Source organism: Podarcis gaigeae, assembly GCF_964106915.1.
Source record: "Podarcis gaigeae genome assembly, chromosome: 6".
NCBI lineage: Eukaryota > Metazoa > Chordata > Lepidosauria > Squamata > Lacertidae > Podarcis > Podarcis gaigeae.
Genome location: NC_139682.1, coordinates 6,944,810 through 7,016,898, shown reverse-complemented (window position 1 = coordinate 7,016,898; position 72,089 = coordinate 6,944,810). Strand labels below are relative to the sequence as shown.

Sequence of the window (72,089 nt, the reverse complement as noted above, 5' to 3'; positions counted from 1 at the left end):
GCCCCTGGCCTCTTGAGTGAGATGGGCGCACAACCCCAGAGTCTGTCAAGACTGGCCTGTACGGGCAGGGGTACCTTTACCTTTACCTTAATGTTTTAAGAACCTCCTGCAAAGCGTGGTCTCCTTCAGGGAGAGCACGTGTTGCGGTGGGGTCTACTGAGCCACCCCTTTGTTGCTGGGTAAGTTCTCCAAGATGGCCAGGGGGCATTGATTGGATTGCCGAGTTGCTGGGGCAAAAGTTATGTTGCAATTTTGGTGGGAGGGGTAAAAGGTTTAAATACTCTGCACGCAGCCTTGTACCCGCCCACCCGCCCTAGAATAAGGGGTTTGTTGCGTTGACCTTGCTATGCCTGTCATGGGGTCGTCTGCCTTTGAGCAGGGGCCTGGTAGGAATTTTTCCACCTGGCAAATTGGCTGGCTGGGTGGTTTTTGCCTACTGCGTAGCAAATCGTCACAACTTGTAAGGTTGTGGTTAGGCATTGGTTATAAATCTGGTGGAGGAGGGGTTAGGATAGGCTGGGCCTACCCCTCCATGGAGGGGTTCAGGATAGGCTGGGCCTGCCCCTCCATGGTTGCTGTGGAAAGGGAATTCCGTTAAAGGAATCCTGGGGCTTGCCATCTTTTCGTCCAATCCCTGGAATGGGACTAGGGCCGGCAAGCCTTCGGGGAGCAGGCGGGTGAGAGTTGAGGGTCTGTGTCTCAGCTCCAATTCTTCCCCGACTTGCTTTCCCCCGCACTGTCTTTCGGTGGTGCCTGGAAGTCAGTTCTGTCCCCAGGCGGGGGGACAGATAGTCTTAACCAATGCCTAAACAACCACTCACAGTTTGTATTTTAATAAAGTTGTGGCCAAAATCATGCCAAAAATCTTAAACAAAAATTACGTGTCCGTTGTGAGTTATTTTGGGGGGTGGATTGGGGACCTCAACACGCAAAGGTTCTTCGCAGAGCATAGAACTTAATTTGGAACCGTGAACAGGAGCACTTCTCTTAGGGCAAAGAACAACTGCAACTTTTTCATGTACTGTATGTAGCATAGCCCAAATGTGTTGTGATGACCTTCTTTGTACACCAGAGAGTGCTCTTATCCCAGTTTTCAAATGCTACCTTGGGTAATAGTTTTTGTTTTTTTTAAGGGAATAACAATAGCTGCTAATGTTGCTATAGGCGTTATAGAGTAATCAGCTAAAGATTTACAGTAGTTGCTTGAACAAGTGTGTGTGTGTGTGTGTGTGTGTGTGTGTGTGTGTGTTGCAGAGGGGTGTCAGTCTGAATCAATGGCTGCAAAATCAGTGGCTGTGCAAGTGACTTGCACATTTGCTTATTTCTATGGCTGTTTGTGTACACATGAGTATGAATATTATTTATTTGTGTGTAGCAGAAACCACTGGAAAAAACCAAAATACATAAAACAGAGTGAAGTATATCACATGCCTAAAATGATTACAGTCATACCTCGGGTTACAGACACTTCAAGTTGCAGTTTTTCGGGTTACGGACCCACTGAAACCTGGAAGTACCGGAATGCGTTACTTCCAGGTTTCGGCGGTCACGCATGCAGAGAAGTGCTAAACCATGCTTTGCATATGCACAGAAGTGCCAAATCGCAACCCACGTGTGCGCAGACCTGCTGCTGCAGGTTGCAAAATGCTGAGGGCTGTGAAGATGCATCCCGCACGGATCACATTCGCAACCCGAGCGTCCACTGTATTAAAACCAGGCATGCCTTCAGATAGAGTTTGAACCCCTGTATGCACAGAACCTGGTGGTTCTGATCCAATCAAGCACGTCAAAGTGCAAGTAGATAAATAGGTACCGCTCCGGCGGGAAGGTAAACGGCATTTCCATGCGCTGTTCTGGTTTGCCAGAAGCGGCTTAGTCATGCTGGCCACATGACCTGGAAGCTGTACGCCGGCTCCCTCGGCCAATAAAGCGAGATGAGCGCCGCAGTCCCAGAGTCGGCCCCGACTGGACCTAATGGTCAGGGGTCCCTTTACCTTTACTTATGCCTGACTCCAGCTCCTGACATAGAATGATACCTATAATACATGCTGTATTTCTGTGTCATAATTTTAAATTAATGCACGCATATTTTTGTAGTTATATGAACTCTCTATTTAGGTGCTGGTTCATTAAGGAAACCTGGATATTTTAATATTATACATATAATCACACATACGACATGCAAGAATTGTCTGCCTTTTTAGTGGAATTGGGGTGAGAATGAGGCTCGCTTTTTGTTGAGATTAAGGAGTGAGCTAGGAGTCGAGGGGGGGGGGATCTGGGTTGATAAACTCAACATTGAGATTTTCAGAGAATCTCACCCCCTCAGCTACTTGCATTTTGCCTTTCATTCTTCCCATTAGCCAGCTCACTAAGGGAATATTATTATTCGTTTTGTTTAGTGCTGTGTGGCCTTTGTTTTGTTACCTTGCTAGAGAGCCAGAGAGTGAGCAAGCAACGAGACTCTCTCTTTACAATAAATATCTGTTTTTTTTAATTAATCATTTTGCTTTTTTAAAAATTGGGAGGAGAAATAGAGGAGGGCTTGTGTATGCATTGCAACAAACTCAGCATTGACTGTTTCCCTTCATTCACTCATGCCCAGAACCTGGGAAGCAGCCTTCTGCTGAGCCAGACCATTGGCTTGTCTTGCTCAATACTGTCTGCACTGACTGGCAGCGGCGCTCCAGGGTTTCAAGCAAGGAGTCTCTCCCATCCCTATCTGGAGACACCAAGAATTGAACTTGGGACCTACTGTGTGGGGCTTAGATGTTTCGTAGGAAACCACACAATGACAAACCTAGACAGCATCTTAAAAAGCAGAGACATCACCTTGCCGACAAAGGTTTGTATAATTAAAGCTATGGTTTTCCCAGTAGTGATGTATGGAAGAGAGAGTTGGACCATAAAGAAGGCTGATCGCCAAAGAATTGATGCTTTTGAATTATGGCGCTGGAGGAGACTCTGGAGAGTCCCATGGGCTGCAAGAAGATCAAACCTCTCCATTCTGAAGGAAATCAGCCCTGAGTGCTCACTGGAAGGACAGATCCTGAAGCTGAGGCTCCAATATTTTGGCCACCTCATGGGAAGAGAAGACTCCCTGGAAAAGACCCTGATGTTGGGAAAGATGGAGGGCACAAAGAGAAGGGGAAGACAGAGGACAAGATGGTTGAACAGTGTTCTCGAAGCTACAAACATGAGTCTGACCAAAATGCGGGAGGCAGTGGAAGATAGGAGTGCCTGGTGTGCTCTGGTCCAGGGGGTCACGAAGAGTCAGATGACTAAACGACTAAACAACAACAGGAAACCACAAAGTGTATTTTCCCTATCTGTTAGTGCCAACCCTGCCCTCTACTGGCTGGAGGGATGCAAGGTTGCTTATACCAAACACTTTCTCCCTGTGCAACATTGTTAGTTGGACTCGCTGATAAGTCCTATTTCTTTTGGGTGAGAAACAAGGTTTCTGTTGGAACCTGCATTAATGAATGTTTATGAGAAGGCGAGAGCTATTTCACTGCTCCTGTGATGGCCTGGGAATCTGATTCAGAGGCTGAACCGGAGGAATCCCAGCCTGCATAGGAGTCCCCGCCTCCAGGGCCGGCTGAGCTGGGGCAGGGGCTTGAACCTGAAGGGCCCTCACCTGTGCCGGGTCCTCAGGAGCAGACACCAGATGAAGATGAATCCACTCTGGCTCCAGAGGTGATTGAGGACCCATTGCCTACAGGTGCGCCTCTCCCAGCCATGTCAGGGGAAGGTGAGCCTCCCCCTGGGTCCAGTAACCCTCCAGCCTCTCCTGAGCTGCAGAGGCTCAGGGCAGAGAGGCGGAGGGAACTGGGTTCTCTCAGGAGGAGTGCTCGCCTTAAGGCTAGGAGAGACGGGTCACCTGTGGGCTGGGACCACCCCTGGCCTCAGAGAAGATAAAGGCCCGTCAGCCCGGTCCCAGTTGCGGGAGCAACGTCATTGGAAACCTGTTTCTGCGAGCACCCAGACCTGTTCTTCCAGAGTTCCCGACCTTGCCCGGCTCCTCGCTTTGGACCCCGCTTCGCCCTTGGTGGACAGTCTCCAGACCCTCGACCCAGGACCGGACTCTGACCACGCCTCACGGTAACCTCCCCCCGGCACCAGCACAGCTCCCCTCTCCCCCCGTCTTTCCCAACCTGAAGGGCAAAGGAGAAGTTAATCTTAATTGTAAATCCACATTTCAAGTTGGATGAAAATCCAGCCTGCATCTTTCCGGCGTTTGCTCCACTTTGAGCAACCCTGAAGAGGAAAAGATCAAAGATGTCTGTGAACATCTTTTAAATATCAGCATTTGGGGCATGTAAAAGCCTTGAGGGAAAATATCACCCTCAAAAATGCACTCTGGGATTTAGTGTTTATTAGTTCGCTAGGGTTTTGGAAAGAGCTCTTGCCTCTTTGAAGTTTCCTTGCAAGATGGCAACTTGGAGATAAAAACAAATCAGATAGTATTCATTCATTCATTTTTTTAAAAAATTAAATCTTTATTGGTTTAAAATACAAAGATACAAACATACAAACAAGCATACAATGAAGGTAAGTATTTCAGATTTAAATACAAAAAAAAGAAAAGAAAAGAAGGGGGAAGGAAAATTTTGAAACAAAGACAAAAAAAATGATAAAAAAGAAAAAAAAAGACCAAAGATTTATACAACATTATATCTATCAAATAATATTTTTTTGCAAATAAACTTCCAATCTTTCTCGTTATACTTTTTCTGTTGTCATGGTATTATCGTGCAGTTTTGTTTTATATCCTTTTTCATACATTCCACTATAATGTTTATATCATTTATCTATTATTCGGAAGTATCATTCCAATTCTGCTAAGATGGTATCATTTTTGCAATATAATCTTATATATTCCTTAAATATAATTCATTCATTCTATTTAGAAAATTTGTAATTTTATAAACCACTTGTTGGGAGCTGCCAAGAGTGGCTGGGGAAACCCAGCCAAATGGGCAGGGTATAAATAATAATAATAATAATAATAATAATAATAATTATTATTATTTGCTCAAAAATCTATTCTAGCAGTTTATCAAGTACCAGATTTTTCCCAACCTCCATCAGTGACCACCACCACCCTTAGGATCACCACAAGAGTGTGTCACTCAAAGTTCAGAGGGTTTTTGTTGTTGTTGTTGTTTCTTTTTTTAAAAAATATTTTTGCATTTTCAATTTTACAAACAACAACAAATACAAACACAAAATACAAACATCCTATCCCCATTGTCTTTAGTTAGAGGGGATTCGAGGAAGTCAATTATCAATGTTATGAGAATTAGGTATTTGAAGAAATAATTTTCTTCTGTTTAATTTTATTGTATTGTAGTGTGTTTTTCTTTGTTGTGTTTTTTATGTCATTTTGTGATAAATGTGGAAAGTCAATAAAAAAAGTTTTTTTGGGGGGGTGGGGAAATAAGATGATGTGATACAAAATTAATGCAGCTGAAACTGATCATGAACAAATTGCACACTAGAAAATGCCTGATTGCTGAAGAGGGGGAAAGGTTTAGTGAGCAGGGAGAGGCTGTGGCAGAAAGCAGTCCAAACTCAGGGGCAGAAGCAGACGCTGGAGAGGAGAGGAGTCAAGAGGCAGAGATGAGGCAGGCTGCTGAAGAAGCCAGGCAGTCCCCCCCTCCTGCTGTAACCAGCTCCCCTTCCTCCTGGTCTCCCAAAGAGGTATGAAAAGCGCAGGGCAAAGATAGACAAGGCAAAGAAGCCTCAGGTTGCTTGGGGAGGCCTCTGGGGAGGACGAAGCTTGGAGAGCAGTGGGACAAGACCTACTGGGAAAATTTGCTGTGCCCACTAGACCCCAGCTGTTTTGTTTCTTTGAATAAAGAGTTAACTTCACTGGCACCTTGTGAGTTATTGCTGACCTGAGCCCGATTCTCGCCTTGACACAGCAGCACTAAGACCGCAGCAGGCGAAAGGCAACACTGTTATGTACTGAAGTTCTCACTCTGGGCCAGCAGGGGGATACTGTAGATAGTTTTCACTCAGGTCCACATATGCAAATAAGGGATTGAAAGTGACGTTCAGTGATTGGATAGTTACAGAAAATGGTTACTGTTGCATTCTAGTGGAGCATTATATAAGCAGGCTGGCTGAACCCTTCAGTTCAGTTCTGTTCTGGTCTGTGAATAGACAAGAGCTGTTTGAAGAACCGCTGTGTCGTCTGATATGTTCACCCACAACTTAACAAACATCATTGCTAATAATGCTTCATCGCTTAAGTCTTTGTTGCTAAGGCATCCCTTGCTGGACGGTTTTGTATTTCAAAGGCATGCAGGAAACATCTCCCATAATCTCCCCTCCATCAGCCAACCACATCGCATGATTCAGTTGCCATTTTATGCAAGAGAAGACTTTGTCCAGAATCAGAAGCCTCTTGGAATTCAAAATGCTCACCAAGAGGCCTGTCGTACTGCATAAATTTAAGTATTCTCTCTCGACCCCCCTCCCACTTTCTGCATTAAATTTACTTCTGTCCTGGGGAAAGCAGATTAATCTGCAGAAAGAAATCTGTTAATACTAAAATGAAATTGATTTTGCAGCCACTGCCAAAAGTCAACCAGTTCCCATCCTCTAAACGCAAACAATCAGGTGGTGAAGAAGTTGTTTTGATACACCAAAGGCTGAAACATATATATATATATGGGACATCAAAGAGCAAGGCAGCAAACACAGCTCTGTGCCACAGGATATTTGTTTGCTGCCTTGCTCTTTGATCCCCAAAATTACCCTTCAAATTCTGCTTTCAAGCAGCAGTGAAAACGGAAAAGCGTGTTCTCCTTCATGGAGTGCATGTGTTGCGGTGGGGGCCGCCAGGACACTCCAAAGTTGGGGGCGAGCTAATTGATCGTTGGCCACTGATGCGATTGGGGCTTCCCTTGTTGTTGGGAAGAAGTTAATGTTGCCATTTATTGATTGACAGCCAGAAATACTAAAACTCCTTGCACGAGGCTAGGGCTTCCTCTTTTCGCCCGTGCATCGGATTGCCCCTCCCTCCCTCTCTAGAATAGGGTTGTTCGCTTTGACCTTGCTATGCCTGTCATGGGGTCGTCTGCTTTGGAGCGGGGGCCTGGTAGGAATTTTGTCCATCTGGCTGATTGGCTGGGGCCATTTGGTTTTTGCCTACTGCGTAGCAAATCGTCACAACTTGTAAGGTTGCGGTTAGGCATTGGTTTATGGTTTGGTTGGTTGAGGGGCATGGATTGGCTGTGCCTGTCCCTCTAATGCTGCTGCTGCAAGGGATTCCGTTAAAGGAATTGGGGGCTAACTATTGCTTGTCCACTCTGTCAAGGGGGCTCGGGCCATAGCAATGAGCTCCTGGTTGCATTTGGGGTGAGGGCAGGTTCCCTGGTCCGCGTAACCCCCAAGTGTATTCCCCCATTCTGACTTTCGCATCGTGCGGAATGTCGGTCTGTCCCCCATGGTGGGGGCAGATAGTTGCAACCAATGCCTAAGCAACCACTCACAAATTAGTATTTTAATAAAGTTGTGGCCAAAATTATGCCAAAAATCTTAAACAAAAATTCTGTGTGATGTGTGAGTCATTGGGGTGGACCTGGGGACCTCGACACGCAACTTAAATTTTAACAGAACACGCTGAACTAGAATAATAGAATTGTAGAGTCGGAAGGGACCCTGTGGGTCATTTAGTCCAACCCCCTGCAACTGACACTACATACTGAATTTCCCAGGCCAAAGCAAAACATCTTTACCCGGTGCTGAAATGTCTACTCAGATTGGAAGTTGTCCTCCATGATCTCAGACAAGAGCCTTCCCCAGCCCTGAAACCTGAAATCCCTTAATGGAAGATGCTGGAAATGGGACCTGATATCCTCTGTCTATGTTATTCTAGGGCAGAGACTGCAATCTACTTTCAAAATTAAAATCTGGCGCAGCAAGAATATTATTGGCACAAAAATGGAAGCAAGAAGAATTACAGACGAAAGAAGAATGGCAGATGAAATTGATGGACTATGCAGAATTAGACAAATTAACAGGAAGGATTCAAAACCTGCGGGACCAGAGATGCTTAGAAGGCTGGAGTAAACATATGAACTATTTGAAAAGTAACTGTAATGAACAGATTACGCTAGTAGGGTTGCAAGAAGTTTTGTAAGGAGGACTATTTGAAATATTGCAAGAAAGACTATGAGGAGAACTATTAATTAATGATAATTAAGAGTAATAGAGAAATTAAGAAATGCAGAATAAGTGATAAAGAACAAAAAAATCAGAGGTGTTGACGGAAGTCTAAAACACTGTATAAGATAAGAAGCTATGTTATATGATTGTTGGAATTGATATGTTATAAAAACCAATAAAAATGTGTATATATATGTCAGGGAACTGCCATCGGAGCCAGAGGCGGAGGGAAGGCTCCGGAGGGATGCTGGAGAGGGTCCCAGTAGGGAGAGAGGCAGCCCATATGCTGGGGAAGGAAATCAGCGTGACACCAGTGGAGAAGGGGGGCAGATGGGGGAATCGGAGAGGAGGCTCCAGGGCTCTTCACCGGAGACCAGCGGGGAGAGCACGGGTCCTCCGCTGCCCACACCCTACCTGCGCAGAAGACTTCCGTGCAAGGAGAGTAGGAGGAGACTTGGCGTCAAAGAACTTCTTTGCTGGAAGAAGTTTAAGAAACGCCCACTGATGGATTCTGCCAGCGATTGAGACAGCCACGGGTGAAAGGCTGTCCGGACAGAAAGGGTTCAACCAGGCAACCTAGCCAGGAGTGGCGGCAACTTACGCACGAGCAACCCCTAGAACCATTACAATATAAAAAAACAAAATTAAAATCTGGCAGTGATCTACCTCCGTTTTTTAGGGGTTCAGGTCAAAATTGTCGGGAAGGGGAAATGTCCTATTTGGGGGGGGACTATTTTGCAGCTCTTCTGGGGGGGGGGACAGAAGCAGCCACTAATCACCTTACGATCGCTGGCCAGATAACAGCCTCTATTTCTAAACTCCTGCTTCCCTTCTGTAACAATAGAGGCCGGCACAGGGAGAGGGGGGCGGGGACGGAAGGGGGCCAGCGATCAACCACGATCTACCAAAACCTTGCAGGGATCAACCAGTAGATCACAATCAATATGTTGGACATCCCTGTTCTAGTGCATGGGTCAGCAAACTAAGGTCCGCGGGCCGTATCAGGCCCAATTGCTTTCTGGATCCGGCCCGCGGATGGTCCGGGAATCACCACGTGGATCGCCAGCATGCACATTCTTTCCCTCTCCCTCCCTCTCCCTCCCACACCTCCTCCCTCCCTCCGCTTGTCTTCTCCCCGCCCTGCCTAGAGGAGGAAGGGGTCTGGGTTTTGTTGGTGCCAGCAGCAGCAGCAGCAGCACTTGAGCGGCTGCCATTTTAAGCAGCCCCCGTCTGGAGACCTTTCGCACGCCGTCCATCATCCCTCCTCTGTCGCCACCGCCAGCCCCTCCCCCTCACAAGACACAGATAAGCAGCCACCGGGGCTCCTGGTGCTCTTGCATCACTCCCCCCCTCCAAAAAAATTATAGCCCAGCCCCCCACAAGGTCTGAGAGACAGTGGACCTGCCCCAGCTGAAAAAGTTTGCTGACCCCTGTTCTAGTGTAATGTTCTTATCCGAGAATCTCCTTTGCACATCAATAAGGAGAACTGAATTTCCCAGCTGCAATTGCCTAATAATGGAAACTTAGCTGCTGTGCTTCCTTGAGGATGCCCTTTTAGGCAAATCTGAGACTTTAAAATCTAGAGTATGTCTCATATTTTATCATCAGCCCTGGGAACACTAGCAGGGGAAAATGTTCTGAGTGTTAATCACTGCAGGATGAATGTTTATACAGTGGTGCCCCGCAAGACGATTGCCTCGCAAAACGAAAAACGCGCAAGACGAAAGGGTTTTTCGGTTTTTGCGTCGCTTCGCTAGACGAATTTCCCTATGGGCTTGCTTCGCAAGACGAAATGTCTTGCGAGTTCTTGCGAGTTTTTTTCCTTTTTCTTAAAGCCGCTAATAGCCGTGCTTCGCAAGACAAAAAAACCGCAAGACGAAGAGACTCACGGAACGGATTAATTTCGTCTTGCGAGGCACCACGGTAAAGGCAAGACCAGCCCAACTCACTGCTGTTTTATGACATCTCAAGTTAGTTTCTGTTACGGAAATTACGAGGGTGGGAGCACATCTTTAAAGTTGTTAAATGTTACAAATATTATGCCTGAATGTACCCTTTCAACTTGACAGCTCAGGGAAGTTACCTAGCTTTAAAAATAATATAAAATCAACTCCTTTGCCAGTTTCCTCCATTCCAAAGCTATTTTCCCCTTGAAAAAGGACTCGAGGAAGTTCCCAGAGGTGACAATTGCTGGGCTCATTGTTAGCCAAGGGAAGCCAAATCTCATCCCCTGACTCGCCTCAGGCTCCAGACATGCAGAGGAACCTCTATTGTACTTTTGGGTGGTGGGTACTTAAGACATATTTGTCTATTCTAATTTTATACTTGTGTATTGCCCTGACACATCTGTCTATGCTAATCATGTGTAACCCTCCCCTTTTGTGTAGCAATGATGTAGCAATGATGCTGTACGAATACTCCCTGCTGATGTGGATAGATTCCTCCAAGTTAGTAGGCCCACCACCTGCCTCCTTGATCTGTGCCCATCTTGGCTGATTAGGGAGTGTCCAGATGTTGCGCGGACCCCCCTGGTTGAAATTATCAATTTGTCCCTTGACACGGGGGCATTCCCAGGGGAACTGAAGGAAGCAGTAGTGTGTCCACTCTTAAAGAAAACTTCATTAGATCCCTTAGACCTATCCAATTACCGCCCAGTTTCAAATCTTCCATATCTGGGTAAGGTAATTGAGAGAGCGGTTGCTGAACAGCTTGGTAGGTTTCTGGAGGAAACATTGGCTTTAAATCCATTTCAGTCCGGTTTCCGTCCTGGTTTTGGGACTGAGACGGCTCTGGTTGCCCTAACAGATGATCTCCGTAGACAACTGGATCGAGGCGGGTCAGGACTTCTGATCCTTTTAGATTTGTCAGCAGCCTTTGACATGGTCGATCATGATCTTCTGTACCACCGCCTTGCAGACGTGGGGATACAGGGCATAGCCCGTAACTGGCTATGCTCTTTTATCTCTGGTCGGGGACAGAGGGTGGCACTAGGGAGGGAAATGTCGTTGCACCATTCCTTGGTGTGTGGAGTGCCGCAGGGCACAATTCTCCCCCCGATGCTTTTTAACATCTTTATGTGCCCCCTTGCCCAGATTATCCGGAGCTTTGGGCTGGGCTGTCACCAATATGCTGATGACACTCAGCTCTATCTGCTGATGGATGGCCACACCGACTCAGCCCCGAACACACTGACCAGATGCTTGGAAGCTGTGGCTGGATGGTTTTGTGGGAGCCGATTGAAACTAAATCCTTCGAAGACAGAGGTCCTATGGCTGGGTCGGGATGGCATGGGGATGAGGGACCAACTCCCTTCTCTTGCGGGGGCCCAATTAGTGCCATTGTCTTCCGTTAAGAGTTTGGGTGTAATCCTTGACGCCTCCCTTTCCATGGAGGCGCAAGTTACAGCAACAGCCAAGGCAACATTTTTCCACCTTTGCCGCATCAAGCAGTTGGTCCCTTACCTTTCCCACCCCGACCTGGCCACAGTGATCCATGCGTCGGTCATCTCCAGGCTTGACTACTGTAATTCGCTCTACGTGGGGCTGCCCTTGAAGCTGACCCAGAAACTCCAGAGGGTGCAGAATGCTGCAGCGAGGCTCCTCATGGGGTCTCTGCCATGGGAGCATATTCACCCAGTGCTTTTTAATCTGCACTGGCTCCTGGTAGAGTACAGGGTCAGATTTAAGGTCTGCCTTTGACCTTTAAAGCCCTTCATGGCCTAGGACCCTCATACCTACGGGACCGCCTTTCCCGGTATGCCCCATGGAGAGCCTCAAGGTCCATAAATAGCAACACCCTAGTGGTCCCGGGCCCTAAGGAAGTTGGATTGGCTTCAACCAGAGCCAGGGCCTTTTCAACACTGGCCCCGGCCTGGTGGAACGCTCTGTCTCATGAGACCAGGGCCCTGCAGGATCTGATTTCTTTCCGCAGGGCCTGTAAGACAGAGTTGTTCCGCCTGCCCTTTGGCTTGGAGCCAATTTGATTCCCTCCCTCTCTTTCTTTTTTCCTTTCTTTCTCCTCCTGCGATGAGGCTACATTTTAATATTTTAATGTTTCAATATTTTAATGTTGTATTTTAATTTTGTTTTTAAGTTGTAATCATTCAACTTGTTTTTATTATTGCTTGTAAACCGCTCGGAGCCCGGCCTTGGCTGGGGAGGGTGGGGTATAAATAAAAATTATTATTATTATTATTATTATTATTACTATTACGAACTGTATTCTGGGATATGGTGGGAAAGTTTTAAAAGTCCTTGTCACCCCATCCTCAGGGTTCAAATTTGCTCTTCGAACCTATTGCGCAATAAACTTTGGTCTACAGCTATTTGCTCCAGCTGGTGGCTGGACTCCTTCCTTTATTCAGCAGGGACCCGGGGGCTCTGCCCAACAAGCTGGGTGACTGAGCAGCCTCACACCTAGATTTTTCCGTAACAGTTTCCAACAACTTGGGCAAGGATACCTAAAATACAGACAGAGAAGGATTTAATCATGCACACCGGTGTGTGTGCATTTTGTAATTAACTACAGAAAACGCTGGTTGCTAATTAATAAGGCCAACATTCTGTGTAATGGGAGAGGTTACACAGGGCTATGCAGTTCAGCTCTTTCGTACTTATGCAAATAATACAGTTAGTTAATTACGTTTTGGCTTCCAGTCCCACCTCCCTTAATGGAGGCAGCCCCCATGACAGTGGAAACATTGCAGAGCAAAGCTACCCTGGAAGGAGGCACAAAAGGTTCACAATCCGCATGAATCTGTGGTATGTACAGGCCCTAAATATCATAAATAAAGCTGAGCATCTGTGTTTTTTCTCCAACACGGATATGCGGCGGAATGGCCAAACCCTTGGGGTCAGGCCGTTCACCTTCTTTTTCTCTTAATCCCCAAGGGAAGGTGATTATCTCTCTCAATCCGCTATGCATTTTGCCAAAGAAAATATGCTTGAAAAGGCAAGATTATAGGCTATTCAAAATGCGAGACAAATAGGCTCTACTAAAACCCTGGGAGGAGCTGGCTTTAATATAAAGCTCGACATTTGATAAAACACATGGAAGTACAGGAATCATGTTTCCACCCAGGATTTGTGCTTTGTTTGGTGGAGCTGAAAATTTAAAGAAGCAGCAGCAGCAGCAGCAGCTTGCTTTGGCCAAGTGTATCATGTATGCAGGGCCGGATTTAGGTTTGATGAGGCCCTCAGCTACTGAAGCTAATGGGGCCCTTTATATGTCCAGCTGCCCTTTGTCAACAACAAATTGTCACTGTTTTTTATGTTGAATATATGCTATATGGTACTGTATTTTCCGCTCTATAAGACGGAAAACAAGAAAAAAATATTCTGAATCTCAGAAGCCAGAACAGCAAGAGGGATCGCTGCGCAGTGAAAGCAGCAATCTCTCTTGCTGTTCTGGCTTCTGGGATAGCTGCGCAGCCTGCATTCGCTCCATAAGACGCACACACATTTCCCCTTACTTTTTAGGAGGGAAAAAGTGAGTCTTATAGAGCAAAAATTACGGTAATTTATGGACCTAATAGGTATCTAAAGCTATTTGCACATAACAAAATATGTACTTTATTAAAGTAATTGATAGAGAAATGAGCAAACCAGTGACACTTTAGGGAGCAGGCTAGCAGGCGGGGCCCATTACTTACATCACAGGAGCCTACACAACACAAACACTGTTGCTGTATGTAGGTTTTGTTTTATTTGTTTTTTACCTTCTATTTTGGAAATGTACATCCAGGTTTTCTTTTCCTTTAAATTTTTTTGGGGCACCCAAGAGAGTGGGGCCCTAAGCTATAGCTTGTTTAGCTTATACGTCAATCCGGCACTGCATGTATGTATGTGTTGAATGGTTTACCTATAAAATGTTGATTGCAGAAATGAATATCTATTAAGGTTGTGCATGCCCCTTTCCCGCAATGAGATTTGGGGCCCCAATTTGACTGGTCTTCTCCTTTTCTCCCAGTGGCCAACCAAAAACCCTCCCCACTTGGGGTTTCTAGCAAGAGGTATTCAGAGGCATAATGGCATGGGAACCTCTCCATCATGGCTTTGATAGCCGGATGATGGTGATGATGATGATGATAATCATTGCCACAGATTTCCAAGTGCTGGATTGTTTTATTAGTTTCTCTTCAAGCACACGTAGCTGCCTAGAAAAAATGGGCATTTGCACAGCAATAGTTACAAAGCTCACTCATATCAACAGCAGACAATTAAGATAGTTCTGCAGATAATTAAGAAGACTGCATTTCAACCAGCCAGTCAGCCAATCACGGTCCATATAATTCCATAGGCACAGAGCAATAAAGCTATATTCTTAATTCTTCTTTAAATTAAAAGAGGATCTTCTTCAGGAATCATAATCTCTGTGAATAACAAGTGCTACTGAGGTTTACTGGAGATGATGGGAGTTGTAGTCCAGAACATCTGGAAAGACACCAGCTTGGCAAAGGTTTACAGACTGAGATTAAAATGGAATGCTTAAATGTTGGAGTGTCATAGTTAAAACCCCCCAAATGCCCTCTGCCTTTGTTTAATTTTGAATTTCAGCTTTCCTAAATGTGGTCCAGGAATACATATTGCAGGTCTGGGTCTGGTCTGGAATCAAAATGTATGCCACCTTGAGTTCCATGATAAGTGCATTCAGCAAATATACATTAATGATTATTATTTTTCATTTGTACCAGATTTGCACCCTGTTCTTCTCAAAGGGCTCAGGGAAGAGCATGTGAGTTTACTTTCACAACACCCCCACAAAGTAGGTGAGGCTGAGAGATGGGGACAACTTCAAGCTCAGCAAGTGAGTTTCACAGGCTGGAAGAAGAATCGGACAACCTGGATCTTCATTGTCCAGAAAAACCTAACAGTGCATCTGGCCCAACCCTCTGAAAGCTTGAAACAGCTATCTAAATGCTTGAAACATAACAGAAATGCAGAAGAAGAGAAGAGTTCGGATTTGATATCCCACTTTATCATTACCCAAAGGAGTCTCAAAGCGGCTAACATTCTCCTTTCCCTTCCTCCCCCACAACAAACACTCTGTGAGGTGAGTGTGGCTGAGAGACTTCAGAGAAGTGTGACTGGCCCAAGGTCACCCAGCAGCTGCATGTGGAGGAGCGGGGAAGCGAACCCGGTTCCCCAGATTATGAGTCTACTGCTCTTAACCACTACACTACACTGGCTCATAGAACAGGACACATTGTGGCTCCATTCCCATCAACACTCACCCCTGAGTTTGCTATTAGGAGGAGGGGTTTATTTAATCCTTGAGCTGATAATTCTGCGGCACAGAAGACTTCTGTGCAGTCTACCAGGAAAAATGAGACTGAAGGGATCAATGAATGTACATTCCCCAAGTTTTCCATTGTTCATTTCTGTTTGGGGAAGCAGTTCTTGAGGATATCTTGTAAGGGCTGGGTGGGACCTACTGCAGCCACCATTTCGATTATGTCATTTTCCCTTTCAGCACCTAGCTAGCCCCTTTCATTGTGTTCATACATTACAGGTTTGCTTTGCTGCTAGAGACAGGTTGAAAAGCCCTGCTCCTAAGTAGCCTTGTTCTCTCAGACATGACCTTATGTCTAAGCCTCCGATCTCGATTCCTTTGACCTTCATACTGAAAATGAGAATGCTAATTAGAACAGTGCACAGGAATCATATTGAAAATGAGAATGCTCAGAGTTACTTCCAGATGACCCTTTTACTGAGCTTTCATCTTGATTTATTTTCAGTTCCCCAACAACTACTGTTTATATTGAGCACTTGTTCTGATCTGTTTGCACCAAGCAATTATTCTACCACACTTTCCTTTGCCTCTCCCCATCACTTTCCTTCCTGCAAAAAGTGAACTTGTTGCGTAAACCCACCAAAGCCTATTTAATTGGCTGGTAGAGGACTGAATCCCACCTGCAAATTAGCAACATTCTGGAAGCAGCCTACATGGGAATTTAAAATTTGCATATTGCTTTCTTCTGTTATAATCAGTGATTTATTTCAGTTTATCACTATGGGGCTATAGACATTTTGGCAATAAATAATGAAGAAAGGATATATATTTACATGTGTGCGCCTGTGAATGCTTATGTAGCCAAAACAGCCAGTACCCACATGCACAAGGGAGGTAGAAACAGATTTATCAGACTCCCCAAAGTGTAAAACGTCCAGTGGAAACAAAACTCTAAAAGGGGGGTGGGCATCCCAGTGGGAACAGAGAGTGCCCATAGAATACTGATGGATTGCTGGGTATATTAGAAAATGGAGGGGAGAAGGGGAATGGGTTTAAGTATCCTGGAGACCATGGCTGGAACACCAAATTGGTACAATGTAAAATTCTGTTGCAGATCCTCCTTACATTTAAAATTCCTTAAGACAGTGCTAGGCTGGTGGGTAACAACCTGATTGATATAATAATAGTAATTTTTTAAATAATCTACCAAGTGTGCTCGTGGGTGGATAATTTTGATGGGTCTTTGCTCCGTCTGCTTGAAAGACAGTTAGAATTTGTTGCCATTGCTGTGAAATGGTTTCTTAATGGAGCAAGATTAGATGCCCATCTTTCCGCCCACCAGCCCAGCAGAAAACTTTCAGGTTCTTAGGAAAATATCTCTAACCTTGGCTAGTGGGTGATTCTGCAAGCATTCATTATGTCTTCCTCTGACAGATCAAAACACTAAATGCAAACTTCAGTGTACAAGTCCAGAGAAGTTTAAAGCAAGTGAGGAGTTACCAGTGAGCTGGAGAGGTTTTGCCTATTTATTTTCAATGTTTTTATGGGATAACCAACCTCATATAGCCAACATGCTTAAATCTAATTAACGCATGAAGGGGTTAAGACCATAGAGAAAGCTGTCCTGCCAGGCTTATCTGGGTCACTCCTCCTCACCTGAGGAAGAAGGGTTATCAAGCTTTCGTTCTTTTCATTCCAGCATGTGAATCCTACCAGGAAGGAAGTCTTGGGAGGAACTAGGTAATTGCTCTTTCTTAGTCTACTAGAGGAACTCAACTTCTGAGGAAGGCTGAGCTGGTTGCTGCAGCTCAGACCACATGGCTCTTAAAAGCCGCTCTTGAGTTTCTATACCAATAATTTGGAGACTTTCACCACTGTAACGGAGCCACATTTTACTGCCCGTGCAACTTTTTCTGAATGCTGTATGGAAAGGCACATGAATCTGACCGTTGGAGAGTTTGTAAGTAAACCATTTTAAACTTACAAAATGTGGTATTTTTCTAAGGCAAGGGACGAGAGGAGTTTGGGAACTCACAGGGACCTATATTGCCATGCTTTACATTGCCATGATTTTAAATCTCTGATGGGGTTCTCTCACCAAAGAGTACTTGCCCCAAACTTGGATCTTGGCATCCAGGAATTCTCCTTGTAATATACCCATTTTTTAAACTTGCACCAACAGTTTTAAGTATGCTAAAGGGGGTGTTAGACTTGAAGGAGTATACTTGTGAATTACCTGAATCAATGACCTGGTTCACATGGTTTTCAGGAAGATGAATGAGATAAAGTTAATAATAATAAGTCAATGTGGTGCAGCCCTGAAGCATAGGCCCGGGGAGATGAGCTCAAATGAAGGCTCAACCACAAAGCTAAATAAATGCCTGGGAGCTAGCCACCATCTCTCAGCCAAAGCTACCAGACAGGGTGGTTATGAAAGTCCAATCTCTGCTAAATGCTGATTAGACTGCAAAGCCATTTTGTTTTTTAAATCTCTGTAGAATGCTTAGTTGTTTTAGGCACAGTAGCAGTAGAAGAAGAAGAAGAAGAAATTAATAATGTTGATCCTTTAGGTCCTTGGTGCAACAGTGATACACAAACATAATATATATATTTTTTTAAAAAATACAGATATCAGGCTGGATTCAAATTCCAGACTAAGGTAGCTGAACTTCAGTCCCATTGGAACTTTGAAACTCCTTGCCTGTTGACATCAGGCAGACGCCATCACTGTACCACTTTTCGGTGTCTGCTAAGAATGTTTCTGTTGAGACAAGCCAAACCAAGGCATGCAGAATGTTGACCTATGTTGTCTCAATCTGTTATTAATTTAGTGCTGATTTTTTTTCCTATTCCCTTTTTTTAAAAAAAAAATTAATGCTTCAAATACTTGTTTTTTGTTAAACTGTCTTTACTGATCATTTCATTGCTTTCTTCTCTTTGTCAACTTCTTACAGGGTTTCGGGTTTTTGTTGTTTCTGTTTGACAGAAGCAAGCGGTGCGAAAACGTTATGAAACAAAATAAATAAATAAATAAATAAATGGTGACCAATTGGTTTCAATAGGACCGAAATATCAATTAACTTAGTCGAGGTGGGGTGGGGGGTTTACGGCATGCATGGTTATCATTTGCGGCGTCTGCCCTCTGGTGGAGATTCAGAATCGGAATCGCTCTTCATGGCAACATGCTTGCTACGCCCGACTTTTGCTTTAAAATATTGACAAGAAATATGAGCAGCTTGCTGGCTGTTTGCCAAACGGTTGTTTCCAGCCATTCCCCAAAAATGAGTTCCTGGAGTCTCCTCGCCTTCCTGCTTCTCCAGTCATATTTCACAGGAATGTCAAGTAGTTACTCACCGGGTTTCTGAAACCCCACTGTGAGAGACAAACAGTGCAATCCTAAGCCATGTCTACTCTGAAGTAAGCTCTGTGGATTCCAGCAGGGCTTACTAACGGGTAAGTGGGGTTAGAACGGCAGCCAGAATCTACAAAACATAGAAGCACAGCAGCATATAGAGCATACATTGGAAGCGTTCCAACAGCCAGCGGACCAACACGTGAAAAAATACATCATCTCATCAAACCGGTTACAAAGAAGTATTTCCACAAGGAGCCTGTACAGTCAATGGTAAGAGGAAAATTATCACACATTTCCTTCTGTTCTGGTAAATTTATGCAGGGTTCTGGTGGGGTTAGTGCTTGTCCAATGTCTCCTTTTTATGCTTTTGCAAAAATAAAAATAGAAATCGTTTTTCTCAGGCACAGCAAGGAAAGATTCCATTTCTTTCCCAACACATTACATGCGTCAATGGTGCCTTGATGGGAAGTTTTGGTAAAGCAAAGCAGCAAGGAGAGGGGACAACTCTGAGCAGAGAAGCAAGAGGGGAGAGCTTCACCCTTTCCCTACCTTCTGCTTTCCTCCTCAATCTCCCCCTGAGCTGATTTCCCCTCCCCAAACAATCCTACGTGTATTTCACATTGCAAAAAAAATGTTAACAGGTGGGGGGTGCTTTGGAGTGGAACAACAGGTGGTGGGGGAAGGATCAAGCACAGTGGAGATTGGAATACAGTAAATGTGTGAGGCTGCTGAGCAGGGGTGTCTTACCCATAGAGGCTAGTGGCGCAGGGCGCCAAGTTCTGGAAGGCTCCAGGGAAGAGGCGGAGGCTGGACGCGGCGCCTCCCAACATCAGCTCGCCGTCCTCACCTGCCTCCGCCATGCCACGCCGAAGCAGCACCACGCCCGGAGCCTCTGCCTGTCGTGGCCACTGTGGTACGAAGCGTCCAGCTGAGCCGGGAGACACTGTGTCCAGCCTCTGCCTCTTCCCCGCTGGAGGAGCTGCCCTCCAGCCACTGCCCGCCTCCTCCAGCCCCGCAAAGCTGGGCGCGTCGCCGGCAGCGCCATCCTCCCTAAAAAAGGTGGGCAATTCTGGGAAATGGGAGGCCACGCTGGAGGGGATCTTTGCACCACGGTGCCAGATATGCTTCAGACGGCCTTGCTGCTGAGCAGGAATGCATGGGGATCTGCTGGGGTCAGCCAGGGCATGGGTTGGCTCAGAGGAGGCTGGTGCGATAGGGCTACTAGGAAAGATGAATTTCAAGCAAAAAATGCTAAATTTGTTCCCAAAACCACACAGCTACCCCCATACCTATCTCTCCCCCCAATTCTCACATCCTGCAGACATTTCTGTCAATTTCCCATTCTGAAGCCAACCAGCTCTCTGCATTGATCAGCCAATTCCAAGCCAAAAGTACCTCCATTATTATTATTATTTAGCATTTCCCCAGGGCCTGCCTTCTCACACCAGCAGGTAAAGGTGAGTTCCTGGAGGACGTCATCAGCACCAGCCTACATCTGCACAGGTGCAGCACACCTGGTGAGGGTGGTGGGCTCTCCTCTCTCTTCCTGCTCAGCAGCTGTTTATCGCTTTCTGACAGCTTTCCCTCATTCTGGCCTCTACAAAGTGGAACCCCACCTCCTCATGTCTCTGCTCAAAGCTTCCTCCTTCCGAACCTGCTTTTCTCCAGGCAAAAAAACCCCAACAAAACTCCACCATGAGATTTTGCATGTAGCATGTAGCCTGCCCCAAAGGTCGAGGGAATAAAGAGGGTCAAATGAAACTCTTTTGTTTTCTAGTTCTAAACAATGTTCTTGAGGTTCTTTGGAGCCTCTGCAAATGCTAAATCGATATATATCTGCAGCGCGTTTGTGGCTCTTTGTCGGTCAGATTGTTCCCTGAGCATTTCAGGGGGAATGCAAACTCCTCCCCTCACTGTTCCTTTTGCAGAATGGGTCCTTTTTCTAACAGGAAGCCATGGAGATATTTGCATGGGGGGGGGACCTCTAGGGTGGTATTCAACCTCAGCAATCACTCAGAGTAAATCCAGTTGGAATGAATGAACGTGACTAAATTAGGTCCATTAATTTCAATAGATCTACTCGGTGTAAAAGCTGGTTGATCAACCACCCATTATGTCTCTGACTACCAAATACTAGGAATAAATTACTGGGCAAGTCCACCACCAGCCATCTACTTGGGGGGAAATGAGAGCAGCATTATGGATCAGATCTAATATTCTTTTCCCACAGTGGCCAACTAGATGCCTATGGGAAATCCACAAATAGGCCACAGGTGCAATGGCACTCTCCCTCTTGCGATCCCCAGCAAATGTTAGTTTGACGCATGCTGCCTCTGCCACTGGCAATACAGCCATCATAGCCTTGATCCGGCGTTCCAAGCCACCCAACAGTTACTTGGCTGTGATCCACCAAGACAGCGATCGCCACGAGTTCCTATGAGTCGACAACGCAGCACTTTGGATTCCCTGTTTTCACGCCCATTTGTTCTTTCCACATTAAGACACTTGAATTGGTTTAATTGACTAAATGCTTCATCTCGGGTTTCCATCAGGAAACCTGCCTGGAATCCACATTGCAATATGAAAGGATAATTAGATTTAAGCAGCCCTCGGCTGTATGCTTGTCCTTAGGTACTCGCTAGGCATAAGCACAGCAGCTGCTGCAGTTTATTGTACAGGGAGTACATGGAGCGGTCGTGGGGAGGGGGAGTGAGCTCATCTCTTCATTTTTCATCCCTTCAGTCGTCACTGATCAAACGGATGCTTTGCATCTCAATGATGTCCCTTGATTTCATTCTAGCCATGCCTGTCCGTGGCTTCTGTTACTGCTGCATTGCGAAAAAACCTCCCTGGGTACATTAATCAAAGTGATTAATATTTATCATCGCAGCCTCTCAGGTTGCTCACTAGAGAGATTTTGCAGATGAAGTGAGGGTGCACTTTATATATATATTAAAAACAAACAAACGCAAAAGAGATTGCATTCTCCAACACCAAGTAGGTCTTTATCCTGTATCCATGCACCCATCCACTGAAGGCTGCATGAAGAGATCCTTCTGGATCTCCCTTGCTCAAGGCAGAAATGAACGGTGCAAGGTGCACCATCGTGTTCTCATGAACATTTTGGGGAAATTGTTCCCTCTCAACGCCATTCTGGCCTGTAGCTCCAATGAAGCTTGATTTTTAGAGCACATAGGACATCCCCAGGCAACGCTTTCTCAAACGATTCCCTGCCTGATGATCTGTTGAAGTCACTCAAGCTGTACATAGTGGTGAAATGTTCCTTGCCCACATTTCGGCATTGCCTCCTTCGTTTCAAAACAAATTGTCTCTCTCTGTGTGTGTGCGTGCAAGCAAGCGAAGTCTACAGGACCTGTAGCCTTACAGAATCCAGGAGGCATAACCAAATGCAGCCTTTAGAGGGAAAGAAGAGTGTCAATCTGAGGTCACTTTTCTATATCATGGTGAAATTGGTGCTCTCATACGTTCCTCTTCCTGGCTGCCTGTGGGCCAAAACACTTGGACTTCAAAGAGCTGTTATCTGAGTCAACTCCGACGTGGGGGTCGTCGGGCTTTGCTGGCTGACCGGTACCATGGGGATTTCCACGCCTAGTCATGCGGGGTTGTTAGTCCCATCTGAGTTCTTGCAGGCATAAGCCACATCCTTGGCAATACTGCACATGCGGTTGGACATCTGCAACTCCTTTCTGAAGGCAGACGGGAAGCAGAACTTCTTGAAGCAAGTCTTAAAGTTCTCATCCAAGAAAGCGTAGAGCACTGGGTTCAGGCAGCTGTTGGTGTAGCCCAGGGCGGTGCAAAAGTACAAGATGGCCAGCTTGAACTCGTTGTCAGCTTTGGCCCCAAGGCACCGGACCAGGACGAAGATGTGGACGGGGGTCCAGCAGATGATGAAAACGGCCACCACCACCAGGACCAGACGAGCGATGCGGCGGAGGTTCCTGTCCTTCTCCTTTGATCCGGAGAGAACGCGGACGTTCTTCAGGCGCCTGATCATGAGGCTGTAGCAAATGGTGATCACCATGACGGGGATCATAAAGGAGAAGAGGAATATGCAGATCCCAAATATTGGATCCCAATAATTCACAGGTTCGGGGAGTCTGATCAGGCAGTCGATCTCTGCAGAGGCAAAAAAGGAAAGAAAGGGTTTGGCCATGAAAAGAAAATTTGTTATAGGGAGAGAGATTCAAAACACAATGTGCAATGATACCGTCTGAGTGTAAAGAACTGAATCTACTAGGGATTCTTTGAGGTCTCAGCTTTCAGTGTGAGGATGTCTGTCCAGATAAAGGGAAGTAATATTACACCTCTCTTCTGCCTTGGTCAGACTATACATGGAGTCATGTGGCCATTTTGTGGTATATTGACAAGCTACAATGTGTGCAGAGGAGGGTGACCAAGATGATCAAGCCTTATGAGGAATGGTTGAGGGAATTGGGTATGTTTGGCCTGGAAAAGAGGAGACTGGGAGGAGATATGATAGCCATCTTCAAATACCTCAAGGGCTGTCACATGGAAGATGGAGCAAGCTTGTTTCCTTCTCTGGAGAATTCACCCAAATCAATAGATTTAGTGAGAAAGGAGATTCTGACTAAACATCAGGAAGAACTTTCTGACAGGAAGAACTATTCAACAGTGAAATGGACTCCCTCAGAAGGTAATGGACTCTTCTTCCTTGGAGGTTTTTAAGCAGAGGTTGGATGGGCATCCGTCACAGATGCTTTAGCTGAGATTCCCAGTACATTTCCGAGCGCAATTCAAAGTGTTGGTGCTGACCTTTAAAGCCCTAAACGGCCTCGGTCCAGTATACCTGAAGGAGCGTCTCCACCCCCATCGTTCTGGCCAGACACTGAGGTCCAGCGCCGAGGGCCTTCTGGCATTTCCCTCGCTGTGAGAAGCCAAGTTACAGGGAACCAGGCAGAGGGCCTTCTCGGTAGTGGCACCCGCCCTGTGGAACGCCCTCCCACCAGATGTCAAAGAGAAAAACAACTACCAGCCTTTTAGAAGACATCTGAAGGCAGCTCTCTTTAGGGAAGCTTTTAATGTTTAATAGGTTATTGTATTTTAATAGTCTGATGGAAGCCGCCCCGAGTGGCTGGAGAAACCCAGCCAGATGGGCGGGGTATAAATAAATTATTATTATTATTATTATTATTATTATTATTATTATTCCTGCATTGCAGGGGGTTGGACTAGATGACCCTTGGTATCCCTTCCAACTCTACAATTCTATTATTCTAATGCCTGACAGACAGTGTTGTATAATGGTTAGAGTGCTGGACCACAGTACCTAGGAAACTAGTGTTGAAAGTCCTCAACTCTCCCTTGAAGCCACTGGTCCATCTAGCTCAGTATTCCTCACACTGACTGGTGACAATTCTCCATGGTTTCAGGCAGAAGTCTCTTCCAGTCCTACCTGAAGATGCCGGGGATTCAAACTGGGACCTTCTGCATGCAAGGCAGAACCTCTTCCTTTGAACTATTGTCTTCCCCCCAACCCCAAGCGACTCTCAGCAGTTCCATAATATGATTGACATCCACCAAATCTGGAACATTTGCCATAAAAGACACTGGATAATCACTGTGTTGTAGTTGTTCTTCGCCAGTCACTTTCTCTCACTTTAACTTACTTCACAGGGTTGTTGAGAGAACAAAAGGGGAGAGGGAAAGAAAGCTACATATTCCACGCTGAGCTCCATAGAGGAGTGCTGGGATATAACAATAACAATAGCAATAACAACAATAACAATAACAATAACAATACCCCACCCATCCGACTGGGTTGCCCCAGTTACTCTGAGCAGCTTCCAACATAGTACAGTATACAATAACACAACAACAACAACACAATTGAAGGCCACACATTAAAATCATCCCAATGCAGGGCTGCCTTCAGATGTCTGTGGAAGGATATGAATGTTATCAATAATTTTTAGGGAGCTAGGTAGACACACAGGCACACCCAGGGATGAAATTTAGCCGATGAGCAGAAAGAGGACTAATCCACAGGCAAGTGGAACATCTGATGTTTTGGGCTTCGTAAGCGCTTGAACAAGTCTTCCCTTCCACCTTAATTCCCCAAATTGTTCTGGGAGCTCAGGCGATATGTCATGGGCGGCATTAAAACCCCAGCCAAGCCCATGTAAGCTCAAGATTACTCAGAGTTATTTCACACTTGGCAAGCAGTCAGGAAAGGAGCCATGGGCCCCTCGAGTCTTACTAGTGATCCTGGAAGATTCTTTTGGTTTTGTAAATTCTTGTCATGCCCAGAATTAGGAGGGGGTGCTGGCTGGCTGGGTTGGAGTTATGTCTCTTTGCTAAATTTGCTGACAGGAGGACTAATAACTTCACGGCGCTCTGCTTCGGGGTTCTTCTGAAGATGCTGGGCTTTGCATAGAGATTTCCACTGCTGCATTTAGAGAGTGATTCCAGCTCTGTGCATCTGAAGCAAAGCTGAAATGGATTTTTACCATCTCCAAGCAAAATGCCCCCCAGACAATGCCAAGGTGTGGGGTGGCCATCCATAACCTGATGCCCTTCCAGATTTTCAGAACTACAGGTCCCAGCAGTTCCAGTCAGCTGCAGTGGCTAGAGACGATGGGAATTGTAGTCCAAAACATCTGGAAGGGACCAGGTTGGAGGAGGCTGATATATGGAGATGTACCTGGGGAGTTGAGATGAATGTACCAGGTGAGGGAGAAATTCAGTTTGGTTTGCATTTGAATGCCAAGCTCCCTATTTTGCAGTTCCCGAAACAAACACATGAGCTGGAACACATTTATCTTTCAAAATTAGCCCTTTTCGAAATAATGGGATTCAGTTCTCCAGCCGAATAACACGAACTGAAATGTGCCTATATTTATGGAAAATACGAAGAAAAATGCTTTCTAGGGAAACGTGTTTGCAAACAAAAGGTGTATATCCACAGAAATTCACATGAATTTTCATGATAACTCACCCTAGATGCAAGCTGAAATGGAATTGTTTAAGACTGGGAAAATGATAAACTGAGAGAAAATGAAACTGGCAGATTCATGCATCATCCTAGATGAACAGGTGGTTGTTGCTCATCCCTAGACATCCATAGTCTTTCCTGACCTTTCCCTTCTAGCCTGTTAGACATTGCTTTTAAGCATCGCCATTTAAAACAAAACACGAAATTAATTATACGGTGGGGGAATTGATCCAAAATTCAATTGATGCAAACAAAAACAAACAAAAGCCCTAACACTGCATGAGAACATCGGAAGACTGTGGAAGTTCTCTGCTAAGACATTTCAGCTTGAAAAATTGGAAGGTGGCAAGGCTTCACCCAAGTTTACCTGACACTGCTTTCATTCCCTGATTTGCAGTTCTATAGTTATCATTCTGTTGTGGCCATTGGGTCTATTGTCAGTCTCTGTCTCCGATTCTTTAATCTCTTTCAATGTCTGGCTCATAAGATCAAGCCTCTTGATGACTGTTTGTTGGTCTTCCTGAGGGAGAATCCTAAAGGAGCTGAGAAAATCCTCTTCCAAAGGATTTACAGAGTGCTCAGATTCCTGAAGATGATTGTCTAGAGGAATCGGCTGTTCCTTTTGGCTCACCTGGTTATTTTGATGCTGGGCACGATCCTGCGAATTCAACTCAGGCATGTCTGTTTCCTCCCCACCTGTCAAGTTTTTTTGCGATGTAATTACTTCCATTGGGGATCCAGGCTTTGGTTTTGTGGGCCCCTCTGAAGCACCAGTCCTCATCTTACATAAGGGTGCAATAATAGAATTGCAAAATACCCAGGTTGGAAAAACTCCTCTGCTTGACAATCTGAATTTCAGCTTGTGAATCAGTGAGGGCAGTCTAGTAGAGGAAAAAGTTAACATAATTTTTTGGATTTGGTTCGTGCTATTCAAGGGTTCAGTCCCAACTAAGTCGATCTCTGTAAATGCAGTGTGATTTGCAGTTGTGCCAGGACTCTTGCCAAAGGCTGGCAGCTGAGATTTTTATTTTCCCCAAATGCCCCTTAGATAGAGGCCATGATATTTATGTATGGCAGTGGGGTGGCAGGAGTTGGCCCTCAAAAAATTGCCCAAACGCCCCACTACCATCACACACATCTTTGAAGATTGCAAAATGGGAGAGGGGGCATTTGATCCAAATGCACACATACACACACCTTCTGAGTGATATGCATTGCAAAATTGGATGGAGGCATTTTGGTGTGTGTGTGTGTATGTGTCTATAGTGAGTTGTATATACGGTATATTGGCGGCAGCTGATTCTACATAGTGTATCACTACAAAAATATATTGCTGCACCTAAGTTCACCAGACAACCCCATCAGAACCATTGTACAACAAAGTAATATTTATCCACAGATAGATGAATTTGAATTGTTTGTATAGTCTGAAAAGCAAAGCTGAAAGTCACAGAAGGTTGGGGAAACAATGAAAGAAGAAATGCCCTTTCTTGTGACTTTCTTATCTTCAAAGCACTCCAGAAAGTACCTATATCCCTACGAGTGCATCATCTTTTATTATTCCTGGTAGATGTCTCATTCCTTGGGTAGAAAGTCATTCATTTGGCTCAATCCTCAATAAATTAAGGAATATCCAGGTCTTTGAACCACAGCTGAAGGCCTTGCTGCCAACTGTTTTTGGCTATTTGGTGCCTTCTGGATGTTCTGGATTTTAATTCCCATCAGCCTAGTCAACATGGCCAATGGTCAAGGATGATGGGTATTGTAGTCCAGATCATCTGGAAATGATGTTCTAGTCTTTTCCCCCCAGCCCAATATTGAGTGGTTTGTACCATCTTGCATTTCCTAATGACCCCAACATGAAAACGTACCTTTTTCAAACCTGCTGCACGCTGGGTCTATATTTTTACCAGGTTGGCAAAGGCTGGCATAAGTTAAAGGTCCATGCGGCAGTTATGCATTTTAGGAAAACATTGGGGAGTCTTCAACTGCATTATACTCAGAGTAGAGCTGTTGAAACTGATGAACCAAATTTGGATTGAATCCAACTCGTTTGCTACCAGTGCAATCCTAGCCATGTCTACTCATATGTAAGTCCCCTTGAATCCAATGAGGCTTACTTTTAGGGAAAGTGGTGTTTCGGTTGCAGCCTGAATGAAGAAGCAAGTTTATAGATTTTAATAAAAAGGTAAAGGTAAAGGACCCCTGAAGTCCAGTCGCAGACGACTCTGGGGTTGCGGTGCTCATCTCGCTTTACAGGCCAAGGGAGCCAGCGTTTGTCCGCAGACAGGTTTCTGGGTCATGCGGCCAGCATGACTAAGCCACTTCTGGCACAATGGAACACCGAAACCAGAGCAGCACACGGAAACGCTGTTTACCTTCCTGCCGGAGTGGTACCTCTTTATCTACTTGCACTTTTTGGCATGCTTTCGAACTGCTAGGTTGGCAGGAACTGGGACAGAGCAACAGGAGCTCACCCCATCGCGGGGATTCAAACCACCAATCTTCCGATCGGCAAGCCCAAGAGGCTCGGCGGTTTAGACCACAACGCCACCTGCCACCCCATAGATTTTAATAATTACCTTTTGAAACAGACAGCCCATCTTGCATTCTTAACATATTTCATTTCACTCACCGTCGTTTTCATTCTCGGTCGATCCCATCACCATCACAGGAATACCAAAGACAGAGGCCAAAGCCCAGATGCAGACGTTGACGACTTTCGCCTTGTGGGGTGTGCGGATATCCAGGGCCTTGATGGGGTGGCAGATGGCAATATATCGGTCCACACTCATCATCGTCAGCGTGAAGGTACTGGTGAACATGTTGTAGTAGTCAATGGAGATGGCAATCTTGCAGAGAGCGTTTCCAAACGGCCAGGAACCTAGGAAGGTATCGGTGCCTTGGAAAGGCAAAGTTATCAGACACAGGGTATCAGCCAGGGCCAGGTTAAAGATGTAGATGTTGGTTGCCGTCTTCATCTTGGTGAACCTAGTGCAAGGAAGACACAAAAATGAGCAGCTGAACGGGTCTGATTTTCAGTGCGACATTTTAAAAGTCTACTTTTTTAAAAAAAATCTTGTTTTGAGGAATTGCAAAACCATTGCATTATGTATTGGCCAAGTTCAATACACAGAATCATGGAATTGTAGAATTGGAAGGGACCCCATGAGTCATCTAGTCCAACCCCCTTCAATGCAGGAATCTTGGCCCAAGGCTTTGAACCACGGACCTTCTGGTTAACAGCCAGATACACTGACCCACTGCACCACCTGGAGAGCAATTTGCTAAGCTCCCGCCTTTCAAAATCCAACAGCCTCCACAATTAGGAATGTTGGAAGCAAAATCCGTTTCAGATTGTTGCAAACAGATTCCAACTAGGATGGGTTGGGAGAGCAGCAGAGACACATTCTCAGTTCATTATCAACCTATTAGACACCCAGAGAGATCTTACTTAGCTCCAGTGGAAATTTCCATGTTCCTTTCACACACGCAGAGGCATTTTCCATTTCAATGTACAATTAAATAATTATACTTAACCATGTCCGTGTCCTGATTTTAAAATATTATAATTTCCTTTTAGGTATTCTCCCCAACTGTGCTAATTTGCCATTGTTCGACGATACCTGAAAAATGTTTTTCAAGCTTCAGTATTTAAAGATTTCTTTATTTATTTTAAGATGCAGGAATTTCAGGATTGCACCATCCTGTCTACGATTGCAAATGCTCTCGTTCCTCTTCAGCTTCCTGATGGCGGTTTATGCGTGCAGCTACCAGATGGATCTAGGTGTGCATGTTGCTAAAATAATACAAGCACACAGCCAGTTATTTACTATTAAGTTAATCTTTACCATTGTTGGGGGAAACAGCTAAAAATATTTCCAGGTGTGTGTGCGTGTGTGAAGGGAAAGGACTCATTGATTCCAGAATAAGGGCCGATCACTGCATCCATATATTTAAGCACAGAGGACTGCATGAGTCATCAGGCAAAAAAACTCACTCGGTAGATGTGTTGGTCCAGAGAAAAGAGCATGTATATAGTTCAGTGACAGAGGACATGTTTTGCACGTAGAAGGTTTCAAATACAATCCCCAGCAACTCCAATTAAGAAGATTTCGTGTGGCAGGGTTGAGCCAATTGGGCTGAGTCACCACGGTAGGTCTGCTGCCACCGCATGATGTACGGAGACTGTGGGAAGTGCCCCCCTGCTGCCAGAACCAAATCCTCCACCATTGGGTCCCATTGCTGCTGCTAAAGCAACAGCCAACAGGGACTGGAGTTGCGGACTCCAGGCCTAAACCAGCTGGCTTTGCCATTTTAATTCAGAGGAAAGCCATAGCTCAGTGGAGCAGCATCTGCTTTGCATGCAGCAGGTCCCGGCTTCAGTCCCCAGCACCCCCAGGTCAAGTGAGGAACAAGCTCTGCCAGAAACCCGGGAGAGCTTCTGCCAATCAGGGTAGGCAATACTGATGCTAGAGACTGGCTGGATAAGGAAGAGTACTGGGTAACACCTTCCCAAGAGCCCCCCACAGATGACACAGAAGACGATGGCTTAGACCCCGAGTTGTGGTGGTGGGTGTCACGGGTCCAGGTTCCCAGCTTCATAGCACAGTAAGCGTAGGTAATTAAAAAGGTGGATTTATTGCAAAAATAAACAGATGGCTCCAGATGGCTCTGACAAAGCCTCCAGCATCATTACTCAAGATGACCCTTCTGAAGACTCCTTCTGGTGTCCACAGAAGATATTGAATTTACGACTCTTACATCTCTTGTTTTGCTTCCTATCTAGCAGCCCTCCCATTCACCGATTCTTCGGACTTACTGGGTCAGCTCCAACCTCTTCCTGTTCTGAGAGGCTGAGTCTATTTGTGCCTTTTTGTGCTTCCTGTGAGCTTCCTCTGTGTTCTAGCCTGCTCTCAGCTACTGCCTTATCAGTCTGCCCATGAAGGTTAGGAAGAGCCGAAGTCTGCAGCTGGCGGCTCTCCCTTGCCTGACTAACATCTAAGTCTCTCTGTTCCTAGCTGCTTTCTGCAGTTGGCTTCAAACCTTTGCTGGCAACTGGCTCATTCCTGACAGTGGGACACCGGGGAGCAGTCTGGGGAAAGGATGAGCAGGGAGGTAATAGAAGCTGGGGGGTTGAGCGATCAAGGTGGGTCAGATGAAGGAGGCCCTTCCAGGACAGGTGTAGAGGCAAAGAGTCACAGTGTGAGTGCAGACTCAGACAGAGAGGAGTCAGAGGTTGTCATTGCTACCCAGCAGAAGAAGAGGAGGAGGAGGAGGAGGAGTTTGGATTTGATATCCCGCTTTATCACTACCCAAAGGAGTCTCAAAGCAGCTAACATTCTCCTTTCCCTTCCTCCCCCACAACAAACACTCTGTGAGGTGAGTGAGGCTGAGAGACTTCAGAGAAGTGTGACTAGCCCAAGGTCACCCAGCAGCTGCATGTGGACGAGCAGGGAAGGGAACCTGGTTCACCAGATTACGAGAATACCGCTCTTAACCACTACACCACGCTGGCTCTCAGAGTCCCAGTCCTGCTGGTTTTCCTCGCCCTTTGACACTTTGCTCAAGGAGAGTCCTGCATGTTGCTGAGCAATAGGCCAGACAGGCCCAGAGGAGGAGCTCCCACCCCCTTGAGGCAGCATTTTCTGCTTGGGATGGATCCAGAGTGAGAGCCTAGAAGGGGAAGACAGGCCCAGTGGTCAGTCTCAGCAATGTCTCCAGTTGAATAAGATGAGCCAGAGGAACCCTGCTGTGTTGTTACTTTCTGTGCCTCGTGTTCTTTCCTGCCCTGTGGATTGCCTGTGCTTGCCTGACAGCTCCTTGACGACTGAGCTAGGTGTACCCCATGTTCCTAATGGACCCCTAGGTTCCTAATTACTCCAGTCCTGTGTATATCAGGTCCAGCATATTTGAAGCAGTTGGGCCAGTAAGGTCAGGCACGCTCCCTGGTGCTGGAATCAGTGGTATTGCCAAACTACCACATCACCACTGCCAGGTGAGCAGGCACACAGACTGCCTGCCCGCAGCAGAAAGTGGCTCAGTGGGGTGACCCATTGATGGCATGGCTCACTGGTGATCCAGCCCATTCACCTGAACTCTCCACCACAGCTCTCTTAATGATGAGGATGCATAATTATCCTTGATTATCCTGACATTTGCATAGCCTCTGTGTAAGTGTGACACAAAGCCAGAGTAGGTGTGAAAAAGACAGCATTGTGTGGAAGAAAAGGATTTCAGCAGGTGTTGCTTTCATGACAACCTGCACCTGGTGAAATGCCATCTTCTACATCTTCTTCTGCATGTGAGCCCTGTGACCGGACAGCAAAATAAAAAAAAATGAGAATCACTGCACCAACACTGAATCTTGTTGCAGCAAAATCCCAGAGGCCAAGAACTGAGAAGTCCAACTTTATCCAGCATCTGCCACCCTATCCATGTAACTGATATACAAATTGTGTTGATTACATGCAACTAAAATATGCCGATTAGCACAGGCTCGCTTGCTTCTGATATTCTTTAGATGTGCTTCTCATTGCAGAAAATGTTGTCTGTGCTTGATCTAAATAAACAAGCGAGGTTTTTGCGCCAGTCCGTCCAGATATGGGCAAGCTAATCTAGGATTCTCTCGCTTTATCACTAGCCATCAACACATATTTGAAAGCTGAATAGGCTGACCTGTAATGGCTCACAGAGCTAAGTGGTTTGACCATGTCTCAACATCGGTTTGGGTGTCATATGGCAGCTCTCTCTTAATTGCAGGATGGAAAGGGTTTTTTCCCCCAGTGGTGAAGGAGATTGTGAAGTTTTAGGACAATTGGTGAGTAGTTTTATTATTTTTCACTAAATGTATGTACAGCCCTTCATCTGAAGACCACAGGGTGGTTTAAGGTATAGAAACAAAAAATACATAACACCACCGCCAACAACAAAAAGTGACTCATGTAGTAGAAATTATAGTATATGCTTTAATAGCTAGAGGTGTGAAGAGATGTAAAAACTGAATAGAAATGTGAAAGGATATTATTAGAAGAAGTGCTTTTTCTGGGGAGGATACAGGGGTACACATACCCTCAATCATTTTGTGAATCTTTGTACTTTTGTCCAGTTACTGTATTTATTTTTCCCAATTTGAACTATAAAATGGTGATTTTCTTGAGACAAAATGAGAGTACCTCTAAACATTTTTTTTAGGAAAAAAAAGCACTGGTTAGAAGAATCTGCTTAGGCTGCATTAAGAATGTTCAAAGACATGTTGTGCGTTTTAGAATAGATCTGCTCAATTTTGCACCCCCTTGGCTCGGCACCTGAGTGGGGGAACTGCCCGTACCACCCTAAATCTGGCGTTCCCACCTGAATCCACCGTTGGACGTCTTTTGCAGAAGGAGTTTGCCTCTTCCCTGACTTGTGGATGTCTGCTTCACTGCCCTGTCGATACTCCTATATATAGCATAGCTTTTGATTACTCTGCACGAAGACATCGACTCCGTGCTAATTACATTTGCATTTGACTTGCTCCAGTTGCCTGTTGCAACTATGTGTCTGTGCATAAAGAGTGAGATCCAAAGAAAAATGAAAGCCATGGGAGCGCTTTGATGGGCTTCTGATAATGTATTTGCCTTGCCTTGCACTCAAATTTAATTTAATTTTATCCCTCCTATGTGCAGCAAATTTCTTTTTGGTCATCATTAGAGATCAGATTATTGGAAGAATATTAACTTCATTTGTCTCTGTTTACCTGCTGCCCACTTCCCTCCTCTGCTGCCTGTTTTCCTTGGAGTTCAGTTAATATGGAGGCAAGAAGACCATTCTTCATAAAGAGGAACGAGGCCATGGTCCAGTGTTCTCTGCTGCCTTGGTGGGGCATGAACACAATCATGATTACACTAAACATTTTGTAGACCAGAAACCCCACACCAGGGGCAGCACATCCCAGTTTGCCACCTGAGATGAAATAGAAAGGTGGGTTAAACTACAGAGCCTAGGACTTGCCGATCAGAAGGTCGGCGGTTCGAATCCCCGCGACAGGGTGAGCTCCCGTTGCTCGGTCCCTGAACCTGCCCACCTAGCAGTTCGAAAGCACGGCAAAGAGCAAGTAGATAAATAGGTACCACTCCGGCGGGAAGGTAAATGGCGTTACCATGCGCTGCTCTAGTTTGCCAGAAGCGGCTTAGTCATGCTGGCTACAGGACCCGGAAGCTGTACGCCGGCTCCCTCAGCCAATAAAGCGAGATGAGCGCCACAACCCCAGAGTCGGCCACAAGTGGACCTAATGGTCAGGGGTCCCTTTACCTTTACCTTTACCCTCATCCCAATGGATGCTTCCCTTGCCTGTGTCATGTGGTAGGGCCCATGAAGCAGTGGAGACAGTGGTTCTGGTGAGATTTCAGTGAGATACCCCAGTGGGGTAGATATATATTTATAGGACCCACCCTGCTTTGTGATTGTTACATTGTTTTTAACTGTTTTAATACAGTGGTACCTTGGTTCTTAAACTTAATCTGTTCCAGAAGTCCATTCCAAAACCAAAGCGTTCCAAAACCAAGGTGTGCTTTCCCATAGAAAGTATTGCAAAGGGGATTAATCCATTCCAGCAATTTAACATGAATTTTACTATCTAACGAGAACATCAATCCATAAAATGAAAGCAATAAACAACGTACTGCAGTCACACAATCAATTAATCAGTAGCTAAACTGGGTTCCACACAGTCACAAAAACAAAACAAAAAAGGCGCAAGAAAAGCAAAAACTGACAGACCTCAGCGTAACACTCAAAACGAAAGTGTGGCACTCAAATCGGAAGCGTAACACTCAGAACGGAGCATGTTCAGCTTCTGAAAAAAGTTTGTAAACCGGAACACTTACTTTCGGGTTTGCAGTGTTTGGGTTCCAGGTTGTTTGAGTACCAAGACGTTTGAGAACCAAGGTATTGTGTTCTAATGTTGTAATCCATCTTGGGACCTTCGGGTGAAGGGCAGGCAAAAAATAAATGAATGAATGTTGCAATGAAAGGGTCGGGAACAGGGGAGGACTTTGGCCTTTCAAATTTCCGTGGCACCCTGGCCAGAATCTGATCACTGTCACCCCGGCTCTCGCCTTCTATTCAATTCACTATGTCATAGTTATGACACCCTGCAGCACCCCCAAAGAATCGATGCCCAGTGTGACGGATCCAGACGTGCTGCCCTAAATCCGCCTCTGTTGGGAGCATATCTGTCAACTTTTCCCTTTTCTTGCGAAGAATCCTATTTGAAATAAGGGAGTTTCCCTTAAAAAAAGGAAAAAGTTGACAGCTATGGTTGGGAGGCATGGGAAACTCCATTTCTCACACTTCCCATTGCACCCAGGCGCTAAAGATGGGGCTCATTGCTCTCTTTTTCAATCCTCCCTGCTGCAGTCCCTCTTCTTTGCCCTGGCAAATTCAGGGAAATTAGTGGGGAGGGTTAGCACAGAGGTCCAACAAGCCTTGGTGGTACTGCCATTCTCTGAAGAAACCTCAGAGAGAACCCCACTGGATATTTAGGTAAAGGTAAAGGGACCCCTGACCATTAGGTCCTATACGGCCTAGGGCCCTCGTACCTACGGGACCGCCTCTCCTGGTATGCCCCACAGAGGAACTTACGATCTTCAAATAAAAACACCTTGAAGGTCCCAAGCCACAGAGAGGTTAGGCTGGCCTCAGCTAGAGCCAGGGCTTTTTCGTCTGCGGCTCCAACCTGGTGGAACGCTCTGTCACAAGAGACAAGGGCCCTGCAGGACTTGACATCTTTCCGCAGGGCCTGCAAGACAGAGCTGTTCCACCTGGCCTTTGGTCAGGGCGCAGCCTGACTCCCTCCTTTGGCAATCTTTACAAAACTTTAGTTTATGGTTGCCATCAATTTTGATTTTAATTCATTTTTATAATGTTTTATAATGTTGTACTGTTTTAGTGTTGTTAGCCGCCCTGAGCCCGGCTTCGGCTGGGGAGGGCGGGATATAAATAAAATTTATTATTATTATTATTATTATTATTATTATTATTATTATTATTATTATGTCCAGTCGCAGACAACTTTGGGGTTGCGGCACTCATCTCGCTTTCTTGGCCGAGGGAGCCGGCGTACAGCTTCCGGGTCATGTGGCCAGCATGACTAAGCCGCTTCTGGCGAACCAGAGCAGCGCATGGAAACGCCGTTTACCTTCCCACCAGAGCAGTACCTGTTTATCTACTTGCACTTTGACGTGCTTTCGAACTGCTAGGTTGGCAGGAGCACTGGATATTTAAAGATACCCTATTGTTTTTCAGCCTGGTGTGCTTTGAGTCGGACCAGGAGTACATGAGCTTAAGTATCTCCACTGAGGCTGAAGCGAGAAAACCTTTCACGAATGTGTTCCGTTTGATTCTAAATGCACGCAGGGCTGAGAAAGGCGAGTGGCGAGAGAGACACAAACAATCACACAGCTACCCAGCACGTCATTGCAGAATAATTTTGAGCAATGCTTCTCAGCAGGAGCATTCATCAGCCGGCGAGCTGCTTTTATTGCTGCTCTCAAATAAGGATATTAAATGGAAGGCAGGGAGAGGAGAACGAAGCCAACAGATTTGGAAATGCAGACGAATAGATGGACGGGTTGATTTGGAGATAAAATGCACACACCTACACACATCTGAAATTTACCCTCTCAGTTTTAAGAAAGCACGTAAGGTTCTTGGAGAATGTAACCCCCCACAGTGCATAACTACAGACAAGTCTCAGGATTTTTTTATTTTTAAGAAACCCCCCCCCCCCCAGGAGGCTAAATGATGAGAAGAAGGAAAGACACAAGACTGGTAGAACCGCCTGCTACCAAAGGAAGATTAACAGGTAGTGAGCAGGGATCAAGACTCCCTGAGTGCTTCCATTTAATTACTTCTCAGAAGTATGAATTGTGCAGATGATTGACTGGGCTATTAAAAATAGACATCTTCTTAGCCAAAGAAGAAGAAGAAGAAGAACTAATATGAAGGAATGGGCAGAACTGTCAGTTTCAATTTCACATTTTCTCCATCTTAAATTCAGTTCCATCACACCTCCGCATCAGTTTGAGATTGGAAAGGTGAAAAAATCCTCTCAGAAATTTGCCGGCATTTGAATGCACTTTTCTCTTGCAGCCAATTTGCCTTCAAATACATTTTGCAAAGTCTCCTTCACTCATCCTGATTGTATGTTTATTTTATTTTAATAATAATAATAACAATAATAATAGTAATAAACTTTTTTTTGTATCCTGCCCTCCCCAGCCAAAACCGGGTTCAGGGCGACTAACATCAAATATATAACATTGGTATAAAATGAAACAATAATTAAATTACCTCCTAAAAACAAGTCAGCATCAAATTAAAATCTAATTAGATGGCTTTCTGCAGGATTAGGGTTCCACGTGGATTTATTTATTTATTTTATTTTTTTATTTTAAAAAACTCTAAAATACCCCCCTCCCAAATGGCTTTGGGGCTGAATCTGGGGTGGGTCAGGGGGTCCCTGGGTGGGCCCAGAGAAAGTTAGCTGGATTCAGGAGCACCATATTGAGGCTATGGGATGGATGGAAAGGAGCTGTGCACAAACCTAGTAATCACTCATTCAACTGATTGCACCAAAGGTTGCTTTTCTTGCAGTGTTTTGTCAGTGCACGCAAGCATGGTGGTAAGATAAGAGAGGAGGAAAGACACAAATGAGCTGATGGAACCCAACGCTGCAGTGAACTGGTTTAGCATAGATAGTGGTTAGTGCGTCGGATGACAACATGGGAGACCAGAGTTCAAAACCCGATTTGGCCATGGAGCTCATTGGGTGACCTCAGGACACCAAACTGGGAGTGGTAGCTAATGCCTCAGAAGATAGAACTGGGAGTTAAGACGAGTTTAACAGATTGGAGAACTGGGCCCAAGCTAACAAAATTAATTTCATTGGGGACAAGTGTAAGGTTCTGCACAAATATAAGACACCAGGCTTACTAGCAGTACATGTGAAAAGGATCATGGGGTCTTGGTGGACCACAAGCTGAACTTGAGTCAACAATGTGATGCAGGAGCAAAAAGAAGCTACAGTGGTACGTTGGGTTAAGTACCGTATTTTTTGCACCATAACACTCACTTTTTTCCTCCTAGAAAGTAAGGGGAAATGTCTGTGCGTGTTATGGAGGGAATGCCTACGGGTGGCATGCCTACGGATTTTCCTCCTCTAAAAACTATGTGCGTGTTATGGTTGGGTGCGTGTTATAGAGCGAAAAATATGGTACTTAATTCGTTCCGGAGGTCCGCACTTAACTTGAAACTGTTCTTAACCTGAAGCACCACTTTAGCTAATTGGGCCTCCCGCTGCTGCCACGCCGCTGGAGCACAATTTCTGTTCTCTATTTCTGGGTTAGCAGAGTCTGTAACCTGAAGCGTATGTAACCTGAAGCGTATGTAACCCAAGGTACCACTGTAATGCTATTCTAGGCTGCATTAACAGCAGTATAGTATTCAAGATCAAGGGAAGTAACAGTACCACTCTATTCTGTCTTGGTCAAACCACACCTGGAATATTGTGTCCAGTCCTGGGGACCACAATTTAAGAAGGATTTTGACAATCTGGAACGTGTGCAGAGGAGGGCAACCAAGATGATCAAAGGTCTGGAAACCAAGACTTATGAGGAATGATTGAAGGAGCTGGGTATGTTTAGGCTGGAAAAGAGGAGACTGAGAGGAGATCTGATAGCTACTGTGGAACAATGGTTACTGAAATTAATGGATTTGGCTGAGATAGCAAAATTGATGTGTTTAATTAGAGAAAAATCATTGTTGACTTTTATTAATGATTGGAAACCGCTTATGGACTTTTAGTGCAAAAAAAGGATAATGAGCTTGTGATATCTGGGTTTGAAGACTGAAAAAAGGAGCAAGGAGTTTGCATAAGTCCAGAAAGCTGATAGGCAGACAATTAGAAGTATTTTCTTTTTCTTTTCTTTCTTTTCTTTTCTTCAGTTTTTATGTTAACTCTTGTATATCACTTTTTGTTACATTTTTTTTAAAGCTTTAATTTTTAAAAAATAGCATTCGAAAGGACGAGATGGAGAAGAGATATGACAGCCATCTTCCAATATGTAGAAGGCTGTCACATGGAAGATGGAGCAAGCTTGTTTCTCCTGCTCCAAAGGTTAGAACCCAAACCAATGGCTTCAAGCTACAAGAAAGGTGTTTCTGACTAAACATCTGGAGGAATTTTCTGACGGTAAGAGCCATTTGACAGTGGAACACTGTCTTAAGTGCTAATCCTCTTTCTATGTCCTCTCCAATGCCTCTCCAATGCCTATAGAGCCAGCCCCACCCCATGCCTTAGAAGACAATTCCAGCTACATCAGGCCAATGGGCCACCTGGTCCAGCATCCTTTTCTCACAGTGGCCAACCAGGTATGTATGGGAAGCACACGAGAAAGAATCATAGAATCATAGAGTTGGAAGAGACCACAAGGGCTATCAAGTCCAACCCCCTGCCAAGCAGGAAACACCATCAGAGCACTCCTGACATATGGTTGTCAAGCCTCTACTTAAAGACCTCCAAAGAAGGAGACTCCACCACACTCCTTGGCAGCAAATTCCACTGTCGAACAGCTCTTACTGTTAGGAAGTTCTTCCTAATGTTTAGGTGGAATCTTCTTTCTTGTAGTTTGGATCCATTGCTCCATGTCCGCTTCTCTGGAGCAGCAGAAAACAACCTTTCTCCCTCCTCTATGTGACATCCTGTTATATATTTGAACATGGCTATCATATCACCCCTTAACCTCCTCTCCTCCAGGCTAAACATGCCCAGCTCCCTTAGCCGTTCCTCATAAGGCATCGTTTCCAGGCCTTTGACCATTTTGGTTGCCCTCCTCTGGACACGTTCCAGTTTGTCAGTGTCCTTCTTGAACTGTGGTCCCCAGAACTGGACACAGTACTCCAGGTGAGGTCTGACCAGAGCAGAATACAGTGGCACTATTACTTCCCTTGATCTAGATGCTATACTCCTATTGATGCAGCCCAAAACTGCATTGGCTTTTTTAGCTGCCGCGTCACACTGTTGGCTCATGTCACGTTTGTGGTCAACCAAGACTCCTAGATCCTTTTCACATGTACTGCTCTCAAGCCAGGTGTCACCCATCTTGTATTTGTGCCTCTCATTTTTTTTGCCCAAGTGCAATACTTTACATTTCTCCCTGTTAAAATTCATCTTGTTTGTTTTGGCCCAGTTCTCTAATCTGTCAAGGTCGTTTTGAAGTGTGATCCTGTCCTCTGGGGTGTTAGCCACCCCTCCCAGTTTGGTGTCATCTGCAAATTTGATCAGGATGCCCTTGAGTCCATCATCCAAGTCGTTGATAAAGATGTTGAATAAGACCGGGCCCAAGACAGAACCCTGTGGCACCCCACTAGTCACTCTTCTCCAGGATGAAGCACTGTCCAGCAACGGGTATTCAGAGGATGACTCTGCCATTCGTTGGCCGTCATAAAACAGCAATGAGAATTTCAACAAGTAAATACAGTGGTACCTCGAGTTACATACGCTTCAGGTTACATACGCTTCAGATTACAGACTCCGCTAACCCAGGAATATTACCTCGGGTTAAGAACTTTGCTTCAGGAGGAGAACAGAAATCATGCAGCAGCGGCGCGGCGGCAGCGGTAGGCCCCATTAGCTAAAGTGGTGCTTCAGGTTAAGAACAGTTTCAGGTTAAGAATGGACCTCCAGAACGAATTAAGTACTTAACCCGAGGTACCACTGTAAATACATGATAAATTATCAATAACCTAATCAGCCCCTTTGCAAGAAAAGCGTTTGAAAAATAATGATCACAAACTGATGCAGAAATGTAGAGAACCGAATTTAACTGGAAAAGGGAGAAACTGAGAGGGGTAAAGGTAAAGGTAAAAGAACCCTGGATGGTTAAGTCCAGTCAAAGGCGACTCTGGGGTTGCGGCGCTCATCTCACTTTCAGGCCAAAGGAGCCGGCGTTTGTCCACAGACAGTTTTCCGGGTCATGTGGCCAGGAGGACTAAACCACTACTGGCGCACGGAGGACCGTGACGAGTGCCAGAGCGCATGGAAACACCGTTTACCTTCCCACCACAGCGGTACCTATTTATCTACTTGTACTTTGACATGCTTTCGAACTGTTAGGTTAGCAGGAGCTGGGACAGAGCAATGGGAGCTCACCCTGTCATGGGGATTCGAACCGCCGACCTTCTGATCAGCAAGCCCAAGAGGCTCAGTGGTTTAGACCACAGCGCCACCCGCATCCCGGAGAGGAAACCAGTGTTGACAGACATACACGTCCCTAGGATGGCCTGGTCAGTTCATGACCCGCTCTGATACGTTCCTGTTCCCCAGCCCCACCAGCATCCACACAACTGAGGAGAAGATCTGCTCTAGCTAAGGAGAGTCCATGCATGTCGATTGCACCTGGTTCCAAACCATGAAGAAGATGGAACAGGTATGTTTTCTGCTGCTCCAGAGGGCGGGACCCAAACTAATGGATTCAAATTGCAAGAAAGGAGATTCCAACTAAATATTTGGAAGAACTTTTTTTCTGTAAGAACCAATGGAATAGACTCCCTTGATAGACTCTCCTTCACTGAAGGTTGGGTGGCCTTCTGTTAAGGATTCTTCAGCTGTGATTCTTGCATTGCAGGGGGTTAGACCAGATTATTATTATTATTATTATTATTATTATTATTATTATTATTATTATTATTATATTTATTTGTACTCCACCCATCTGGCTGGATTTTCCCAGCCACTCTGGTCGGCTTCCACAGAGACCAAAAATACACTAAAAAGTCACACATTAAAAACTTCCCTGAACAGGGCTGCCTTAAGATGTCTTCTGAATGTCATGTAGTTGTTTATCGCTTTGATATCTGATGGGAGGGCGTTCCACAGGGTGGGCGCCACTACCAAGAAGGCCCTCTGCCTGATTCCCTGTAGCTTTGCTTCTCGCAATGAGGGAACCGCCAGAAGTCCCTCGGCACTGGACCTCAGCGTCCGGGCAGAACGATGGGGTTGGAGATGCTCCTTCAGGTATACTGGGCCAAGGCCGTTTAGGGCTTTAAAGGTCAGCACCAACACTTTGAATTGTGCTCGGAAACGTACTGGGAGCCAATGTATGTCTTTCAAGATGACATTTGAGTTCTCTTCCAACTCTAAAATTCTATGATTCTATGATTTTAATCATCTAACTTAACTGCCCAATGGTTGTGGCCCTAGTGGACTGAATTTAAGTTAGGGTTGAGTCCATTTGCAGGTGACCTAGGACCTCTCAGTAGAGTTGCCATATATATTTCAAAAAAATGTTGAGCTTTCCCCCCCCCCCCCCAGGAATACCTCAAAACTCAAAAAAAAAAAAAAAAATCTAGACATATGGCACCCCTATCACTCAGAGACTGTGCTTCTATTTCCTACTTCTTCTCTGTCAGATGGGCACCAGTGGGGTAGATGTGGCTTCCTTTCCTACTCGTGAAATTCTAATTCCACAAGGTGTAGAAAAACTGAATACTGAATTGGAAAATCCCGTTGGCCTAAAACAGAATGGGGAAAACTGTAAATAAGGTATGGATGACATGATCGTATTATTATTTTACAGAATTTATATATTACTTGATTGTAATGAAACTCCTAAGCAGGTTACCAAAATGAAAAAATGAAATGATCAATAAAACACAGTTTAAAAACAGGTATTTTAAATACATGTAGGTAGCCGTGTTGGTCTGCTGTAGTCGAAACAAAATAAAACAAATTCCTTCCAGTAGCACCTTAGAGACCAACTAAGTTTGATATTGGTATGAGCTTTCGTGTGCACATGAAAGCTCATACCAATAACAAACTTAGTTGGTCTCTAAGGTGCTACTGGAAGGAATTTGTTTTATTAGGTATTTTTAAATCATCCAAAAGATAATTAAAGTCAACAACAGGTATTCTTATTTTTTAAGAATCTCAACTTCTACATGATTGTATAGGTTTACCCAGGGATCATCAAACTTTTTCAGCAGGGGCCAGTCCACTGTCCCTCAGACCTTGTGGGGGGCCAGACTATATTTTTGGGGGGGAGGGGGGAATGAACAAATTCCTATGCCCCACAAATAACCCAGAGATGCATTTTAAATAAAAGCACACGTTCTACTCATGTAAAAACACGCTGATTCCTGGACCGTCTGCAGGCCAGATTTAGAAGGTGATTGGGCCAGATCCGGCCCCCGGGCCTTAATTTGCCTACCCATGGGCTTACCTAAACAAAAACCTTTTCAGCGGGTGCTGAAAAGTGTATGATGAGTACACACACCTGATTCAATAAGCAGGGAGTTCTAAAGTAACACCTGAAACAGTGCCACTTCCATAGATAAAAGTGGTTGAGATCCTTCAAACAAGCTGGTCTGAAGTGGTTATGCACTTTCTTTGCTAAGAGTAACACTTTGAACTTGTCTTCGTAACTCTGTTGAGAAAGCACAGTCAGCAGACCATGAGACTCTTAATCTCAGAGTCGTGGGGTCGTGGGGTTGAGCCCCACATTGGGCAAAAGATCCCTGCATTGCAGGAGGTCAAACTCGAAGACCCTCATGGTCCCTCCCAACTCTTCAGTTCTTTGATTCTATGACTTACATACACACTGATGTCCAGCACGCTTCTGGGCCTAATTCAAAGGAAAGCCCTAAATGGCTTGGGACCAGGTGACCTGAAGGATCATCTCCTCCCACAAGTAGCTGTCTGGATTAACTTCAAAGGCCCTTTTTCCAGGCTCCCCACCAAGTGAGGTACAACAGGTGCCTACAGGAGAAAGGGCCCTAAGTGGTGGCCCCTCGGTTTTAGGATGCCCTCCCCAAAAAGTCTCTCCTGCCACCTTCTTTGTGGCCTTTTTGGATTGTGAACCTGTAAATCCACAGACGTTTAGATCTGGTGCCTGCTTTTGAAGATGCTGTGCATTTCTCTATACCGTCTTACGTCTTGCTGTAAAATGTTTACATTTAATGTTTCCCCTGGATTTGCGTACTATTTTATTGTACTGGGGTTATCTAGAATTGTAATGTTTTATGGTTTGCAAGCTGCCCGGAGACCATTTTTTAATCAGGTGGCATATAAACAGTGATTAAAAAACTCAAATAAAGAATGCATTTTCAGTTCCTTCGGTACATTTATGCTTCCCCTGTCCCCAACATGAAAAAAAAACCCACTGTCAACCACCAACACCCCACAGAAAACCCAGTCTTGAACTGACTGTGTATATATCTTTGCATCATGTTCCATTTTGCGCTCTGTGTTTTACCCATGCACAGGACATCATTGTATATATATCAAACACCCCACAGCAAGAATTTTGAGGCAATGGTGTGAATACTTGCATCAAGAGACCCTTTTCTTTTCTTTTTTGCAGTGTTTTATGACTGCATCAGTAATGAAAATTTGATGCAATTGAAATGATGGAATGGACACCTGCAGCAAACTCCAGTTCTGGAATTAATTTAATAATTTTCTTCCTAAAGGTTTTTGTAATGGGCTGTGCACTGTTGTGGCAACATATCATTATTAAGGGGAAAAAACTAACCTGTTACATGAGGGTGACCATATGTTGATAGTACTTAAAAATACATAATTGAAAATAGCAACAAGAGTATTTGAAAATGAAATAAGTATTTGTACTTGGAATAAGAAAGCAAATCCAATTTCATTCTCTTGTATATGATTGTAGCAGTGATGGCAATGTGAAAACATGGGTCCAAGCAGCTTTCCACTTGTCTTGGGTTTTCTAGGCATGAGTCTGAGTGGTTTTGCCTTTGCCCCACTGTGTCCCCCACCCACCCCCTAGAAATCCCACTCTTTAGTATTAAATGAGAGCAAGCATCAATCCAGAGAAAACCTGGTGGGTGTTTGCTCTGATCCAGCAGTAAACAGGGAGTTTTCCTGGGGGGCAGGTTCTGGAGCAAGCGGAAGTGTGGTTGAGCCCTGAGACAACACTATCATATCCAGGGCCAGCCTATGACGCACATGCCTAAGCAGGGATTGGTACCCGAGTTTCCCATGTTCAAACAAAGCACCCCCTCTCCCCACAATGATCACACCATTGGGGACCCCACATTGGATCATTCCAAGCCATTCCAATGCAGACAAATTGGCCTTCCAGAAAGTTACTCCAACCTGCCTCGACCTTCTGCCCTGTTTTGCAGATCTAAGCCACTTGTGACTTAGTCCTCAGTTCAAAACCCTGGCAAGCATCCTAATAAATGAAGAACCCATTTGCTTACGAGAAGGGCTTCAGCTAGCCTATGGATTATGGATTTAATAACGCTGGCCTACTTTGCAGGGTTGCTGTAAGGATTAGATGCTACTGGGTAGGTTCTGAACAGTCTGCACACACCTCATAAAAGCAACTGCTTCAAGTTGGTGACCTAGAAACACCTTCATTCTCTGCTACGAGACAGTGAGGGAAAGAAATCTAGTACATGCTCAGAGAAACCCTTGCCTTTATTGCCGTTTCTCGAAGGCCAGAGAAGAGAGGTAAGCAGCGATGATCTCTCGTCAAAGAGAGCCCTTCTCTGCACAGAAGGCTGCTCATTCCTGGGTTAACCCACCTGCATGCTTGGCTTACCTGATGATCACATACATGACGGAGCAGTTCCCCACCAGCCCCACGATGCAGACGATGGAGTAGACGATGACAATTGTGACCTTGATGCCCATGGGCAGAAAGCCATCTGCTGTGCCATTGTGGAACCACTCGCCCAAGCTGAGGTTCCAGAGGGACGAGTCGTTGACCAGCTTCCTCATATAGTAGACATCCTCCGCTTGGATGTGCAGGAGGGGGTCCATGCTGGATGCAGCAAGGTGGGAGCAGAGAAGCTCTGGAGATGCAGAGAGGGTGGGGAGGAGAGGACACAGGCTTAATCGTGATAACCCAGATTTCTGGCACAGGGGGCAAGATTATTTTGGCGTGAGGAGGGAATGCAGCATCCCTGCAAAGGCGCTGCATGCGTGCTAATCACATCACGCCTTTCTAACCCGCTTGAAGAAGGAGGTCTGCCAGGGAGACTTTGAAAGGGACTTGCAGCTGGATTTAAGACAGCCGCCGCCGCCGCCGCCGCCGCACGCCCCTTTGCACAAAGAAAGAGGCTGCAGATCGGCAAGACACCCGCCCCCCCCCCCTTTTCCGTGCATGCAGGGAATAATCCATCGCCTGCACTTGCTTTCTGCTGCAGCGAGACCTTCCCTTCAAAGTGCACCTCGCAACGCTGGCAGGTGAATGATGGCAGAATGCAAGGCTGTAGGGCTGGAAAGGGGGCGGCTTTTCTTAAAAGCAATTATCTGGGAGAAAGCATCATCATGCACGGTTTTGTTGCTAAAGCTGCATCAAGTCCGGTCCCCCGAACCCCAAGAAAAAAGAACCCAACACCAGGTTAACTTCAAAGGACACCTTCCCGCTTACCTTGGGGAAGACGTCTTCTTTCCTGGAACGCAGGTCTTCGGGGATGGGTGGTCTTTGCTTTTCAGCAGCGCCGTGGCCCAGGCATGACGTCCCCTAGTAAGGAGTTGAGCGAGACAAAGCCGACCTAAAAGAGAGAACTCCCTCTCTCTCCTTCCTCTCTTTTTCGCAGGCTGCTTCCCCCCCACAGCTCTGAGGAGCTGAGGCTTCAGCAGAGATCTGGATGTGATGCGGAAGAAAAATCCAAGTTGGAGAGGGGGTGGGGAAAGGGAGCGGGTTATGCCAAGAAGCGCAACACACACACACTCAGAGGTTTCTAACCTAAGTGGAGGAAGGGAGCTGGCGAGGCGGGGAGAGAGCAGACTTGCTTTTGCTAGTCATCAGGAGGGAAGGATGGTCCAGCCACGGGGGCGGGCGAGAAGCTCGTTCCAACGCAGACCTTGCTGTTGGAGACAGGAGAATCGGAGAGGCTTCGATCAAAGCGTGAAACACCTGTGGAGGGTGGCGGGAAAGGGGAGCGGGGCGCGCGCGGGGGGGGTCATTTATCTGCTGCTTTCTCCTTCCCCTCTTCTCTCCCGGCTGCTGTGGCATCACCCGTCGTATCTCTGGACCAGTCTCGCCCAGCAAAGTTGGGGGAGCAGCGATGGTGGAGGCAGAGGACGTGATCTTCTTTTGCCAAGTCGTGCAGGTAACCTGCTGCACACCTGCTTGGCAGTGCCTCAGGGCAGGGCTGGATAATGGAGACCTTTAGAGGCCCTAAGCACACACACCTCCCCCCCCAAAAAATTATGTATTTTTTTTTTAAAAAAGAACAATGCTAAACCGCAAACTATTTTTTTAAAATAAGAAATATAAAATAGATAGATTGCAACACACGTCAAGATCTGATTCCCTTGCATTATTTTGATCTGCGTCAGCAGGATTAGCCCCTGGTTTAGGTGGGGTTAATTAATAAAAAGAGAAGAGAAATATGCCATTTTATTACATTTCTATCCCAGGAGCTCAGGTTGGTCGCATTGTTCTCCCCCTGTGAGGTAGGTTAGGTTGAGAGGCAGTGACTGGTCCAAGGTCTCCCAGCCAGCTTCATGGCTGAGTGAGGATTTGAACCCTGGTCTCCCAGGTTGTAGTCCAACACTCTAACCACTGCTCCGCATTACCTGGGGAATCAGGGAAGAGTATGTAGTGGAGTGTAAGAAGCCTAACGAAGTCCTGATTTCCCCCATGATTACTACTTTGATGCTTTCCCTGAAATATCAAATGTCAAATTCTTTCCAAAAAAAGCCCCAAACCCCTCTCTCTTTTGGTGGTGTCCCTGCTTTTCTGGAGCCTTAAGCATGTCTGCCCATTGTGTAATCCAGTATTCAGCTGAGTGTCCCAGGAAGGGACAGATCTCCAAGCTACAGTTGTCTGGACCAGACAAGAAGAAGAAGAAGAGTTTGGATTTGATATCCCGCCTTTCACTCCCCTTAAGGAGTCTCAAAGCGGCTAACATTCTCCTTTCCCTTCCTCCCCCACAACAAACACTCTGTGAGGTGAGTGGGGCTGAGAGACTTCAGAGAAGTGTGACTGGCCCAAGGTCACCCAGCAGCTGCATGTGGAGGAGCGGAGATGCGAACCCGGTTCCCAGGATTACGAGACTACCACTCTTAACCACTACACCACACTGGCTCTTCCAAATACACGATCGCCTGCATTATGGGATGACAGGAAATGCGGATACAAAAAGGTGCAAGAAAATGCATAGCAATATCTACACATTCCAATATTGGAAGTGTTAGGAAGATGCACCGAAAACTAGGAACCTCTAAAAAACAAAAATGTTTTTTCTTTCTTTTGACACATAAAGGCAGCCCTGCCAAAGCAGAACAGAGTAAAGTCACCACTTTGGAAGAACTGCAGCAGAATTTGAGCCTTCCGAGTACAGTCCGGCAAAATAAAAGAGGCAGCTGCCTGGTGCTGCACTGCCCAATTTAGCACAGAATGACTGGAAGCAGGGTATTTGGGGGGGGGGGGGGTCTGTCCATCTTTCTCAGGTCTACCTGCAGAACCTGGCAATGCTCTTCATGTGCCTTCCCACTGAGCTCACACTGATCATTACGCATGGGTGTCTTCTGCGTGTACGCGCATGCCTCAGTCCACCAGGTGGAAATGCACATACGAAGGAGAGCTGTCTATGCGCATAGGTAGCTGCCTCCTACTGAGTCATGCCATGGATCTGGCAGTTTCACTGTGGCCTGTACACTGCCAGGCTCTCTGGGGTATCTTTCCCAGCCATACCTGGAGATGCTCTGTCAGTGAGCTATGGCTTTTTCCAGGGCTCAAACCCATGATGCAAGAGGGCAACCTCCACTGTCTTCAGTGACATTACCTGCTTGGCTCAGTAAGCTCTTTCTATAGAACCATAGAATTTTACAGAAGGAACCCCTGGGGTGAAGAACCTTACATTATTCCCCATTGAAATTCACCCTGTTAGTTTGGGCCCAGTTCTCCAATCTGTTAAGGTCAACCCGGATCCTGATTACATGGCCTTGGCTGCCTCTCTCAACTTGGTGCCATCTGCAAATTATGATGAGCATCTCCTCAGTACCTTCATCCAAGTTGTTTATAAAGGCATTGAGCAACCAGGACAGAACTCTGCAGCACCCCTACATTTCTCCAGGATGATGAGAAACCATTAGTGAGCTCTTTTTAGGCTTGGTTAGTCAAACAGCTACAAATCCACCTAACAGTTACCTTGGGGCCATGGAAGCTCCAGCCCCTGCAATAAACTATCAGAGGGGGCCATGCCCCCGCAAAGTTGACAGGCAATGGTTTGCGTGCACTGTGTCATGTGATTGATTTATAGGGGCAGGGCTTACCTGCGCCCGCACCATATTTCATTCAAGTTGGCACCTGTGGTCTGCCTATTGGATAACCCTACCTTGGCTCCACCCATGTGTTTGTACTGTACCAACTTCCCTGCCATCTTGCTCCTCCCCTTCCTGGTGGTGCTGTGGTCTAAACCACAGAGCCTAGGACTTGCCGATCAGAAGGTCGGTGGTTCGAATCCCCGCGATGGGGTGAGCTCCCGTTGTTCAGTCGCAGCTCATGCCCACCTAGCAGTTCAAAAGCACGTCAAAGTGCAAGTAGATAAATAGGTACCGCTCCGGCGGGAAGGTAAACGTCATTTCCGTGTGCTGCTCTGGTTTTGCCAGAAGCGGATTAGTCATGCTGGCCACATGACCCGGAAGCTGTCCGCAGACAAAAGCCAGCTCCCTTGGCCAATAGAGTGAGATGAACTCACAACCCCAGAGTCGTCCACGACTGGTCAGGAGTACCTTTACCTTTACCACCTGCTGAGGGGCTAGCACTCCATCTTCAACTCATCCCACCAGCCACTTCCAATGGTGCTTTTTGATTCCATGCTTCTTCAGTATACCTGAAGGAGGGTCTCCACCCCCATCATTCAGCCCGGACACTGAGGTCCAGCTCCGAGGGCCTTCTGGCGGTTCCCTTACTGAAAGAAGCAAGGTTACAGCAAACCAGGCAGAGGGCCTTCTCAGTAGTGGCACCTGCACTGTGAAATGCCCTCCCTTCAGATGTCAAGGAAATAAACAATGATCTGACTTTTAGAAGACATCTGAAGGCAGCCCTGTTTAGCGAAGTTTTTAATGTTTGATGTTTTATCATGTTTTTAATATTCTGTTGGGAGTCACCCAGAGTGGCTGGGGAAACCCAGCCAGATGGGTGGGGTATAAATAATAAATTAGTATTATAAATTATTATTATTATTCTGTATCCCACCTGATACGTTTGCTGCTGGACTGCTTGTTTCCACTCCACTCCCCCCCTTCCCCAGCTGGAACATCAGAATGCCCTGGCCTGCCCCTGATATCCAGTGGCAGTGGTCCAACTTTTTATAATGCCAGAACTCCCCTCTCCCTTTTACTGGTCCCTGCTCCAGTGCCTTCAGACAAAGACATTAGCTGATAATGCCTACTTGATTTTGGCTGTACATCAACTGGCATTAAAGGACAAGAGCAGATGAAATAAGTTTTCCTGGTCGGTTGGCATCCCGACAACTCATTAACTAGGCTAAGTGTATGTTATTTTGACCAGGGATGACCAGGTGTGCTTCCTACATACATAACAGAAATCTGCTATGGAAATAATCAGGAGTAGCGGGATCGAGTTAAGCGAAATCAGCTTCCCATGATTCTCAACTCATGCAGGTGCTCTGCACCTGTACAGCAGCTTCCAAGGCCTGATAAACCTTCTGTGGCCTTCAAGACAAATGAAACACTGTCTTTGATGTCCAAAGTATGGGGAGACCCCACACACTTTGACCCTAGACCTTGTTGTTGTTTAGTCATTTAGTCATGTCCGACTCTTCATGACCCTATGGACCAGAGCACGCCTGGCCCTCCTGTCTTCCACTGCCTCCCACAGTTTGGTCAAACTCATGCTGGTAGCTTCGAGAACACTGTCCAACCATCTCATCCTCTGTCATTCCCTTCTCCTTGTGCCCTCCATCTTTCCCAGCATCAGGGTCTTTTCCAGGGAGTCTTCTCTTCTCATGAGGTGGCCAAAGTATTGGAGCCTCAGCTTCAGGATCTGTCCTTCCAGTGAGCACTCAGGGCTGATTTCCTTCAGAATGGAGAGGTTTGATCTTCTTGCAGTCCACGGGACTTTCAAGAGTCTCCTCCAGCATCATAATTCAAAAGCATCAATTCTTCGGCCATCAGCCTTCTTTATGGTCCACCTCTCATTTCCATACACCACTACTGGGAAAACCATGGCTCTAACTATATGGACCTTTGTTGGCAAGGTGATGTCTCTGCTTTTTCCCTAGACCTTAGATGCACCCATAAGGGGTAGACACCCTATATTTAGGGTGGGGAGAGACTGCTACTATCTCAAGTTCCTTTTCCTTTCTTATCTGGTTGGCATCCCTTGGTTTTGGGAGTCAACTGAAGAATGTGCTTTCAGGGGTGAATTCCCCCCATCACCCATGATGCATGAATGACATCATACTTCAGGATAATCTCCCTGCAAAAAAGGAGCAAACACTTGAAGGATACACAGAGAGAGAGAGATTCTGGGCTCCTTCACACTTACCTTTTGCTCCATTTTCCCACTTGGAAAACTCGCTCTTTCATGCTGAATCGGAACAAATGGCACTTTGGGTTTTCTGTGGATTGCTGTCTGCTCTGATTTGGCACTAAAGAGCAGGTTTTCATGGGGAAAGCACTGGGGCGAGGGAAACAGTTCTTGGAAATGGAGCTTTAAAGTGCATTCCTGGGCCTAGAAACACAGCTCAAAATTAAGTCTGGATGGTGTTAAGATCAGCAGAGGGGACCCTTTTAGTATGTCCACACACCCCAGTGCCAACCTGCAGTTTGCAGCAAGCGGTCTTGAGATTGCCCCCCACCAAATAATAACCATGCAAAGCCAAGAAATGTTTCATGATGCTAAAGCGCACACCACCTGCCCTATTTTGAATGCACTCAGCTTGGAGTTGTGTCACAAAGCTCTGCGTAAGCCGATGTGTCAAGTAACAAGCAGGTCGGCTAAGACTTTCTTTATCGGCAGGCTGCATCTCCAAGAAAGATGAGGACAGGAATTGGCAGGGCAGAGAAAGGAGCATTGCAGGACGGAGGAACAAATAATGGTGACAGGCTGAGCGGAAAAGATGAAAAATGCTAACTGATAGTTATTGCTGTACTTCTTGGCCACTTCCTGATCTGACATACACCACCAGCTTTTTGGATATTCATTGCATGCAAATTTATGCAGCAGTCACTGCTGCAGAGGCTATTTGTTTTGTGGCACTTGTCTGTTCTGACTTGCGCCGATACACGAGGTTGAAAATGGGTTGTGGAAAAGAAGGGGCTGGGTGCAAGGTGCAACTAGCTGGGATCTGCAAGAGGTTCCCCCAGATTCGAATTTGGGCTTCCAGGCCCAAAGGAGAGGGATGGCGGATGAAAAATTGCTTCATTTTAATGCAAAACTACCTAATGCACCTTTCCCAAAGGAAGACACAAACTTGAAGCAAACAAAACCTTTAAAGCGGAGTTTGACTTGCACAGCCCTTTTGGTCAGCGTAAATTCTGCCCGGTCGCCAGGTGACATGACTGAGCAGAAATTGGTTTGGAACAGGTGTACTGCACTCCTTGTCCTGTCCTGCCCTGGCCCGCCCCTGAAACAACCATTGGGGGGGGGGATTAAAGGGTAAAGAAGACCCCTGACCATTAGGTCCAGTTGTGATCGACTCTGGGGTTGCAGCACTCATCTCGCTTTATTGGCCGAGGGAGCCAGTATACAGCTTCCGGGTCATGTGGCCAGCAGGACTAAGCCGCTTCTGGCGAACCAGAGCAGCGCACGGAAACACCGTTTACCTTCCTGCTGGAGTGGTACTTATTTATCTACTTGCACTTTCAAACTACTAGGTTGGCAGGAGCAGGGACCGAGCAACAGGAGCTCACCCCATCGCGGGGATTCAAACTGCCGACCTTCGGATCGGCAAGTCCTAGGCTCTGTGGTTTAACCCACAGCGCCACCCGCATCCCAGGGTGGGGATTAGGATAGCATAAATTCTGCCAGCTTAAATTCCGCTTGGAACAGCTGAAGATCCACACTCATACCCTCCAACATTCCTCTGATGAAAATCGGGACACATGTATTTTAGTGCTGTGTTGTTGCTTGAGTTAGCTGACTCACAAGAGAGCATGTCAGCACTGCAATAGCCAGCTCATCTTCTTCCCTGAGCTTTGCAGCACTGGAGCGAGGAAACAGGACATTCCAGGATTAAATCAGAAACCGGGATGGCTTCTGCAATTCTGGGAACGTCCTGGGAAAATCAGAGTATGTGAGCTCCCTTTTCTCAGCAGATCTTGGATCTGAATTGTGCTGTCAATCCGTCAGACTCATTTACTGGATACAGAAGAGGTAGGAAAGAAATCAAAGCAGCTAACAATATGAATTGTTTAGATATATTTTTCATTCCTGCAATAAAGCTCTTGGGTCAGCTGGAGCAAATTGCATTATGCTTTGTAGTTATTAAATATATGGATGGATGGATAAATGCAATATACAGTGGTACATCGGGTTACAGATGCTTCAGGTTACAGACACTTCAGGTTACAGACTCTGTTAACCCACAAATAGTACCTCGGGTTAAGAACCTTGCTTCAGGATGAGAACAGAAATCGTGCAGTGGCGGCATGGTGGCCCCATTAGCTAAAGTGGTGCTTCAGGTTAAGAACAGTTTCAGGTTAAGAATGGACCTCCAGAACAAATTAAGTTCTTAACCCGAGGTACCACTGTACAATATTGCTAGCTGGACGTGGATTAATTCTGACAATATTGAAAGATACTGTGCATTGTTTTTTCACTTTTAAATGTCTTCAATTGTTTCTGGGCACCTGTCCTATCTCAACCCAATGGCTATTCCACAGAACAGAAGCAGCCACACTAAAAGCCCTTCTCTGAGCTACTGCGTAGCACATTTCTGGGACCTTTGTTTCACACTCCAGGTGCTCAGAACAGCAAAAAGTCCCAAATTCCTGCCATCCCTGCAGTCAGGGCTTTTTTTCCAGCAGGAAGCTGCCGGCAGTCAGTTCCAGCTGCTCTCAGGTTGGCGCCATTGCTATTCTAAGAGAATGGAGGGAGGCATTCGTGGTGAGTTCGGGCTCCTCTTTTAATCTAGATGAATAGCACTGCCCGCAACCAACAACCAAAAGCCTCAAAGAGAGCACTTGTGTAACAGAACAGGATTGTTCGCAACAGTGCACTTCTAATGATCTGCCTATTTCCAAGGTGCTTTGGGAAAGAATGAAGGCATAAGGAACAGCTGCCTGCAAGGACAATGATTGCAGAAGCGGAATCGTTGCCTGCTGCGGAGTCCAACCAGCTTAGATTGCAGCAGGTGATTTCTCTTTCTCATGCCGAGAAAGCCAACGTAAAATGTGCTTTTAACTAGAATTGCTGCAGCTCAGGTTCAAGGTTAATTCAGAGCAGGTCCAGAGTCAATGGTGACCTGCCAAGGCCCAAAGCAAGCGCCAAAGCTCAGCACCACTGGGATCTGCTGAGGGCCCAAACCCCAGCAAAGCCGACACTGACTGGCAGCAGAGCTCCAGGGTCCTGGAGAGAAATCCTTCCTGGCCTGCCTGCAGATACTGGAGATTTATTATACCCCGCCCATCTGGCTGGGCTTCCTCAGCCACTCTGGGCGGCTTTCAACAGAATATTAAAATACAATAGTCTATTAAACATTTAAAGCTTCCTTCAGATGTCTTCTAAAAGTTTGGTAGTTGTTTTTCTCTTTGACATCTGGTGGGAGGGTGTTCCACAGGGTGGGTGCCACCACCGAGAAGGCCCTCTGCCTGGTTCCCTGTAACTTGGCTTCTCGCAGCGAGGGAACCACCAGAAGGCCTTCGGCGCTGGACCTCAGTGTCCAGGCAGAACCATGGGGGTGGAGACGCTCCTTCAGGTATACAGGACTGAAGCCGTTTAGGGCTTTAAAGGTTAGCACCAACACTTTGAATTGTGCTCGGAAACGTACTGGGAGCCAGTGTAGGTCTTTCAAGACTGGTGTTATGTGGTCTCGGCAGCTGCCCCCCGTCACCAGTCTGGCTGCCGCATTCAGGATTAGTTGTAGTTTCTGGGTCACCTTCAAAGATAGTCCCACGTAGAGCGCATTGCAGTAGTCCAAGCGAGAGATAAGTAGAGCATGCACCACTATGGCGAGACACAGGTAAGGTCTCAGCCTACGTACCAGATGGAGCTGATAAACAGCTGCCCTGGACACAGAATTGACCTGCGCCTCCATGGACAGCTGTGAGTCCAAAACAACTCTCAGGCTGCGCACCTGGTCCTTCAGGGGCACAGTTGCCCCATTCAGGACCAGGGAGTCCTCCACACCAGCCCGCATCCTGTCCCCCCAAAACAGTATTTCTGTCTTGTCAGGATTCAACCTCAATCTGTTAGCCACCATCCATCCCCCAACCTCCTCCAGACACTCACACAGGACCTTCACCACCTTCACTGGTTCTGATTTGAAAGAGAGGTAGAGCCCATTACCTTTTGCATGGAGCAACAAGAAGAACTTTCTGACAGTTCGAGCTGTTCAACAGTGGAACGGTCTCCCTAGGGAGGTGATAAACTCTCCCTCCTTGGATGGCCCTCAGTCACAGATTCTTTCACTGAGATTCCTGCATTGCAGAGGGTTGGAGTAGATGACCTTTGGTGGTCCCGTCCAACTCTACGATTCTATAATTCTATGAAAGCAGATTCTCTACTGCTGAGCTACATATTTCGTCTATCGCGTTGGAGGCAGCTGGCGTGGAAAGCAGTCTACAAATGATGAGAAATAAATAAGGAGAATAAAAATGGACAGCCTAACTCAATGTGGCTTCATATTGACATTTATCTCTTTTTACCCTCACGCCCCCCCCCCCCCAATTGCATCCCTCTCTGTCCTCCACCATCAAGCTTCAGGGCTGAATTTTTGCTGGTGGGGTTTCTTCTCTTTTGATGGCATGGTATAAGTAATAAGCCATATTAGCAGCTGGATATTGCTTGCGCCCTATAAGAAATAAATATTTCATTCCAAATGAAAGGCATTTCTTGCCCTGTGGGACGAACGCGGCTAATAATTGGGCACATTGCGCATTTGCGTGTTGAGCTGACGAGCATTTTTTACAGGCTTGTGTCTGGTTTTTCTTCCACAGAGGCAAAGATGTCACCAGAGCACAGACTTCCTCGTCATATTTAGCATCCTTTGCTGAGATGTTTAATCAAGGGGATCATGAGGGGAGAATTAATCTCCAATAGGTCATTTTTTTCCCCCAACTGGTCTTGCAGAAGAGCAATCCAATCAGCTCCTCAGCCACCAGAGTCATTTCAAGGAAAAGGTCAGGACGTAAAGGCAGCACCGGTACGATGACAGCCAGACGCAATCCTTTTTGAGGCATGCAATTAAAGAATCCTGCACTCCTGTAATAGCCTCTTGATAAAGGGTGTTATTAATCATCATTATTATTATCACCCATTCAGAGCTTTTGCAGGTGAGAAATATTTGCAGCAACACACTCCATTTCCTCCTGCAAGAGCTTGCAGTAGCAATGTGAGCTTTTTTTCTTTTACTCTGGCAAGATAGTGGGCTCGTAGGGTCTCATCCTGTGTTCCAGGTGGAGCTGGTAGACAGCTGCCCTGGACACAGATTTGACCTGTGCCTCCATGGACAGCTGTGAGTCCAAAATGACTCCCAGGCTGCTCGCCTGGTCATTCAGGGGCACAGTTACCCCATTCAGGACCAGGGAGTCCTCCACACCTGCCCTCTTTGTCCCCCCAAAACATTACTTCTGTAGACCCATTAATGGTCATGACGCTAGGTCCACTAATTTCATTAGTCTTACCCTGACTAAAATAACCCTATAGAGATGGAACGCTCTGTCTCATGAGACCAGGGCCCTGCAGGATCTGATTTCTTTCCGCAGGGCTACGTAAGACAGAGTTGTTCCACCTGGCCTTTGGCTTGGAATCAATTTGATTCCCTTCCCCTCTTTCTTTTTTCCTTTCTCCTTCTGTGTTGGAACTCCAATTTGGGAACTTCCCTGGCTTTTTTCTGGCCCACGTAGGACCAGCCTGGATAGTTTTTGATTTGAGTTTCTACTGAAATGAAGCTGCATTTTAATGTTTTAATGTTGTATTTTAATCTTGTTTTTAAAGCTGTATCAGTGGCGTAGCATGGGTTGTCAGCACCCGGGGCAAGGCAAGTAAATTGTGCCCCCTAACCCATGGATTTGCGCCCCCTAACCCGTGGATTTGCGCCCCCTAACCCGTGGATTTGCGCCCCCTAACCCTAACCCCCAGGTGTTGCGCCCGGTGCGCCAGGCCCCCCCTGCACCCCCCATGCCACGCCACTGAGCTGTATTTCAACCAGTTGTTTTTTTATTTGGTGTTAGCCGCCCTGAGCCTGGTCTTGGCTGGGGAGGGTGGGGTATAAATTATTATTATTATTATTATTATTATTATTATTATTATTATTCTCTTGAATGTGAATGAATCTATGGGCAAAGGGTGCCTTTTGGGGCTGGAAATAGGAAGTGGGGCTCTTGCCACCTGCCCAGAAGGAACAGGGAAGAGCGTAAGAAAAGGAGCCTGGAAAAAAGAGAGCTGCTAAATTAATTACCCACACTCCCCCTCCAACCCACTGCCTCTCCAACACCTTCATAAGCTTTTTCTCACACCTGCTCTCCTGAGGTTGAGAACGCAATAATCTGATGGATGTTCAGATGTCCCTGCCAGATGCGTGCTCATCTCCACCCGCCCTGCTTCCTTGCTCCCCTTGTGCAAACATCTTGCGGGTTTGCAGAAGCAACCACGGTTATTAGACAATCAAACAATTTATTACAGAGACCCAGCTGGTAGCAAGGCAGGACTTGACAGCAGCGCTCAACCTCAATTGATTCTTGGTTCTGCCCCCTTTGCAGGGCAGTAAATCAACCTGGCCATTTGCACATGTCTTGCCTGCAATTTTGGCTTTACTTTTTTTCCCTTCTCCTTTGAGGAAAAAAATTAATAAATCTGCAGATGCAGGCTAGAAAAAAACATGTCTAGACCAGCAGAGCGAGAGTCACAAGGAATGGAATGAGAACTTCCAATACTTTGTTGTTGTTGTTTAGTTGTTTAGTCGTGTCTGACTCTTTGTGACCCCCTGGACCAGAGCATGCCAGGCACTCCTGTCTTCCACTGCCTCCTGCAGTTTGGTCAGACTCATGTTTGTAGCTTCGAGAACACTGTCCAACCATCTCGTCCTCTGTCGTCCCCTTCTCCTTGTGCCCTCCATCTTTCCCAACATCAGGGTCTTTTCCAGGGAGTCTTCTCTTACTCCTGCTAAATGATCTGGTGCATAGTTTGTGGGTAGTTTGGTATCTACCGCTGTCAATGGCAGCCCAGCTGAGACCATCCTATAACTAGGGATCCTGGGTGTTGATTTTGCATAGCGCACACTGAACCAAGGCTAAGGCAGTGTGGTGCAATGGTTAGAGAGTTGGATTTGGACCTGGGAGACCAGGTTCAAATTCCTGCTTAGCTGTGAAGCTCATGGGGTGACCTTGGGCCAGCCACTTGCTCTCAGCCTGACCTACCTCACAGGGTTAGTGTGAGAAGGGAGAACTCCACATGCCACCTCAAAGCCCCTTGGAGGACAGGTGAGCTGATAAGGCAATAAATAAATAAAATATAAGCAATACAAACCTCCCATTACACAAGACCCAAAATGGTGTGTTCAGAGGGCAGAGAGGGAGTGAGGCTGAGCTGGCCTGAGATCTGCTTGAACCCGAGCTCGTCTCACAGTCATTGTGTGGTTGTGTCAGGCTGAATCCGGACCCGATCATCCTGTCCCCCAGCAATGGCTGCAGTGCTCTGCAAGGACACACTGGCAGGGGGCAGGAGTTAGGATTGCCCCCTAAATCATGGCCCCATGCAAATCACCCCACCTTCGTCTAAACCAGACTTTACTTTTATTTATTTTATAAGGGAAAATTTGCAAAGACCCTCAATTTATCTGTCTGTATATTACCAATAAAGATTTTGTGAATGTTTCTTCAAAACCTGCCAAAGAGTCCAGTTCATTTTGTTGTTTCTTCAAATATTTTAAAAAAGATTCCCATTCATATTTAAAGTCACAGTTATCCTTGTCATGTAGTTTGTGTGTCAGTTTTGCCAGTTCCACATAGTCCATCAGTTTTTCTTGCAACAGTTCTTTCGTCAGGGTTTCTTTGTTCTTCCATCCTTGTGCTATTAAGACTCTTGCTGCCGTTGTCGCATACATAAAAATGTTTTTAAATTTCTTTGGCAGGTCTTTCCCCATAGTCCCTAACAAGAAAGCTTTGGGGTTTTTCACAAATGTTAAATAAAACTTTTTCTTTAACTCATTATATATCATTTCCCAAAACTTTTTAATTTTACTGCAATCCCACCACATATGATAAAAAGTCCCTTCTTTTCCCTTGCATTTCCAACATAGGTTTGAACCTGTTTTGAACATTTTCCCTAATTATACTGGTGTTATGTACCATCTGTACATCGTTTTCATGTAGTTTACTTTCTGTAAAGAACAGGCTGTAAATTTTAAGTCAATTTTCCATAACCTTTCCCAATCTTCCAACATAATATTGTGGCCTATATCTTGTGCCCATTGAATCATAACTGCTTTCACCTCTTCATCTTTAGTCTCCCATTCTAACAAAATATTGTAAGCACCTTTCAGCAGTTTTACCTTCCCTTCTATCACTTCTTATTCTGGAGAATTTGTCACCTGATAGCATCCATCTGTCTCTAGAGACAATGGAGTGCGCCTCTGGGGGTGAAGCTAAACTGCTGTGTTAGCAGCAGTGAAGTGACCTCTCCGAGGCTCAAGTCTGGGCTGTGTGTATGGATCTGCTGGGCTGGCCAGACGTCAAGACCCCCCTCCTGATCTCACTGATGTGGTCCAAAGGAAGCAGAGCAATATGTCTGGCATCAGCTTAGCTGCAGGAGTTGCCAGAAGGAGGCATACAAGACTCCACTCAACCGACTTAGGGACTCCACTCCAGATTTGTGTAGGGCTTACTCTGCAAAGCAGCGGAGGTTTAGGACCAGAGTTTTCCTTCTCCTTGTTTGGCTACCTTCACAGGTGGGTGAGCCCCATCTACCCCTCACTTCCCTCTACAGAATGTGCAGGAACCGCCTTTTTGACTGCTAGACCCACTTGTGGGACTCAGCTACATTAGTAAAGAAAAAGCGTTTTATTTGCCTTATAACACTGTGACACCAGATGGCGCTGTGGAGTCCCTTCTTTTGCAAATGTGATTTCCCAATATGAGGTTTACAGAACGTTTTCCTGAAAGGCTTTTTTGATCTGTGTAGATCCAGCCTTGGTCTTATCTGCTTAATCGGTCAGAACCTGTTTTTTCATGCAGTCTAAAACTCATTGAGGGTTTGAGACCCATCAGTGACCTTCACATGGTTTTTCCAGCAGTTGAGGCTGTTCTTGCGGTATGGTTGCTGTTGCTGTCAAAAACCCCTAAGTGGTATACCTAAGACAATTCAGACTGCAACTAGTGAACCAGTGAAGGCGGTGAAGGTCCTGTGTGAGTGCCTGGAGGCGGTTGGAGGATGGATGGCGGCTAACAGATTGAGGTTGAATCCTGACAAGACAGAAGTACTGTTTTTGGGGGACGGAGGCAGGCAGGTGTGGGGGACTCCCTGGTCCTTAATGGGGTAATTGTGCCCCTGAAGGACCAGGTGCGCAGCCTGGGAGTCGTTCTGGACTCACAGCTGTCCATGGAGGCTGTCTACCAGCTCCACCTGGTATGCAGGCTGAGACCCTACCTGCCTGCGGACTGTCTTGCCAGAGTGGTGCATGCTTTAGTTACCTCCCACTTGGACTACTGCAATGCGCTCTATGTGGGGCTACCTTTGAAGGTGAACCGGAAACTGCAATTAATCCAGAATGCGGCAGCTAGACTGGTGACTGGGAGTAGCCGCCGGGACCACATAACACCAGTCCTGAGAGATCTGCACTGGTTCCAGTACATTTCCAAGCACAATTCAAAGTGTTGGTGCTGACCTTTAAAGCCCTAAATGGCCTCGGTCCTGTATACCTGAAGGAGCGTCTCCACTCCCATCATTCTGCCTGGACACTGAGATCCAGCACCGAGGGCCTTCTGGCAGTTCCCTCATTGCGAGAAGTGAGGTTACAGGGAACCAGGCAGAGGGCCTTCTCGGTAGTGGCACCCGCCCTTTGGAACGCCCTCCCTTCAGATGCGAAGGAAATAAGCAGCTATCTTCTCTTTAGAAGACATCTGAAGGCAGCCCTGTTTAGGGAAGTTTTTAATATTTAATGCTGTATTGTTTTTAACACTCAATTGGAGGCCACCCAGAGTGGCTGGGGAAACTCAGCCAGATGGGTGGGGTATAAATAATAAATTATTATTATTATTATATTATTATTATTATAACTATGGGAAAGGGCTGTAGCTCTGTGGCAGAACATCCACTTTCCATGCAGAAGATCCCAAGTTCAGCTCAGTAGAAGGCGGCTTCCTATGTTGCTACCACACCCATCATCCTTGATGGTTGGCCATGTTGACTGCAGCTGATGGAAATGGTAGCTTCACATCTGGGTTTTTCTTGACTGCAGAAATCTGGCTCCACAGACTCTGTGCTCATGTTGCTATGGGAAAGGAAAGCATTCTGTTTATGGATTGTTTGTTTTCTGTTTTAATTGAAATGATCTGAACTACGGAAGCTAGACAGAAACCCTTGCTTGTCGTACCTCCTAAATGGGAACAAAATAATTCAGTAAGAAATCATTTGGATTTTATTTCTTAGGAAGCTTGTAATATACATTAATTATGATGTCTGGGCCCTTAACAATATCCAGAGAGGATTGGGTAATGGATAAAATGTGTCTGCTGCTTATGACACCAGAGCCAATTATATTTAAATGCTGGCATCTTGCTCAGTTTTAATGACCAACATGCCTCTGTTCATTGGTGCTATTAGTTTTCATCTATAAATCAAGCTCCCAATAACTGTAAGGAAACAAAATATCAATCGCATTTTCTTCTTTTTTTAAATAGGACTAGTTGTCATTTCGAATTTTGTAAACTGGCGATTTTTCACCTGGAATAGAAGGAAGAGTGAAATGTTTTTCAGACCATCAGTAAAACTTGCCAATTCTACTCCAGGGTTGGTTTGTCATTTCTTAGAATGTATAAATGGCAGATTTCAACCATTTGCCTGCCCATCAAGAATTCAAAATACAGTTGTACCTTGGTTTTCAAATAGAATGCGTTCCGAAGTCGGTGCAACTTCTGAAACGTTTGGCTTCTGAGGCAAAGTTCACAAACCAAAACACCTACTTCCGGGTTTGTGCCGTTGGAGCTCCAAGTTGTTTGTGAACTAAGCTGTTCAAAAACCAAGGTATGACTGTACTAGCATTTCATCATCTGTCCCTCCCAAAAAATGTTAAGTCTCCAAAATTATCAAGAGTGCTTTTTTTTATTTAAATATTTCCATACCACCTTTCATAAAGAGTAATGAGGCAGTATACCACCCCAATCCCCAAAACGCAATAAAATTGCAATCCATAATAAAATGTTAGCCACTAGTTCTGGCCATGAGATTTTTGTGAAAACTTTTTCACTTGCAGTTCTCCTTGGCAGGGCAATGAGCAATTTCTCCTACTAAATGAGCTTCCACAGAGTACTTAACAATGCAGGGAGTAGCATTTGCGGCAGTGGTTGTGAAGCACCCTCCCCAAAGAGACCTGTTTGGTTCCAAGGTAAAGGTAAAGGGACCCTGACCATTAGGTCTAGTCGTGGCCGACTCTGGGGTTGCGGTGCTCATCTCACTTTGCTGGCCGACTAGGTCACTTCTGGCGAACCAGAGCAGCACATGGAAACGCCGTTTACCTTCCTGCCGGAGTGGTACCTATTTATCTACTTGCACTTTGAAGTGCTTTCAAACTGCTAGATTGGCAGGAGCAGGGACTGAGGTCATGCTAACTTATCCAGGAATTCTAAAAGGCTGTGAGTTGGAGGTTTTTTATCTGATATTTCTGCTCCTGTTTTTGGTTTTGTGTTTTTGATGTCCCTGGCACTGTGCTGCCCTGAAATCCTAAAACAGGGGCAGGGAACCCAGCTGGCCATACAGACATTGCTGGCCTCCAACTCCCCTCAGCCCCCGCCAGCATGGCTGATGTTGAGTTGATGGGTGTTGTAGTTTGAGAACAACTGCAGGACTGTGGCTTCCCCATCTCTGTGCCAAAATGGAAAGATGCAATGGAAATGAATGCCGTAAATAAATCATCAGGTTCTGTGTTTCTTTTTTTGCAGTTAAACATAGAATGCCAGTCAGCCCAATGCCTGGTTGAAGAGAAAAGTTTTCATCTGGCACCTAAGATCTCTTCTCTCTGATGATCATTCGTAGCCGAGTAAGATTGTCTTCCATAAACATGGTTCTAATAGTGAGTCCGTAAGTGACTGTGGAGGCCAATTCGGGACCCAGACGTCCTTCCACAGTGGGGACATTGGTTTCCGCGCAGGAGTTGAACATGGTGTGGATTTACCAATCGTGCCTTCCTCTTAGCACGTTTTTCCCTTGCGTCCTGAGTTTGAGTGCTTTCTCAGTACTGGCACCCGCCCTCTGGAACGCCCTCCCACCACATGTCAAAGAGAAAAACAACTACCAGATTTTTAGAAGACATCTGAAGGCAGCCCCATTTCGGGAAGCTTTCAATGTTTAATAGATTATTGTATTTTAATATTCTGTAGGAAGCCACCCAGAATGCCTGGGGAAACCCAGCCAGGCGGGAAGGGTATAAATAATAAATTATTATTATTATTATTATTATTATTATTATTATTATTATTCAAAGCTCATGACACCTTTGGTAAAGGCTGTTCTCCAATTGGAGTACTCGCAGACAAGTGTTTCCCAACTGTTGGTGTTTATACTACATTTTTAAAAGATTTGCCTTGAGAGAGTCTTTGAACCTCTTTTGTTGTCCACCAGTATTATGCTTTCCGTTGTTAAGTTCGGAATAGAGTAGTTACTTTGGAAGACAACAATCAGGCATTGTCCAGTCCATGACCAGTCCAATGCAGTTGATGTTGAAGAATCATTGCTTTGATCCTGCTTCAGTGAAGGGTCTTTAAGGAGAGCCAATCAGCTTGGGGTGGGGGGAGGGACAAGAGCACCCCCAGAACAGAGTGTGGGGTGAGGAGAGGTACAAAGCCCCATTCCTTGCAGTGAGAGAATGATCATATTAGTGTGCCTTTGCATTCCACTCCTTGTCTTCGTAGCATTTCTGACAGATTTCTTAGCTGTGATTTCTGCATTGCAGAAGATTGGACTAGATGACTCATGGGGTCCCTTCCAACTTGACAATTCTGTGGTTCTGTAACCAGGCTCCCTGGCCACTTGATGGTATGATATGACACTTCCTTGCTTTTCTAAATGCATTATTCAAGCTCTCTCATTGTTCAAATCATTTGACTTCTTTCTTTCTTTCTCTCTCTGTCTCCCTGGGCCAGAAAGAGATGGTTTCTGTAGGCGCAGCATTCCATTTAACAGCCCTGTAAACTGAAATCAATTACAAGCCTGAGTGGGATGTCTGCTTTTGGGCATGATGAGCGCCAGAAAAGAAAGGGGATGTGATACTATGCAGAACTGGTTTCGCTAGCACTTTAGGGCCTTTGCTGGGCTGCAAAGATACAGGGAGGGATCTGAGAGCCTGTGGATCCCTGTCCCATAATGAGAAAGGTAGAAGCTCAGCTGAGGAACATCTGCTTTGCATGCAGAAGACTCCAGGTTCAAGACCTGGTCTCTTCAGGTAGAGCTGGGATTGTCCCCGCATCTGAAATCCTGGTGTAGACGTTGCTGAGTTACATGAACCTCTGGTCTGACTCTGTATAATGCCATTCCCTCTGCTCCAAAGGCAGGCCAGAAACATCAGGTGAGGTGGTAAAATTGGGGTGACTGAATACTATCAAAAGGTGATCTAGCCTAGCCTGTCTCTGTATGCTAAGCTTCAAATATGTAATGACTTTGTTTCTTCTTCATGCGAGAGTGGTGCAGGCCTGGAAAGAGGTTCCCTTTGCAAGATCCAAAGGACAAGGTTCAAGACCTCATTGTGGCAGAGAGAACACCATTTCCTGTGAAGTTCATTTCCATTAGGACACACACTACATAGGCAAATACACATCATCTTAGCCGTTCATCCTCTCCCCATCTGCCTGCTGCCGCAATCAGTGCTTCATCATCTCTCATCCAACCACAGTCCTTTAAAACCCTTTTGTTGTTGTTTAGTCGTTTAGTCATGTCCGCTTCTTCGTGGCCCCCTGGACCAGAGCACGCCAGGCACTCCTGTCTTCCACTTCCTCCCACAGTTTGGTCAGACTCATGCTGGTAGCTTCGAGAACACTGTCCCACCATCTCGTCCTCTGTCGTCCCCTTCTCCTTGTGCCCTCAATCTATCCCAACATCAGGGTCTTTTCCAGGGAGTCTTCTCTTCTCATGAGGTGGCCAAAGTCTTGGAGCCTCAGCTTCAGGATCTGTCCCTCCAGTGAGCACTCAGGGCTGATTTCCTTCAGAATGGAGAGGTTTGATCTTCTTGCAGTCCATGGGACTCTCAAGAGTCCCCTCCAGCACCATACAGTGGTGCCCCGCAAGACGAACGCCTCGCAAGACGGAAAACCCGCTAGACGAAAGGGTTTTCCATTTTGGAGGCGCTTCGCAAAACGAATTTCCCTATGGGCTTGCTTTACAAGACGAAAATGTCTTGCGAGTTCCTGCGGTTCCCCCCCCTTTTTTCCCCTTTTCCTATGCCGCTAAGCCGCTTATCAGCTGATCCGCTGATAAGCCGCTTAACAGCTGATTGCTAAAAGCCGCTAAACCGCTAATAGCGCTAATCCGCTAAACTGTCAATGGGCTTGCTTCGCAAGACGCAGAAACCGCTATACGAAGAGCCTCACGGAACGGATTAATTTCGTCTTGCGAGGCACCACTGTAATTCAAAAGCATAAATTCTTCGGCGATCGGCCTTCTTTATGGTCCAGTTAAAACCCTTTTTACTGTATGTGTCAGAACCCTCCTTGTACCTTACATGGAGTCAGCCATTGATTTCCTCTTTAACGGGTACTTCCCAGCCTTGCGTAAAGTCACATTCTTGCATACATAACACAGGCCACAATAATAATGGGCCTGACAGTAACGCTACCTCAGTTATTCAAAGCAGGTTGTAAACTGCTGAGAGATTCCTTTGTTACTGCAGCACCCTGAAAAATGTGCACGCATGCGTGATCACGCACAACTCGAACACACACAAGTGGGGAGTTGCTTGTTGTCTCCCTCAAGAGGTTGTGGACTCTTTCCTTAGAGGATTCTAAGCAGAGGTTGGATGACCACCTGTCACATTATATAGGCAAATATACTATGGTTACCAGATTTTTTTCAATGAATCCGAGGACCCCCCCCTTTTTTTTTTAAGCTGAGTAGCAACAGGGAGTCAGTAGTGGGGATGGTGAGGCAACATAGCCTGGGCCCAAGCACACATGCATATTGTATAAAGGTGCAAGGTCCTTCTTTCGCACCCTGTGAAACATAAATGCACAGAGTTTTTTTAAAAAAACTGGGCAACGGCCAGCCGGCCGCGACTCCCGAGGCTCCCCCAATCTGTCAAAACAAAGGGGGGAGGGGGCAGGAGATTGCACAAGACACATCATATGGGGACTTCCAGCGAGGAAAAATGGCAGGTGCCATGGCAGCGAGCAACTCCTGAAGCCAACCAGAGCAAACTGCGCTACCAAGCTGGTTCCAGGCTGCTAAGGCTGCCACTGCCACATTTTCCAGGGACAGATTTGCAAATCTGGGGACATTCCAGGGATGGAATTTGTCCGGGGACAGATTTGCAAATCCAGGAATTATCCCCGGGAACCGAGTACGTCTGGTAACCCTAAAATAGACATCATCTCACCAAATCACCTTCTGCAATCCCATCATCTCTCATCCAACCTAGCTTTACTTTGTGTGTTGGAGCCCTCCTTCTACCCTATATGGAGCTGTTTTTCACTTTAACATTTAGCTGTTTGGTTCCTCCATAACAGCTCCATATACAGTGGTACGTCGGGTTACAGATGTTTCAGGTTACAGACTCTGCTAACCCAGAAATAGTACCTCAGGTTAAGAACTTTGCTTCAGGATGAGAACAGAAATCGTGCAGCGGCGGCACAGTGGCAGCGGGAGGCCCCATTAGCTAAAGTGGTACCTCAGGTTAAGAACAGTTTCAGGTTAAGAACGGACATCCAGAACGAATTAAGTTCTTAACCCGAGGTACCACTGTAACAGTTTTGTGTTCAGGTCACATACATAACACTGGCCTTGCTGCTGGTGAAATTCCATGTCACCTTGTAGCTCTTCTACAGGTGCGAAGCTTGGGTACATCATAACCAGAGGAGGAATAGCTGGCTTCATTTGCATATCATTAATCCTGGCCACAACAATTATCTACCAATCATCCCTTTGTTCCTTCCTCATTGTTCCGGTACTCCAGAGTTTGCTTGAGAGAGAGGGAAATTTTCCTGGCAATCCCTTGCTGCTGGCAAAATTACCTACAGATCCCTCCAAACTCTCATGATCTCCATCGGCTTTGATTGTTAGGAGAAGCAAAATTCTCTCCTGGCAGGTACTGCCTATTCATACAGAAGAAGGCGGAGAGAGGGGAACAATAGCTGAGCAAATAGTTGAAACAATGGGGACATAGCAAAACACCAATCAGCTGCTTTTTAAAAATATATATATATATACTATTTTTACATATCAGGTCATGGCTATGAGTCATACTGAGACTGACTGGAAGCTATGAATCTTTTTTTGGCAGCACTGAAAAATATATCCCTTAATGAGTGAGTCTTCAGAAGAAGTGGAATTATGTCTTTAAAATGGTCTCAGTTGCCCTTATTCTCAGTCGGCTTCCTTTGCCAACTGATATAACCAAATATGTTCCACTTTCAGAGCACCAATTTGCTGAATACCAATTTGAAGAATCAAAATCAGGGAGAGTGCTGTTATGCTCAGGTCCTGCTGAGAATAATAGAATCATAGAAAGGTAGAGTCAGAAGGGATAATAATAATAATAATAATAATAATAATAATAATAATAGTAGTTTATTTATACCCTGCCCATCTGGCTGGGTTTCCCCAGCCACTCTGGGTGGCTTCCAACAAAATATTAAAATACAATAGTCTATTAAACATCAAAAGCTTCCCTAAACAGGGCTGCCTTCAGATGTCTTCTAAAAGTCTGGTAGTTGTTTTTCTCTTTGACATCTGGTGGGAGGGTGTTCCACAGGGCGGGTGCCACCAGGCCCATCTAGTCCACAGAAACACCAGGTGATGCAGGAATCTTGCGCAAGGTGGGGTTCGAACCCACAACCCTGATATTAAGGATCTCATGCTCTACCAATTGAGCTATCGCAGGAGGCTTTGTGGACATCTGGTTAACCACTGTAAGAGCATGATGGCCCTTGATCCAGCAAGACTCTTCTTAGCTTTCAGTTTATTTACTGATGATGTCATGGCAAAGGAGGCAGTGTTGGCTACCAAACATGGATGGCTTTGAAAGAGGATTAGAAAAATTCAAGGAGAACAAAGCTATCCATGACTGCTAGCTGCAGTGGCTATGTTCTACCTCCATTGCAATTTCCCCCCAAACTAATGCAATTTTTCATCTGTTATCTTTGACTAATACATGTGTTTCTGTACAAATATTTCAGCTAGGGAACTGCAAGTTTCAGAAACGTGGAAATTCTGAAGGGCAACAGAACTGTGATTAGCATATGGTTGAGGAAAAGGCACCATGGGTACGTTTGCGTTAACTACATGCTTCTGAGTGAAATAAAAAAATTAAGGTCATATATATATATGCTTTCGTAGATTTTCACGGGTACAGGAATGCAGGAATGCACCAAAACCTGCATATATATATATATATATATATATATATATATATATATATATAAAATAATAAATGTTCATAAATGTACCAACCAAGCGCATACATAGATGTGTGGACCACATGTCTGGAGCAGCACAGGAGGACCGCCCTAAAACCATTTTCACTTCCAAACTGATCAAATGTTTTCTCTGCAAGGAGGGAAGTGCGGGAGCCTCCCCATTGTCTTTTCATTCATAAATCCTGTATTAAGGGTATGTCTGTGTATGAATAGGGTGAGCCTGTGACCTGGCTCAGGAAGTATTTGTCATTGCAAAAGACTGGCCAGGCTCCCCAGGGTATCCAATCAAGTAAACATTAACAGCTAACTTGCCAGACAGGAGATAAACAACGCACTCAGATTTCTGTTGTAGACCACGCTTTCTGTGATGTAGGTATGATGTGTCTGGGGGGTGGTCTTGAGCTACACCCCTTCTGTGATGTATGTATGATGTTTCTGGGGGTGGCCTTGGACTCCAGGGCAGGCAATTTAAAATGTCTATATAAGGGCGGACACACCTTGGTTCTGGGTCCTCCTCCTTTCCTGTGTGTGAGGGGAGCACCCTGTTGCAACAGTTCAATAAAGATCAGGGTTACTAGCTGCTTTGCTTCTCAGTATTCTCTGGTTGGCCTCTGTTATTTTCTCCAACCGATGGAGAACCTGCAAAGGACTCTATTAGGGGTTGTGTCCCCCATAAGGGAATAAGGGCATACGTTTATTACATGAGTAAACACACATGTTTACTTGTTTCTCAATACAGTTCCTGGCCCCGAGTCTCCAGGAAGAAGGTGGGCCTTGGAATCCAAACGAAAATCCACATCTGAACTTACATTCCCACCTGATGCCAACAGGCAGCTCTGCCACTGAGGGAGCAATTGCCAAATATAAAAACAAATCCAGCACACCTCCTGGTGTATCAAATTGGGCTCCCGCCAAGGTAAGATTCATGTGTTTGCCTCCTGCGGCGGGAAGAAGAAGCCATATGATCTCTGGGTGGTTGTGGTGGTGGTAAACATAACCAAGCAAACACCACTTCACACCTGTTATGTTCTGCCCAGAGGCCAGTCTGCTACTGTGAGCTGAGCTTTTAATGGACTTTTTCTCTCCAGGTGTTTCACCCCACCTTTTCAGTGTGCTGGATTCTAACGGCTCTGCGCTTGAGGATATCCGCTAATGGGCAGACGATGTCCGTCCAATTAAATCCTTGCAGGAGACGGTCTGAAAAGGCCAGCTCCACAAGGCCAGCTTCCTTGTCGTAGAATGACCCGCACCCACACTGGAGAACTGCCAATGAAATCCTAGGGCAAATTCGTCAATTTTGGTTTCACTTTCTCCTTTTAAAGTCATCCATTCACTACCTTTCCAGATCAGTTTTCAGTTTTCATTTTTTACATCCCTCGTGAAGATCCAACAGTGTTTTAGTGTGAATTCGTCCTAGTATACACTTTGCATGCAATTTTGCCTAAAGGGCATGTTTTGGGGAAGCACATTGCTCTGGCATAATGCATTTTGGTGCCATTTTCATTTGTATGTTTTCTTGGGCACATTTACCACAATATATTGTGTTTAGGGAAGTTTTTAGTGTTTGCTTTTAATATCCTGTTGGAAGCTGCCCACAGTGGCTAGGGAGGCCTGGTCAGCTGGGCGGGGTATAAGTAATAAATTAGTAGTAGTAGTAGTAATTCGTGCACAATACATGGCTAGAGAACTGGGTTGCCAAATTAATGAAAGTGTGAATGTTTGTTGTTGTTGTTGTTGTTGTTGTTTAGTCGTTTAGTCGTGTCCGACTCTTTGTGACCCCATGGACCAGAGCACGCCAGGCACTCCTGTCTTCCACTGCCTCCCGCAGTTTGGTCAGACTCATGTTTGTAGCTTCGAAGACACTATCCAACCATCTCGTCCTCTGTCGTCCCCTTCTCCTTGTGTCCTCCATCTTTCCCAACATCAGGGTCTTTTCCAGGGAGTCTTCTCTTCTCATGAGGTGGCCAAAGTATTGGAGCCTCAGCTTCACGATCTGTCCTTCCAGTGAGCACTCAGGGCTGATTTCCTTAAGAATGGATTGGTTTGTTCTTCTTGCAGTCCATGGGACTCTCAAGAGTCTCCTCCAGCACCATAATTCAAAAGCATCAATTCTTCGGCGATCAGCCTTCTTTATGGTCCAGCTCTCACTTCCATACATCAGTACTGGGAAAACCATAGCTTTTACTATACGGACCTTTGTTGGCAAGGTGATGTCTCTACTTTGGGGGGAAGCAAATGGGAATGTTTGGGGGGCAGCAAAGAAAGACAGTTCTGCTAGTCCAGGAACTAGCCCAGTACAGTGGTACCTCTGGTTAAGAACTTAATTCATTCTGGCGGTCCGTTCTTAACCTGAAACAGTTCTTAAACTGAAGCACCACTTTAGCTAATGGGGTCTCCCCCTGCCACCGCAGCAAGATTTCTGTTCTCATCCTGAAGCAAAGTTCTTAACCCAAGGTACTATTTCTGGGTTAGCGGAGTCTGTAACCTGAAGCATCTGTAACCCAAGGTACCACTGTACAGTCAAACCTTGGTTTTTGAACATCTCGGCTGCTGAACGTTTCAGAAGCTGAATGCCAAAAACCTGGAAGTAAATGCTTCTGTTTTCGAACGCGTCTCAGAAATCAAATGGCTTTTGAGGCGCGTTTCTCAATTTTCCCCATTGAACTTGCTGACAGCCCTTTGATCCTTGGTTTTTGAATGTTTTGGAAGTCGAATAGACTACTGGAAAGGATTACATTTGAAAACCGAGGTTCCACTGTATTCTGTTCTCACAGTGCCCGACCAAATGCCTCAGGGAAGCCCATAAGCATGACCTGCCCCCCAACTCTCCCTGCTTGCATTTCTCCCTCCCTGTAGAATCATAGCATCATAGAATTGTAGAGTTGGGACACCACGGGTCATCTAGTCTGACCCCCTTCAATGCAAAAATCTCAGCACACGGTTGCCCATCCAATTTGAAACTATACCAAAGCAGGGAAGGGGAGGAAGCTGCTGTTCCCAGTATGGTTGCTTGGTTTTTCCAACACTTCATTTAAAAAAACCTAAACCCAGTGAAGCTCCCTTGATCCCTGCCTACATCTGTGGTTCCGTACTATCCATCCCACTGCTCACTCTGATCTTGACAGATCTGCCAGTCTTGCACCTGCAGCCTTCTCAGGTCCAACAGGTAATAACTAGCAAGCGTCAATCATCTTCTTCTTTCTTCTTCTTCTTTGGCAATCTCTCGTAGCTGAGTAAGATTGTCTTCCATAAACAAGGTTTTAACAATGAGTCCATAGGCAGGACTTGAGCTCAGACACAACATTTTGCAAAGGGTTCTGGAATGTCCCCATCCCCTGACCCCAGAAGTAGCATGGTGG

General features: G+C 45.9%; 1 protein-coding gene across 1 annotated transcript; it reads right to left on the bottom strand.

Annotated features, from left to right (window-relative positions):
- Positions 1-20,283: 20,283 nt before the first annotated feature.
- On the bottom strand, positions 20,284-46,561 carry OPRL1 (opioid related nociceptin receptor 1). Its single transcript, XM_083744619.1, has 4 exons — positions 46,187-46,561; positions 45,353-45,605; positions 28,375-28,730; positions 20,284-22,903 (listed from the first exon to the last, which is right to left on the bottom strand). The coding sequence occupies exons 2-4, from the start codon at positions 45,571-45,573 to the stop codon at positions 22,380-22,382; spliced, it is 1,101 nt and encodes a 366-aa protein (XP_083600745.1). The 5' UTR covers positions 45,574-45,605; positions 46,187-46,561; the 3' UTR covers positions 20,284-22,379.
- Between the last annotated feature and the right edge of the window lie 25,528 nt (positions 46,562-72,089).

Coding starts and splice junctions, on each gene's coding strand:
- OPRL1 (XM_083744619.1), bottom strand. CDS start 45,573: ATGGACCCCCTCCTGCACATCCAAGCGGAGGATGTCTACTATATGAGG. Junction 28,731..45,352: donor GTCATGTATGTGATCATCAG/GTAAGCCAAGCA, acceptor TCCTTGCACTAG/GTTCACCAAGATGAAGACGG. Junction 22,904..28,374: donor GACCGAGAATGAAAACGACG/GTGAGTGAAATG, acceptor TTGCCTCTGCAG/AGATCGACTGCCTGATCAGA.